The sequence below is a fragment of the Ruditapes philippinarum genome, unplaced genomic scaffold, assembly GCF_026571515.1.
Source record: "Ruditapes philippinarum isolate M1 unplaced genomic scaffold, ASM2657151v2 ctg24_1_1_1_1, whole genome shotgun sequence".
In the NCBI taxonomy this organism is placed as follows: domain Eukaryota; kingdom Metazoa; phylum Mollusca; class Bivalvia; order Venerida; family Veneridae; genus Ruditapes; species Ruditapes philippinarum.
Window position 1 is genome coordinate 70 of NW_026853760.1, and position 72,089 is coordinate 72,158.

The 72,089-nt window shown below is 33.0% G+C and overlaps 3 protein-coding genes across 4 annotated transcripts in view; 2 read left to right on the plus strand and 1 right to left on the minus strand.

The window, feature by feature from the left end:
* Positions 1–5,402: 5,402 nt before the first annotated feature.
* Positions 5,403–38,314, plus strand: LOC132737759 (scavenger receptor cysteine-rich type 1 protein M130-like). Its single transcript, XM_060725101.1, has 17 exons — positions 5,403–5,506; positions 5,851–5,902; positions 6,038–6,117; positions 7,242–7,310; positions 7,729–7,861; positions 12,049–12,180; positions 14,298–14,468; positions 14,923–15,093; positions 15,716–15,883; positions 16,357–16,530; positions 16,770–16,925; positions 19,550–19,691; positions 24,607–24,776; positions 25,972–26,116; positions 36,230–36,371; positions 37,300–37,472; positions 38,046–38,314. Exons 2-17 carry the CDS (start codon positions 5,857–5,859, stop codon positions 38,209–38,211), a joined length of 2,238 nt encoding a protein of 745 aa, XP_060581084.1. The 5' UTR covers positions 5,403–5,506; positions 5,851–5,856; the 3' UTR covers positions 38,212–38,314.
* Positions 38,315–49,313: 10,999 nt separating this feature from the next.
* LOC132737766 (interferon-induced protein 44-like) lies at positions 49,314–62,273 on the plus strand. 2 transcript variants are annotated; one of them, XM_060725108.1, is made up of 7 exons: positions 49,314–49,452; positions 52,358–52,902; positions 56,380–56,462; positions 56,720–56,917; positions 57,237–57,380; positions 59,826–59,994; positions 60,527–62,273. In XM_060725108.1, the coding sequence occupies exons 2-7, from the start codon at positions 52,368–52,370 to the stop codon at positions 60,829–60,831; spliced, it is 1,434 nt and encodes a 477-aa protein (XP_060581091.1). In that variant the 5' UTR covers positions 49,314–49,452; positions 52,358–52,367; the 3' UTR covers positions 60,832–62,273. The 2 variants fall into 2 exon arrangements, with proteins under 2 accessions (XP_060581091.1, XP_060581092.1); XM_060725109.1 differs by having other exon boundaries at positions 56,407–56,462.
* Positions 62,274–64,501: 2,228 nt separating this feature from the next.
* The window catches only part of LOC132737767 (general transcription and DNA repair factor IIH helicase subunit XPB-like), a 28,574-nt gene continuing 20,986 nt past the window's right edge, over positions 64,502–72,089 (minus strand). Inside the window, exons 13-20 of the mRNA XM_060725110.1 lie at positions 71,945–72,089; positions 71,248–71,313; positions 70,449–70,585; positions 69,979–70,075; positions 69,173–69,290; positions 68,863–69,011; positions 67,935–68,057; positions 64,502–64,633 (exon numbers count right to left, since the gene is read on the minus strand). The exon at positions 71,945–72,089 is cut by the window's right edge and continues 58 nt beyond it. Coding sequence (XP_060581093.1) covers positions 64,511–64,633; positions 67,935–68,057; positions 68,863–69,011; positions 69,173–69,290; positions 69,979–70,075; positions 70,449–70,585; positions 71,248–71,313; positions 71,945–72,089 — 958 coding nt within the window. The 3' untranslated portion in view covers positions 64,502–64,510. The remainder of the gene's footprint in view (positions 64,634–67,934; positions 68,058–68,862; positions 69,012–69,172; positions 69,291–69,978; positions 70,076–70,448; positions 70,586–71,247; positions 71,314–71,944) is intronic.

A 72,089-nucleotide genomic window follows, 5' to 3' on the forward strand; every position in this document is an offset into this window, starting at 1 on the left:
ATGCTGTACCGGAAAGTACTTTATTATCAGCAGAGATTTGTTTGTTATAGATATTGTGGGTAGTTATCTTGGCACGGTAGCTTTGGTAATGATGAACAGTATAATGATGAAGACACAGATCAACATCAAGGTTTTCATCCTCGTTACCTTTTGTCCAGTAGTTGTGTCTGAAATAAGAGTTTATCTTTTATCTAAATCTTTATACATTAATACTATATAAAATGGGTAAATCTCTTAGCTCCGATTTTTTAAGATTGATAAGTGCGAAAAAAATATTTAAACGCTAGTAGGATCTTTTGTTCTAACTGGTTCTATATCTACGTTTATTCTTAAGTGTTCTTTTCTCAATTGTTAAAATAAACAACAAAATTAGACATTGATGCTAAATGCAAACGGTGCTCGATTACAATTTTAAGTTAACTTTGTACTTGTGTGTATGAACATAGCACTTGCCGTTCTTTACTAATTCCGTGTTAGCTCAATAAAATGCTGAATTGCGATACATGTTTAATACTGTGCACCATGCCATTTTAAGACGTAAAACTTGTATTTCCTGTGTACTTGTAAAACAATTATTTGTTTGTTACTCATGGACAGATTTTGTGATGAGGACAAAAAATGTATAAGCACTAATATAATGGACATATTAAAAACATAGAAGATTGTACAAAACACACAGTCACACTTGTGGAATTAAAGTCTGTGATATGTTACTACTATGGGATTATATCAAATAATATTAAATTCCCTCCTTAACACATCCTCTTCTCCATGACAAATCTGAATGAAATTATTTAAAACGTTTAAAAACATACCTGAAACCAAAGTTGCTGCTTTCAGCTTCTAGAGCAAGACGTAAGTCACAAATCAAAAGTCAAAAGTCGAAAGTCAAAAGTAAAATATCCGTAAGTCAAAACTCAAAAGTGACCCTCCAAGGCTTCCATATGTAACGGATGACTTGCTTAAAGCAAATAAGTTGCGTCAAAAATTTACGTCGGCACATATTTCTAGATTTAAAAATCCGACTGCTGTGACAAGAGAATTGTATTTGCTACTTGTATGAAACTGTAAATCTTTACATAATGTTAACCATTCGTGCGGCCTCATAGTAAATAGTAGTCTATACATCTTTGCTTGTAATTGTGTATGTTTTTTCTCGTTAGAAATTCCTCAACTCATTGTACTGACAAAAATAGACAAAATCTGCAATGACGTGGAGAGGGATTTTTCATTTACCTACAAGAGCTGGGCTGTAGAAGAGCATGTTAAAAAAGCCTCACAACTTCTGGGCCTGTCTCAAACTAAAGTATTTCCGGTTAAGAACTACAAGGAGGAGACAAAACTTGATAACAATGTCAACATACTTGCATTGTTGGCTTTGAGTCGCATTTTAGAATCTGTAGAAGACTATATGCTCAACCTACTGGATCGACAAGTATTTGGCCAAATTGACTTAAAGAAAAACCAAGCTACTCCATTATAGACCGCTTGGTTAGAACAAAAAGAGAAACAATACATGTACATGTCATTCCATGTAAATTGATAAACATTTGAGCTGCGTCACGATAAAACCAACATAGTGCGTTTGCGACCAGCATGGATCCAGACCAGCCTGCGCATCCGCGCAGTCTGATCAGGATCCATGCTGTTCGCTATCAGTTTCTCTACTTGTAATAGGGTTTGTAAGCGAACAGCATGGATCCTGATTAGACTGCGCGGATGTGCAGACTGGTCCGGATCCATGCTGGTCGCAAACCCATTATGTTGGTTTTGTCGTGACGCGGCTCATTTAATTTCTGAATGTAAGGATAATAGCCACACAAATTTGATAGAAATACCATACGTGTTTAAATAGTTATATTATTTCATATGCTACATTTTATGATAACCAAATAATATCATTTTTAGAAGACATGCGCTGCAAAAGTCGTACATTCCTGGGCTGGACTTATTTGTGTATTTAATGTTTTAATACATCTAATGCTCAATTAATGTTATTGTTTTAAACTAGAACTTGTGGCGTAATTATCATTCACATTGCTTATTATTCACACAAACTCTTTTCTTAGATAGCAGCTAGATAGAAATATTTGTTCAAAGTTTATTTTTCGTATTAATTTCTTATTAATTCAGAAGAGAACTCGATTCTATGTTTTTGTTTCCTTGATTGTGGTTTTATTTTCCCATTTTTGGAAATAATCATTTTGATCTCTCTTTGCTCAAAAACATGATCACTTATTTACATGCTAAAAATAAAAACGAAAGCGTTAAATACACTTTTATTTCATATTCTAACACTCCTTGTGATTTTGACAAAGAAGAAAAAATCAATGTCACGTAATGAAGGTTAATTCATCACGATTTTAACATTTATGTCCCTGTTAAGTTATGCAGTCATCAGTGTGGAAAAGATATAAAGATTGTGAATAAACCATATGGTAATTGTTGTTAGTTTTCTCTTATTCTCAAGTATGCACGAAACCGAAGATTGAACTCGATTACTTACTTTTGCGCATTATTTTAATATAAGGACAGATGTGGTTTCACAAAAGTGATAAGAATATCAAACACTTGTCATAAGTCTGTTATTTGTATATACTTGTATTTACCATAATATAATATTACAACTTGTTTTATTGTATTTTGTAATAGTTTCTCGACATATTACAGATATAAAGCTCAATGTCAGCATTATACATTTTGTCTTGCTTTCTTTCAATTTATTCCTTCTATGCTATTATTTTATAACCGATATGTAAGTTTCATTTATGGTTTAATTTTTATGCAGTGTTACAAAATTTGTCTAATCTTTTTGCTCAAAACAAAGGTCTAACAGTATAACATACCAGTCTATACATCAGAAAAAAAAAGATCTTTTTTATAAAGAGCAGCTTGCGAAATTATATGTGAGGCAAACACATCAACAGGCTGATAGAAAATACATCGTTCAAAAATCAACATAGTAATCAGACAGTAATTGGCTTCGTCAAAACACACTTCTGACCTTTGTAGAGATGCTTCCACGTTGTAATGTTATTGATTCTGCATATATGAATGAACATGAACTCCAAAATGATAATCATAAAACTATGCCTACTGAAGTGTTTTGTGATAGTTCAGGCATAATGATGAGAATGGTTTAAATGGAAATCGGACACCAGAGACAAATTTAACATTCGGTCCTGATCGTGGTGAATGAAAAGGACGTTACATTTTAAAGTTGTATCATAGTTTGGAGACCTTTCTGTTGAAAATGTGTTAGAGTGAAATCGTATACATATACATGTACAGTGCGTTAACTGGAGTGCAGGTATTAGTTACCCGCACTCCAAAGCATGCCCATTGATTGGCTTATTTTTGCTGAGGTTTACTTATTGTGACGACATAGAAAGGGAAAGCGATAGAAATATTATATTCAGATGCTCGTTCATTAATAACTTTTTTCTGGAGTTTCATATTGTTACAACAGTGAACGTATTTTCATGTTTGACTATGATACAAAAGGGAAAGAACATCAAAACATGTGGCAATCTGATTAATACTTGGGGCTACGCCCCCCTCGTACAAATCAGATAGCCTCGTGATTCGATGCTCTTTCTATAACTAATAATATAAAAAGATGAAATCGAAAAACTACCAGATATTCTGAAAGTAGTTTTTACAAATAACTGGATATTCCGACTTCTTTGTGTATCCATACATTATAAATAAGTCTGGTTTTCTTAACTGTGACAGTCAAAATAGTTATACGTCTTTCACAACAGCGAGTTTTTGTTGTTTGTGGTTTAGAACATGCATTGAATATCGAGTTATTATCGAGTAATATATCCCATTCCATCGCTCCAAGCTGCTTAGATAAAAATGTGGGAAGAGGTGATCCCCCAGAACATGACAAAATCACATAACCAAAGCAGACTCGGTTTGATTGAGTCTGCACATTGGGGGATAATAAAAAAACTGCAACATCCCTCACGCCACCTAGCATCGGCTTGAACAGTACTCAATTTTCTACACAAGTGCTTGAACCAAACCCTATAGTCCAATTTTTCATTCTTTATATCAGATATCAGAGCAAGTTTTCATTTTTGACTGCATATTCTGTAGTTTTCAAACAGATTAGACAAAGATTTGATTTACAAAAAAAAAAAAAAACGTAAGTAAACAAAAAAAAATCTTTTTGGGAAAGACTTGCACGAGAATACTTGTAATCAGATAATGAAAATAAGACACCGTCTGAGGCGTGATGTCCCAAATTGATAAGGAATTGCATGAATATCTAGCTAAATTTAGATAATGTGAGATCCAATAATAATAATAAAAAAAATTATTAAAGGCTATTTACTAGGTGATCATTTTGTATGTATTTCTTTACTGTGCAGTATACATGTATATTGCTTTGCTTTCTTCGTGAATATTTCAAACATTTGTTTAAACATCTGAGAACCTTCTCATTCTCATTTTCTCAGTAAGTGATAATTAAAAGTACATTTACATATATTTTAACAAAACCCTCATCTCTCATACATATTGGATTTTTAGTCAATTACAAAAATTAAAACTGCACAATATGAAAGAAATTAAACATGACTATAAGAGAACAAAAGTCACCAAAAAAAACCATGTCAACGAAAGGTATGAACCATAAATGGCATGATATAATTATGTTATCACAGCAACAAAATCCTGAATCTACAGACCATTCTCTGCTTTATAGATATCATACATATACCTACACATTTCTGTGCAGCGTTCATCCATTCTAGTCCCTTTTCGTTTAGTTAGGTTCTGCAATTGCATTTACACCAACAAATGTTATTGTAAGAAGAAAATTCGTGTTACATATCAAATGAATTGTATGTTTTCACACAAATTCTTACATTTAAAAGCATCAATAATCGTAGATCATTCACTACTATTTTTGGAGAATATGGTTCACTTTCACGTTTCTGATTTTGAATTGCGTGCGTGACACATGCTTATGGCGTGCGCCGCCATAATGCATATTCCATAATTAAGAGAACATAAACTTAAAATCGATAAGTATTACTCACATCACTTTCCTCGTACGGCAAGTTGAATTTATAAATTTCAGATCATCTATTTTTGATGAATGATTTCATCGAAATCATGATATGCAGAGAGTGGACAAACCACTTTTGGCAAAGTTTGAGTAAGATATCTAAATGTTCTTTTTTATGAAATAAATTTTAAAAATAAATATTGCATAACACGAGACATTTCTTTTTAAAAATCAGCAGACACACGACGAAATTTATTTCTGAGTATAATTCCACCAAGTATAGCCGCAAAGGTTAAAGCTAACGCAATGCTGAGGTATTTTAATGATTTTTTTCAAAGTTAAGGCAGAATACCTTTAAAACGTTGGCATAAATTTCATGTCCGAAATTAGGGAGCATTTATTTGATAACGTGCCTTTCAGATAACAGTAGGCGAATGCTGTTTATGAACAGAAGTCTATTGTTTGACTGATCTGAAATATTTCAAGGTAATTATTTTCAAATTCAAATAGTTTATGAAGTATTTAATTTTACACAGCATTCCTTCATATTATTGCTATTGTAACGTTAATTAGGCCATTTGTACTTATTTACTATTTATTCAATATTAATGGACCGATTAACTTTGAGATTGAAATAGGTTTCCTTAGTAAAAAAGGGGATTGAATATTGACTAGAAATACTTAGTTAGAATGGGGAGGCAATTCCCTAAACAAATATGCCAAATACCTTCACGTTCTGTAAATTCCAATAAAAAAAGGATTTGCTTTATGCTGATTAAAATGAGTAATACCATTCTAAACTAACGAAATGATATTTATACCATTTTCAGACCAACATGATGTTGCTTTTGATGTTAGCGGTTTTGAGCTTTAAGACAGCATGTAAGTTTTCATATTACGAGCCTTTATAACTTTGTCAGCTTTTTCGTATATATGTATTTTTAATACACCTGTATTTTTTTTTTAAATTCACATTTCACTATGTACATTTCACCACCATTTTGGTATATTACACAGATTCCATAGACTGCTATAACTGTGCAAGCGTGAAAAACATATCAGATTGTCAACAGTTGACAACTTGCTCGTCCGATGACGTAAGTTTAACTGTATACATTTTTTGAACATTATGACACATAGCGTATAAGTTAATTCATTCATTAATTTCATCATTTCATTCTCAATATCAAATTCTTGTAAAATTAAATATCTAAAAATGTTCAGCTTTCTGTACGGATGAGAAAGTTTTACACGACTGAGTTACTCTACGCGTTGGTCATGTATTTAAGGTATTATACGCCTAAGGTATCTTACCTCTTGTCTTTCAGTGAAGAAACAAATGAATTTACATTAGTCGTGTGCGCAAATACAGTTAGGAAGAAACTTTTTCTTGCATTTTCTTCTCCTTTTCATCTCATCAGATTATGGTTTTCTTCATTCATTTGTGTGTTTTTTTTTTAAATTTAATTAAGTGTTATATGTACATTTCGATTGGAATTAGTGAATATAGTGTAGCTCTACAAATTTAATTGATAACTGTTCAAAATTCTGGTTAACCTCCTTCATATCTTGCACAAATGTTAAAAATACGTTGCAATGACCCATAAATAAATGTCAAAATCTGTCGGGTTTTTTGATCCTACCATATATGCATCCAAACTAAAACATATAACTGTTTCAATTAACCCCCCCCCCCCCTCCAAAAAAAAGAAAAAAAAACAACAACAACAACAACAGAAAGAAGAAAAACTAAGATATGCTTTTTTGCTTTTCATATGTCATTCAATATAAATCTTTGGCTCTTTTTAACCACTTTTAAAGTGACATAAATATGACAGAGGTAAAACTATTAACTTCTATATATTAAAGTGATACAAATATTTAACTTAAATTCTCAATATATTTATAACAAGTTTGTTAACATTTCTGTGTTTGTGTGAAGAATAAAATTAATAAATCAAAGTTTAAGATTACATTACTATTGAAACATTGTCCATGCATCTGATACCTAAATTCTTCAGAAGACTGATACGCAGTTCTTGGAAAACTTCAGATCATAGAAATTAAAAAACAAACAAAAAAACAAAACAAAAACATAAAATGCATTACATAACAACAAAGTTAAAAAAGTATTTAAACACAATACAACAAAACATCTTGAAGAATCAGAACTGAGCAGGTATGAAACTGTAATAAAAATTGTACCAGTACTATATTTCAGTATTGTTACACTGACACTTCTGGAATTGGGGATCAAACGAGATTCACTCTTGGTTGTCGCTCAAAACAGGTTCCTTTTGATTCTTTTAGTTTAATGAGTTGGCTTTAATAATTCTCTTCATTTTGTTTCATCTTATTTGACGTCGTTAATTTTCTTAAAGTGACATTATGCGCATTGGAGTGTAAATGATCAGTGAACAGGTTAAATTCAAAATAACTGGATGCTTTCCCAAATTTTGTTCAATTTCATATATTACAATGAAAAAATAATCAATAATCCATATGACTGACGTCTATTTCTATACATATTGTTCAGAATATATTAGTAGCGTTCAGTTCTCAAAAAAAGAGTGGGACAGACGTTATAAATTGGGTTGTTTTAATATTTCATCATGTATATTTTTCATTATCAATTATTGTTCAATCACCATTATAATAATCAATCTTAAGAAATATATTCCTAATTCAACTATCAATAATATTTGTAGGTTTGTCTCTCTGCGACGACAACGGCATCATCACTGTCTATAATTGGCAGATCATTGCCAAATAATCTAGATTGTAGCCAATGTTGTGCTGTTGATTCCTGCAATAAGTATCTATGTACGACTGGCACTCATGGTAAGAAACCCTAATTTATATAGTTTAATATATCCTGCTATTTAGATGCAAAGGTTAACGTTAGCATGATATGAATAAAATAGAGAAAGTAAGAATCTCTAAAGAAGGCCAAACACGGCAAAATTGATAATGTTGCAGGCTCGGTTTCATTGAGCCTGTTCATGGACGGTACTGTCAAGTGCAAATTACCGTCCACGCCCCCTAGCACCGGCTTAAGCAGAATTGAACATTTAACATGAAGTGGTACAATTTAGAATTTTGAAACATTCGCAGATGTGTTCATATGCCGTTTATCATTGAACTTTTAAATGTGACACGCAAGTGCCATTCCATGAAAAGCGGCATATGGTCCCCAAGTAAAAAAGCGTGTGCCTAACGAAAAAAAAAACAATGGGCGGAACTAAATAAAATGGAATTTTGAAAGGGGATCAGAGGTTATGAAGATCACACATAATACGTCAAAAGGAAAATCCACATATCCTAAGGGTGATTCAACAGTATTCAAGTGAGGAATATTGGAACCACCAAAAAAGAAAATAGCCGAATAGAAAGAACTAAATTACTACAAGCACAACAGTAATGTCGTGCTGAACGATCTTTAAGGATCGTTCTCATGCTTTTCTTTGAATATATTATATAATTGTATTCTGATTGTATTGCATTATGTATATCATGTAAATATTCGGGAAATAAATATGTTTAAACTACGGATCGAAAATATAACATCTCGTATATTCAAGTTTGTATTTTCAAGAAACATTTTGCTTTTAGGAACTGATTGTCTATATTAAATGATAAAGATAGTTTAATGTTGTTATTATTAAGATAGGTTGGAACACTTACACTGACCTATCAGCATGATACAACTTAAGGTTTATACATGTAGTATATACAATTATAATTATGAAAAATAAAATATTCATAGATTGAAATAAATATATGTAAAAAATCTCGTTAGAACAAAACAACCTTGTTCAAATTTCTAAACCTGCTGAAAGCAAATAGATATTGTAAAATGCCACAATGAAAACTTTACACGGATTTTGAGCCTATAAATTATATAATATAAATTACAAAATGATAATAATGATATCATTATTTATGTTAAACATATTTCTATAAGTTTCATTAATTTCATTAATTCCTTATAAACTGATAATTCTGATAATTTAGTGACAAGTCAAAAGACGAACAAGTCAATTTCAAAAATCAAAAGAAAATGTTTGTTTTTTTTTACTAAATTTGATATGACTAGCTTAATGCCAAAATAACAGATAAATGTTGACTTAAATTTGTAAATAACATGTATGCTCACCATTTCTGTTTATGCAAGCCAGAATGCTTCTCCTCGTGGATTGAACGTAACTTTTAAAGAAGTCATGTTACTCAACCAGCAAAGCCTTCTAAGGTTCTTGACGTTGTTAACTTAGTGGTTTGTCCTTACCCTACGTCCAAGTTAATCCCAGATGTGCTCGATAGGGTTCAGATCTGGAGAGATTGCAGGCCAGGGCAGGACGTTGACGTTGACGGTGTTTTGAGCAAAGAACTGTGTGGTTATTCAGGCAGTATAGGGCTTAGCATTGTCATGCTCCAGCGTAATGTGAGGGCATGCATGGGAGATGATTATTGCACAGAACATTAATATTACACTGTGCATTTAGATTCCCATGAATAATTACGAGTGTTATTTTTTCGTTTCCCATTATACCATGACAGACCATGACACTGCCACTACCAAACCTTCTCTTTCCCTGATACAAAATTGGGCAAATCTCTTGTTTCTGCGACGGTAAATCCTAACTCTACCATAATCACAGCTGACTCTGAAACATGAGTCGTCCGAAAAAAATGACATTATTTCACTGGTTTCGCCTCGAGTGCTGATGATGCCTGACTATGCCAACCTGGCGGCCCTGTAATGTGCCATTAAAGGTTGCCCAGTGTAAGGTCTCCTGACTTGGAGAGGACAGTTTAACCGCCTTAAACGGCGTCGGATGGTCTCTGCAGAAATTCCTAGACGTCGGGCAGTTACGGTTGCTGGAGTAAAACGATCACGTAAATGAGCTAACTTCATGGCGCGGTCGTCCCTACGAGACGTCGCACGTTCTCTACCTGGCCTTTGGCGATGTTTGACGGAACCAGTATTTGCATAGCGATTTGTAAAGTTACAGTATGGATAGTCTGTCGAGAGCACCCGAAGTGATGTGAAACGTTAATTACCAATGTACCGACATGCACCATGCCAATCGCCTGATTTTTCAGATTTGCAGAAAGCCGTGGCATTGCTGAAAATCGTTTAAATTACTCAACAATTCGTTTTTTCTTGGTTTTTATCAATAATAAGCATTTCCCTGTAATCAATCTTACTCAGATTGAACAGCTTTATTCAAACACATGGGTAGTGTTAAAAACTAAAAATCGAGACACACCTGAGCGAGAGTCTCGATTTAGAGAATTATTGCTTGGCTAATCAGCCAGTTTAGTGTAAGTTTATGTAATAGATAAATACAGAATCCCTAAAGAAAGCCCAACACGGCAAAATTGAAAATGTTGCAGGCTCGGTTTGATTGAGCCTGTTCATGGACGGTACTGGAAAGTGCAAGTTACCGTCCATGCCCCCTAGCACCGGCTTAAGCAGAATTCAACATTTAAACGTGAAATAGTAAAATTTTGAATTTAGAAACATCCGTAGATGTGTTCATACGGCGGTTAACATGGAACCTTCAATGTGACACTTCCGTGCCATTCCATGAAAAGCGGCGTATGGTCCCCAAGTAATAAAAAGCATGTGCCCTAAACGAGAAAACAATGGGCGGAACTAAATAAAATGGAATTTTGAAAGGGGATCAGAGGTTATGAAGATCACAGATAATACGTCAAAAGGAAAATCCACATATCCTTAGGGTGATTCAACAGTATTCAAGTGAGGAATATTGGAACCACCAAAAAAGAAAATAGCCGAATAGAAAGAACTAAATTACTACAAGCACAACAGTAATGTCGTGCTGAACGATCTTTAAGGATCGTTCTCATGCTTTTCTTTGAATATATTATATATTTGTATTCTGATTCAGAGGTTATGAAGCCTGCGTACCACAGATAAGACGTCAAAAGACAAATTTAAAAAGCAGGCAACATATCCTAAGGGTGATTCAACATTATTCAAGTAGGAATATTGGAACCACCCAACTAGAAAATGCCGAAAAATAGATAAATACAGAATCCCTAAAGAAAGCCCAACACGGCAAAATTGAAAATGTTGCAGGCTCGGTTTGATTGAGCCTGTTCATGGACGGTACTGGAAAGTGCAAGTTACCGTCCACGCCCCCTAGCACCGGCTTAAGCAGAATTCAACATTTAAACATGCAATAGTAAAATTTTGAATTTAGAAACATCCGCAGATGTGTTCATACGGCGGTTATCATGGAACCTTCAATGTGACACTTTAGTGCCATTCCATGAAAAGCGGCGTATGGTCCCCAAGTAATAAAAAGCATGTGCCCTAAACGAGAAAACAATGGGCGGAACTAAATAAAATGGAATTTTGAAAGGGGATCTGAGGTTATGAAGCCTGCATATCACAGATAAGACGTCAAAAGACAAATTTAAAAAGCAGGCAACATATCCTAAGGGTGATTCAACATTATTCAAGTAGGAATATTGGAACCACCCAACTAGAAAATGCCGAAAAGTTAAAACTAAAAATACCACAAGCACAACAATAATGTCGTGCTGAACGATCTTCAAGGATCGAAAATATAACATCATTGATTAAATGTACGGGGACGCCACAAGGTACAAATAACACGGATGTGATCATAAAATAGATAAATACAGAATCCCTAAAGAAAGCCCAACACGGCAAAATTGAAAATGTTGCAGGCTCGGTTTGATTGAGCCTGTTCATGGACGGTACTGGAAAGTGCAAGTTACCGTCCACGCCCCATAGCACCGGCTTAAGCAGAATTCAACATTTAAACGTGAAATAGTAAAATTTTGAAACATCCGTAGATGTGTTCATACGGCGGTTATCATGGAACCTTCAATGTGACACTTATGTAAGTTTATCTATTTTCGTATAATTAAGATGTTTAGTGTGTAAAGTTTTCAGTGTGCCTGAGTATAATATTATGATACAAAATTGATGAAAACAATATATTTGTAGATTGAAATGTTTGTATTTTCAGTCGTGAATAGTACCGGGTGCGAAGATGATCCAAATTACAATTGCGCACAAATGAGTTCAGTCTTCAGCGTATGCACAGATACTCATCACGCGATTCTTGTATGTCGAAAATTTTGTGGTCTTTGTATAACAGGTTAGTAATATAATGTAACAATATCTTGCATTTTCAAGCTCATATGTACAACATACTTATAGATACTTCCGGTCAATGTCGGACGGTGTTGACAATTGTGATCTGTATATAAAACTTCCAAGTTTGGTGCTAATTTGTATTAGAGTTAAATTTATGTGATAGTTTATCGGTTTCGGCAGCGGTATTTTTTGTTTTGATTTAGTGACTTAAAAAATAGGCATAAGTGGTAAAATGTATGGAGCTGTAAAATCATTGTATGTATCGGTAAAGTCATGTGTTAGAGTTAACAATCATAAGACAGTCTGGTTTGATGTAAATTGTGGCCTACGTCAGGGATGTATCCTTTCACCTCTTTTGTTTAATTTATTCATTAACGTGTTATCATTTATCTTAAATCATTTGGTAAAAGTATAGACATTGGAACCGATAATGTTTGTATTATGCTATACGACGATGATATTGTTATATACTGTCCGAATCAGCAGAGGATCTGCAAGTGTTATTAAATTGCTGGTGTTTGCTTAATGATATGAATGTTATTGCCAATTAAAGTAATGTTGAACACTTCCGACCTAAATCTGAATTATGTACCCAGTTTATGTTTACTTGCGGCACGAATCAGATTTGTATTGTTGATAGATATTCTTACTTAGGCGTTGTACTTAATGAACTTTTGGATTATGATATTACTGTAAAATATGTTACCCAGAGTGCCAGTCGTGCTTTAGGATTATTGCTTATTGCTAAATGCAAAGCCATTGGTGATGTACACTACGATGTCTTTACAAAATTAAACGACGCCGTCGTTTGGCCAGTTATTAATTACAGCGCTCCATTATGGATATCTATTTCTTTATACTGGTCTAAGCTATCATGTATGAGTTCGGCAAGAATTAATAAACGTTTGGCACTCTGGTCTTAAAATAAAGCTAGTCGCTCATGTAGAAATTGGTATTTTCATGTTAGTAGTTATTATGATGTCAATGATTTACATTTGTACACCAGTTTTATCAGTCCTATACCTCGTTCTTTAGCCCATAATGTTGAAATGAAAACATTAAATTATTGTATTGCTATAACAAAATCAACAATGCTGTTGGGCATTCTGATCGTGGACGTAATAAAGTACGAGTGTATAGTAAATTTAAAATTGAGTATAAAGTAGAAAAATACTGTAAACTTGTATTACCACCAAGTCATAGAACTGCTTTCTGTTAATTCCGTATTGGGGTCGCTTCCATAAGGATTGAATTGGGGAGGTATGAAGGCTTACCATAGCAAGCCAGTATCTGTTCTTATTGCAATACTGATAGAAAATGAATTACATGTTATCTTGAATTGTTCTCTTTACAATGATATAAGGCGGGATCTGTTGGCTAAAGCATGTTTCTTAAGTAACAGCTTTTTGACACTGTCTGATGATGACAAATACTGTTTTCTGTTTTCAAACATAAATTGATTCGTATTTGTGCCAAAACCTGTTTTAATATTTGACAAAGACGCCGGTTTTTATTATGGAAATAGCTTCTTATTTATGTAAATAATAACATCTTTCACATTTGTATGACATACTGCAGCTATTCTTATCAGCTATTCTAATCAGTTTGATTTTTTAACTGAAATAAAATCGTTACTTTAGTTATTTTTATACGATTTCTCAGTTTTAATGTTGTATGCTTACTATCTTAAATTGCTTCTTTCAGGTAGTCACGATGTTTCATTTTATTAGTCTATGTATAGCAATGGTTTCTCAGTTTTATCACTTAAACGTGTTGTTCTAATGATTTATGCATTTATATATATATATTTATATTCTAATATTGTGATAAGATTTTTCATCTCTTATAACTCCATGCTGGAGTGGCATTGTACTTTTATGTTGTAACTTTTTAACATTGCGTATATGTCTGTGCAATAATGAGCTGTAAATAAAGATTTCTACTACATTAAACTATTGTATGTTCTGAATATTATTTTCAATCATAATTTGCTTTCATCCAGTAAATTGGTATACAATATCCATTTCATGTTTGTATCAGTCAGCATATTTGATAAGAGCTTTGACTTATTACAAAGACTCAAATATATGGTGCATAGTCCAAATTAATCAATTATAGTGTTTGGTAATTGGTCGCCATGGGGCAGTTGGTCATCATGTAGTGTTACTTGTGGAGTCAGTACAACTTCACGATCAAGAGCTTGTGACAATCCGGCCCCGCAGTATGGAGGATTGCCATGTGCTGGTCCTTCATCTGAAAGCAGATCATGTGATCTTAAAGCATGTCCAGGTAACACTCGATAATATTGCAATAGATAAATCGTTCAAGAAATCCTTTCCATCAAATATTTTACACTCTACATTCAAGATATTGTTAGACATTCAACCAATATACACTTTCTGTACGCGTGGTTTATAGTAGGAAGAACCATGTGCATGTCTCTTTTCAGTTAGTTGCATGGAAACAATGCATTTAGTGATCATTTCTATTTGAAAATTTTTGCTGTCTATTAAAATGAAATTAGCATTTATTCCATCATTTTAGCTAGCAAACGCTTACGGATATTTACATCTTGAAACATAAAATACTAAATAAATTTGGTTGTGTGCGGCCATTACGATTTTTTATTCTCACTGAACTTTGTAATAAAGATAAATTGATAATGACAAAAAAATACAAGTAGATTCTATTTTATTCTCATAAAGGCTCAAATTCTGTTTTAAACTTTTTTTCCAAATATAAGTGCATGGGGGCTGGAGCAGGTGGTCATCTTGGGGGAGTTGCAGCGTAACTTGTGGAATAGGTTTAGAGAGACGGGATAGGACTTGCTCTAATCCATATCCAGGGCCAGGTGGCGAGCCTTGCTATGGTGATGCACGTGACGACCGTGCATGCTTTGTAAGACCATGTGCAGGTTATTTTATATTTACTTCATTCTCGAGGTTATTGTTGGTAGAACAAATATGAACACATAAACTGTGGTCTAAAACATATGTTTTTATTATCTATTGCTTACTTTTATTATTCTGATTGTTTTTGTTTTTTTTGTTTTTTTTTTAAAAACCCACGTGTTGATGATGGAATACGGTGTTGGGCGTGAAAAATGCTATCATTATTACGCAGAAACAGAAAAACTCTTGAGTGTCTGTGTTGTTGTTGTTAAAGAATTTAAAATATCTTTATACCATTTCTCTGCGGCAACGTCAACCCAGTGTTTACGTGGTTATTTTATTTTTGCTGTTTTATAGAAATTGACTAACACGTTTACATTAATTTGACAGTTCGCCGATTCTCTGTTTCAAAGTATATAAATTACCAATATGGTGAATTGTCATTTTAGCATTTATGACGGGCTAAATGGAAGATGGCTTTGATTTATGGGATTGATGCTGAGAACAGTTTATCTTAAAATTTACACACAAAAATCCTTAAACTTATCATAGCGTATATTGCTTAAAACCTATTTCATTGAAATTAAATCAAACTTTAAACTTTCATGGATGAGTTTATAATATATTTATATTATATTCTTACAGATGGCGTATGGTCATCATGGTCCACTTGGAGCGTTTGTTCAGCCTCATGCCTAGGTGGTATTTCTAAACGTACACGAGCTTGTAACAATCCGACACCATCACCATTTGGTCATGACTGTGTTGGAAATGATGAAGAGACAAAAGCCTGTAATTCATTTTCTTGTCCAGGTATCATGTCTTTTATTTATCAAAATAAATGTCAGATGGAAAACCAAATTTTTAATCACCTTCCAGTGAAAGATTGTATAAGCCCTATTGGTTGGTCACATTCAGGACTTGGCACCGCATACAGTGTTAATCTTTTTGTGTGTTTTAAGTTTAGAAATTACATTATGCCTTTACATTTTATTCACGGGATGTAAACCTCATTTTCTAGTAATCTATATATGAATCATCTTTCATGGCATTATAAATGTTCTTTTAATCCTTACATACGTGTATATGACACATATTTCTTTACTGGTACAGAAAGCTTTTTAAACAGTTATCAATGTGTAACAAAGTTTAAAATAATAATATTCATTGAAATTATATATAAAAAGCTTTATTGATACATTACATATTTAAGCAGCAGAAAAATGAGTATAGATTTAAGTCAAAATATGTCATCTTCAAGTAAACAATATACTGTTTAATCTTAGCTATTAACGGACACTGGACATCATGGACAACATGGGGATCATGTTCTGTAACATGTGGCGGGGGGACAAAGAAACGGACGAGGACATGTACAAATCCTGCACCGTCTGGGTACGGAAGAGCCTGTATTGGAAATTCTGAAGACAAAGACATTTGTAACAGGAAAGGCTGCCCAAGTATAAACTTTAAAGATATCATTACTAGTATAAAATCGTTAATAAGTGGATCCTGAACTGTACGTAAATGCAAGTCAAAACAGTTTATACATGTACTATGGGGTTGTCAGAATAAAGTTTTCAGTTTGAAACATTTATATTGTTCATGCTTTTTTCAAGTACTCGGTAAGTTACGTATTGTGTATGTACAGTAAGTTCCTGTTGATGGCAGTAAATGCTTTGTTTTAAATTCAATACAGACTGGTCGTTATGGTCATCATGGGGGCGATGTTCTGTCTATGATGGAATTGGTATGAAAACAAGAACAAGAACATGCTATTCAGGCTTAGGATGTATAGGTAGTGCGAAGGACAAAGATTTGTGCAATACAAACATGAATCAACTAACACCGTTTGGTATTTATAATTTCTAATTGGTAATGGATAAAAAATAAGATATAACTTACACACTTTTACACTTGTACTGCTTACAATGCGTTTTCAAGAGCAACTATATGTATGCATTATTACCATTTACTGGGTTAGATATATGTATCTTTTATTTTATTGTTTTGCTCATATTTAAACTTAAGTATGACACAAATGCATGCAAAATGAAGAACTATCCCAATTTTGCCACAACATAGTTTTATATAAACATAAAATGCATGTAAAAGCAATCGATGAAAAGTTCATCAATATCTCTAAAACTTATTTTACCTTTAATGAAGGAACTCTAACGAAAGTCGTCATCAACATGCAGTATTATTGAGTATTGTTCATTAAGCAGGTTCATTATCAATGAAGTGCTGACTTATCATAAACATAGAGTTGTATAATAAATTTTGATACAAACAAAACAGTTGAACGTGTATCTAAATTTTCAGTTCTTATCAGATATCAAGACAAATTTTCACAAAAACATGTTATCATGTTACAAAAAATAGCACATTTTGGTAATTATGACTCTTTTGAAGATGATGTTTAGTTTGGTTCACTTTGGCCATTACCAGCGACATTAAAATGAATAATTAAAACACTATTAAGACTGATTTTCAGAATTACAGGTAGTTCTTAATGACTACAAAGTCCAAAAATTAGATAACCCCGCTATTCCAATCATTTAAGGTGTTAAAGGTCCATTAAGCTTCGAAAATCCCATTTATTTATTTTTTCTCTTCTCCAAAGCCTTTTTTTGCTTTCGTTGTCCTGATACAGTTTCCCAAACAATATACTTATTGGCCACACAATACAGTAATACAATACAAATACTATTTCATTTTTAAGGCCTTCGGCCGGTGCCAAAACATATATACGAAGAAACAATTTATACAAAATTATAGCATGTGCACAATGTTTAGACATACACAATTTTTACTAATGTTGCCTTTTTTTCAGTTACTGAAGTTGCAGTGATTACGTAGACTATTTATAATTAGTATGAAAGTGTAAATAAAACTTTGTTGACATTTTGCTACCTCCATAACAATAAAATTAACATAGTCTTTATTTCTAATAATTCATGTAATATGTCAAATTTATATGATAGTACATACACATTGATACAGAACATAAAACGAAAGTATTTTCTTTAAAGTAATTAAAGGGCCTAAATCACTCGCTTGAGATCCATAAGTAAAATCTGTCTTAGATGTGGAAACGGTCAGATAATACATCATAAGACAAAGCAAGTCCTTACATTTAGATCTTGTGATCAAAAGTATTTGTCTTCTGAAATATTTGTGACTATTTATTAAAGTTTTGTGAGCAGTGAAATATAATGATATAAAATTAAATTAATGTTTTGTTACATTTAATAGTCCTGACCTTGAGTTTTAGCTCTACATTAATTTTATTCTTGATCTATTTCACGAAAACAAAAACGCTCATTAATATCTCAAAAACACTGTTTCCATGTGTAAAAAATTGCATCGATTATCTAAGCAGACATAAAACTCAGCACTTTATAATAACATTTCATTGTTTGATATTTTATGTAAAATCAGCTGCAGAACATGCTGCTAGTTACGATCAGTCTTTAAAACATCATTCGCTGCACGTATGTTCATTTACAAGATGGTAAAGTTCCGATTTTACAACTGTAAAAACGCGTTGGAATGGTGGTTAGAAAAGAGCCATAATAAGATGGCAATTCAGCAACTGTAAAATAATTAAAACACGCTTATACTATTTTATCGTGTTATTTTTTTTGCACGATCTATATACATTGTGAATCTATCACATTTTGTATTTATTACATCAGACTGTCTAGATAGAATAATTCACAGTTTTATTATGTGGGGGAACAACTTATAACATGAAATGCAGAGTAATGATTTTTAAAAAAGATAGTGCGATAGTGAAAACCCGCGGCGATACGATAATGAAACTATAGTGGCACGATAGTAAATACGCAAATTCACGATAATCGAAGATAAATGACATGCTAGTAAGAAACGAAAATGTAATAATGAAAACTAAATCGCCCTATGGTATGTCAATTCAATTGTGATGGTTCGATGGGTAGCAGCGATGATAAAACTAACATTGCAGGATGGTTAAAATGACGAAAGTTCGTTGACAAAACTCTAATTGCTCTATGGTGAAATAGCGATTATACAATGATCAAACCATTATAGACGCGATGATTCGACTAAAAGACAAAAATGGCACGATGGTCAAAACGCGCTTGAATAATGATGAAACTAGAGTGGTAGAATTAGTTATAACGCAGTGATACGAGCGATACATCTCCGGTTTGTATTCCTCCATTTCCAATTGCTGCATCGCGATTTCGCAAAAAATAAATCTAATAAACTATTTTATCATTATAATGGTTTAATCATTTTATTTCACCATTGTAGCATTGTGTATCGTAGGTTATGTTGACAAAAGGCACAACTGTCTTAATGGAACACCCACGCATAGGTGACGCTGATTGGAAAAAAATATCAAATTCAGATTATCATTTTCAATTTTATGTTCGTTATTTTATAGAATTAAATGAAATCTGGTTTTGGCAAAAGTAGATCTTTTTGCAGGTCCTGTTCGTTTGGTTGATGGAAAAACTCCTTATGAAGGAAGGTTAGAAGTATTCAATAATGGTACTTGGGGAACAGTGTGTGACGATAGCTTTAACACAATGGCTGCTGTTGTTGTTTGTAAGATGCTTTTCTTTCCAAGGTATTTGATTTCCAAGTTATTAACTATCAGAAGTTTTAAAGAAAGGCCACCTTAGATTATAATTTGCCCTTCAATGTATGACTTGCCCTTTAAGGTAGAATATGCCCATTCAAGAATGATTAATCATTTGAAGTATGATTTACCCCTTAGTGTATTAATTTCCATTAGAGTGTGACTGTCATACAAGAGAAATGACAAGACATAATTCACGATGATCAAATTTGGGCTCGGCTCGATTGACACAAAAATAACTGAAAAAAGGGAGAGTACTAGAATCAGTCGCAGAACGGTGCAGTGGACTCTAGAGGGCCTCTTAAACTCAAAATATCATACCTTGTTATATGCATGTATAATTACCATGCATAAATATGTGATAAAAGCTTGTTTACAAGTGCAACGTAAATTTATTAATAATTTACTTAACGTATACCTTATAGCACGACAAGTTTATAATGTCCGCGTGGACTTTATGACACACACTAAAGTTCAATAGAGACACTGACACAATTTCGATAGTTTTATTCTTGGTTGAATAAAGAGTCCTTTTATTCTGCGATTACAAATAAATGAGTTTAGAATAATAATAGCTCTCCGTTTTCTTAAGTTAAATGAAGAACAGAAAAGTACATAACTGATAAGAAAAAAGTCATATAATATCCAAGTCGCCCTGCCACTAAATTGGCAAACTTGATTTTACGTGAAAAGCGATATCATAGTGGAATTCCATACGTCCGTTAGTTCTAATGTTGTGTCGCATATAACTCTTAAAGTGATTGAGCTTGAGTGAACAAAGTCTACAGGAATGTTGGTCAGTATATGAAAATGTGCACAACAGGTTTCACGTGTTGGGTTATCTTGTTTTGTCGGAGTTACAGCCCTTGACTAAGTAAAATCTTGCAATTTTAACTTGTGTCGCATGTAGCTTAAAAAGTACTTGATCTACAGTCATGAAACTTTAAAGAAAAGATGATCAGCTCGTGCAGTTGTTCATCTCGGTGTTAGCTTGTGGACAGTAACTTGCACTTTCCATTACCGTCCATGAACAGGCTAGATCAAACCGAGCCTGCAACATTTTCAATTTTGTCTTGTTGGGCTTTCTTTAGGGATTTAGCTTTTCTCTCTTTTATAGAAATGTTCGGCATGTTAAGTTGTTCACCTTTAAAGCACGCGACTTGTCTTACATAGGGGTGTAAGACAGGTTTTTCTAACACCGATGGTAACGGCAGATAATCCTGTCTGATATGCACGTTTTTAGCTCACCTGAGCACAAAGTGCTCAAGGGTGAGCTTTTGTCATCACTCTGCGTCCGTCGTGCGTCGTGCGTCCTTCAAAAAATGGCGTCAAACTTTTCAAACAACATCTCCTCCTAAACCACATGGCCAATTGCAACCAAACTTTACAGAAATAATCCTTAGGTAGACCCCTTTCAAAGTTGTTCAAAAATTAAAATTCCATTAAAAACTCTGGTTGCTAGGAAAAACTTAAAAAAATTTCTTTTAAAAAACCCTAAGAGCTAGAGCTTAGATATTTGGCATAAAACATCTTCTAATGAGTGTCTACCAAGTTTATTCAAATCAAAGCCCTGGGGTCAAAATTGGCCCCGCCCCAGGGGGTCATTGATTTTCCCAATATGCATATAGTAAAAACTTAAAAAATCTTCTTTAAAGAACTCAAAGAGCTAGAGCTAAGATATTTAGCATGAAACATGTTCTAATGGGTGTCTACCAAGTTTGTTCAAATAAAAGCCCTGGGGTCAAAATTGGCCCCGCCCCGGGGGTCATTGATTTTCCTTATATGTGTATAGCAAAAACTTAAAAAATCTTCTTTGAAAAAACCCAAATAGCTGGAGTTTAGATATTAAGCATGAAACATCTTCTAGTGAGTGTCTACAAAGTTTGTTCAAATAAAAGCCCTGGGGTCAAAATTGGCCCCGCCCCGGGGGTCATTGATTTTCCTTATATGTGTATAGCAAAAACTTAAAAATCTTCTTTGAAAAAACCCAAATAGCTAGAGTTTAGATATTAAGCATGAAACATCTTCTAGTGAGTGTCTACCAAGTTTGTTCAAATAAAAGCCCTGGGGTCAAAATTGGCCCCGCCCCAGGGGGTCTTTGATTTTCCCTATATGCATATAGTAAAAACTTAAAAAATCTTCTTTTAAAGAACTCAAAGAGCTAGAGCTAAGATATTTAGCATGAAACATCTTCTAATGAGTGTCTACCAAGTTTGTTCAAATAAAAGCCCTAGGGTCAAAATTGGCCCCGCCCCAGGGGGTCATTGATTTTCCCTATATGTGTACAGCAAAAACTTAAAAATCTTCTTTGAAAAAACCCAAATAGCTAGAGTTTAGATATTTGGCATGAAACATCTTCTAGTGAGTGTCTATCAAGTTTGTTCAAATAAAAGCACTTGGGTCAAAATTGGCCCCGCCCCAAAGGGTCTTTGATTTTCCCTATATGCATATAGTAAAAACTTAAAAAATCTTATTTTAAAGAACCCAAATAGCTAGAGCTAAGATATTTAGCATGAAACATCTTCTAGTGAGTGTCTACCAAGTTTGTTCAAATAAAAGCCCTAGGGTCAAAATTGGCCCAGCCCCAAAAGGTCATTGATTTTCCCTATATGTGTACAGCAAAAACTTAAAAATCTTCTTTGAAAAAACCCAAATAGCTAGAGTTTAGATATTTGGCATGAAACATCTTCTAGTGAGTGTCTATCAAGTTTGTTCAAATAAAAGCCCTTGGGTCAAAATTGGCCCCGCCCCAAAGGGTCTTTGATTTTCCCTATATGCATATAGTAAAAACTAAAAAAATTCTTTTAAAGAACACAAAGAGCTAGAGCTAAGATATTTAGCATGAAACATCTTCTAATGTGTGTCTACCAAGTTTGTTCAAATAAAAGCCCTGGGGTCAAAATTGGCCCCGCCCCAGGGGGTCATTGATTTTCCCTATATGAATATAGTAAAAACTTTAAAAAATCTTCTTTTAAAGAACCCAAAAAGCTAGAGCTAAGATATTAAGCATGAAACATCTTCTAATGAGTGTCTACCAACATTGTTCAAATAAAAACCCTGGGGTCAAAATTGGTCCCGCCCCAGGGGGTCATTGATTTTCCCTATATGCATAAATTAGTAAAAACTTAAAAAAATCTTCCTTTAAAGAACCCAAAAAGCTAGAGCTAAGATATTAGGCATGAAACATCTTCTTATGAGTGTCTACCAAGATTGTTCAAATAAAAGCACTGGGGTCAAAATTGGCCCCGCCCCAGGGGGTCATTGATTTTCCCTATATGCATATAGTTAAAACTTAAAAAATCTTCTTCTAAAAAAAACCAAAGAGCTAGAGCTTAGATATTTGGCATGAAACATGTTCTAATGGATGTCTACCAAGTTTGTTCAAATAAAAGCCCTGGGGTCAAAATTGGCCCCGCCCGGGCTGACATTGATTTTCCTTATATGTGTATAGCAAAAACGTTGAAGTCTTCTTTGAAAAAACCCGAATAGCTAGAGTTTAGATATTAAGCATGAAACATTTTCTAGTTAATGTCTACAAAGATTGTTCAAATAAAAGCCCTTGGGTCAAAACTGGCCCTGCCCCAGGTGTGTCATTGTTTTTAACTATATGTGTAAAGAAAAAAACTTGACCAGCTAGACCTTAGATGTTAAGCATGAAATATCTTCTAATGGGTGTCTACCAAGTTTGTTCAAATAAAAGCCCTGGGGTTTAAACTGGCCCCGCGCCGGGGGCCTATATACAGGTGAGCGGTTTCAGGGCCATCATGGCCCTCTTGTAATGTTGATGTTTTTGAAACTATTTCTTAAAAAATACGGTTATGAGTGCGAGTGTGAATGCATGTGTCGTCCTTGTCTCTTTGTGTTTTTTGTTGTTGTTGTTATTTGTGTGTGTGTGTGTGTGTGTGCGTGCGTGTGCGTGCGTGCGTGCGTGCGTGCGTGTGTGTGTGTGTGTGTTTTATTTTTTATTTTTTTGTAATTGTTTTTTCTTTCATTACATTGGTTCCAAATCTGGTATAACCGTTCATATGCATGAAAATAAATAATTGTAAAACCACTGTGGGATGTGCTTCGACCCACAAATGGTAATGTGACGAAGCGAATAAATGGGGTTACCCCATGTGGGGCCTGAAAAAAAAATAAAAAAATTAATTTGCTAAAAAAAAACAGTTTATACACATCATATCTAGTACATTATTAGTGATTGAATTTGTAAATATAAAGAAGATTTCAGGTATAAGACTTAAATAATTTTGACAATACTTTTGATAATTTTTCTTAATTTAAATTTATAAAACTAAATGTTTAATAATAACATGATGATATATTGGCTGTTTTGAAATAATTATAACTTTGGTATATAAGGTTATATTTCATTGGCATCATTAGTAGCAAAGGTTACAAAATTCTGGAAACAAAGTGATCCCTCGGAAGCATTAATCACAAAAAAAATAACATAAGAATTGCAGACTCGGTTTGACAAAGCCACGCTACCGCCCCTTCTCCTTTCTAAATTTATTAGGCATTCTTTTATTAGAAGTAAAAGTACATTATTTTTCTCTTCAATTATTCTGCATTGAAAGTTCTTAGAATTAAATTTGGTAAATATTATAGAAGTTAGATAAAGTTAATACATTTAAATAAAGAACATTATGGTACATACATCTGTATTAAAAATTAGAACTGTAAACTTGGTGTTTTTGTTCTTTCCTACAGTAAAAGGTTAAGAATTAAAGAGACGAAGTGAGTCTAAGCTTCAGGCTCTATATAAATCAGTGGTAAGAGAAAGGGAGAGGAACTTGCGAAGCCAGGTTGTGAAAGTTTATGCAACCTGTCGCCTCGGAAGTAGCCCTCTCCTGCTACACTGCAATAATATTTGTTCATTACATACACTTCGTTTCTTCAGTACAACTCCGACAGTACATTCGAACGCATACGGACACGGGACATTGCCAATTATTTTAGATGATGTCCACTGTCAAGGAAATGAGAGCAGCTTGTTCAGCTGCCGACACAGAGCCTGGGGAACAAGTGACTGCAGTCATAGTGAAGATGTAGGCATATCGTGTTTATCTAGTATGTACCGCAATTCGTCTTGTATCTTCTTAATCCTCTTTCTTGTAAATGAAGCTTTATTATACATTATTATATTATCTTATCTGGCGCAGGCTATTTTTACACGTAAGCTTCACAAACATTTACGGTCATTCGATTTTAGTGGTATTTTTCGAAACAGTATTTCAAATACTTTGTCATGACTTGTGTCAGCATTTTGATGAATATTAAAATTCATTTTTTATTGTTTTATTAAAAAATAAAAAAAAATTGTGCTGAAAACGCTTCAACCCTTTATACCTTTTCTTAATATTATATCTATTTTAGCATGAAATCGGCTATTTTTCCCTCTTTTGCCCATGTTATAACGGGACCAAAACCAGGTGTTAACATAGTCATGCGCTCTTATTAAAGCCCGGTTTTACCTATGCGCAATACATACAGTGCCAAGTAAACAAAAAGTGACGATTTGGCCTGTTTGCCAAAGTGTTATGTTGAAATTATTGATTCGAGGGCCTCAATCGCATAACGGTGCCGGAAATACGGCGTATAGACATCGCCGCTAATCTTGGTCGTCGCTCTTTCTAAGAGACGGACAGTTGTCAATGTAAACAAATAAATGTCATTCAATTTAACCCTCAATATAACCCTGATATTCTTTAACAAACTTGAGTTTGAAAAAAAAAAACGATTCTGATTTCACTGATCTTTTTTCTACCGTCAATCTGAAATCATTCTAAAAATTTCTGAGGGTCATGTTTTGTCTTGGGCAGGGTAATTTAATGTTGTTGTTTTTTCTTAAGTTAATTAATCTCCAATGATAAGTTTTGTTAAATCAATTAAAATTCGAATTTATTTTCGAACGGTTCTGAGCGTTTGAATTTCCCAAGTAGTTGGCCCCGGAAAAATAAAACGCATACGTAAAACATGTAGAATAGGATAAATACCGTCCAAGCACAAGGATTTAATGTATGTGTTTTGTATTAAATATTCATCATGAATGTTTTTTTAAAATTTTATGCTATAATAGCGTCAACGCACATTTATTTCGTGTTATAAAGTCTGCAGAGTCAGTCCCTCGGAATTGTTGGAGCCCAAACCCTACCGGGCTCGGGCACCAACCGTTCCTCGGGACTCTGCAGACGTTTAAACACTAAAAAAACGTGCGTTAACCCTATATTATACTTAATATATTGAAACTTTCTGGTTTTGATAGATGGTTCTGTTCGATTGGTTGACGGAGCAAATCCTTACGAAGGAAGGTTAGAAGTATATTATAATGGTACTTGGGGAACAGTGTGTGATGACTACTTCAACGAAACATCGGCTAGTGTTGTTTGCAAAATGCTTTCTTTTCCAAGGTACTCAATTTAAAAGTTCTATGATCACCATGTTTGTTCTTTTCGTACGCTTTGCTGTATCCTAATCATTTCCCCGCAAAACGAAGTTGTATGGCAAAGGTCAGCACGTGAATCGGTTACGCACTTGGTTCAAACAAGCGAAATGGTCGCAAACTTGACAAAATGAATACCGAACCATAAAAATATTTCCATCTCCAACACGTATTTTCCCAAGGCAATGTTTATTTTATTTATTTATTTATCTATTTATTTATTTTTATTTTTTATTATTATGCACATTCATTAAAACAATGTTTATGGCACAATCGGATTTAGGTTCTATCTTCCTATCTTCTGATTTACCGAAGTTATTGAAGTTTACAATCTGGTCATGTATATATTTTGAGATTTGTTAGGTTTGTTTTTTATTTTCTACACATTTATTCATGTCTTAAGTTTTGAAGTTCTACCAACAACACTAAATGGGTTTCTGCCAAAACTGTGTTAATGTTTTAACTGGCATGTTCCAAACAATTTTAATACACAAAAATATCTTGTTGCTTATAATTGCGTATAAATACCAATTTCACTTTTTAGTGGAAACATTTTACAGTTATTTTTGTAAAATCTGATGGTTATTGAAAGAAAATTCAATCAATGTAAAACATTGATTTTACCACATAAAATCATTTGATTTACAGTGAAATATGATGAACAAGATCATCAAGGAAAGGCTGCGTTCAAAGTTTTATAAGAGTAGATATAAACTGAAATGAATGTTACTTTAAAAATTAAAAAGCTAACGATAAGTACATTTGAAATAAAAAAAAATATCTGTCAAAGATAATAAAAACTATTGATTAAAATTGAAAATTTAGACAGATTTTATTCGCATTTCCAAAGAAGGCCAAAACAATTAATATGTAGGAAACATATCATAAGGAATCTTTGTTCTGCATCAGTTTGAGATCAAAAATTGGTTAATATTGAGAAAACATCAAATGCATTTTTTTTAAAGTGTGGTTTAACAATAAATAAAAAGAATAACGGAACTGTTAAAAAGCGAAAGAGACAAATGTACATTTTGTTGTGTTTTTTTTTTTCTTCTTTTTTTTTATTTAATACAATTTACAATTCGCTGAGTAGCATCAAAAGCTCTCGTTCTTTACGCGAGAACGTCTTTGCCTTGTAATAAATGTTCATTATAAAGGTTTAATTTATGATGACAGGTCTTTTCAACTTTAATATTCTTTCATTTACTTTTTTGTGTATGCTATTCCTCTTCGTGCATACTCAGTTAAATTTTTTTGATAACTTCCGATTAAAATATTAAATACGAGGGGTGTTCGAAATGTACTGCTTATTTCAATCTGGAGACTTCAAATTTCAAGTTAGCTCAAAAAGGTTCATTTCATGTCATCGAAGTACTCTCCGTGGCTAGAAATGCAAAGTTTCAGCCGATGTATCCACTTCTTGAAGGCGTCACGGTACGCTGATTAAGGCACAGTAATAAGGTACTGATGAATGGCAGATCCAAGTGCCTGTCGGGACTTGTATTTCGCCCAGCGAGGAACGATTTCAATTTCGGAAACAAAATGAAATCACATGGGGCAAGGTCTGGAGAATACGGAGGGTGAGGCAAAACAGTTACTTTTTCTTTTTTCAAAAACGCCGAAACTATTGCGGAGGAATGAGCAGGGGCATTGTCATGAAGAAGACGGATATGCTTAAAACCAGTGGCAGGGCGTCGATTCTTATAATACTCAGTTTCTTAAGTACTACGTCTTTGTAGTACTTCCTAGTGATACTTTTGCCTTTTTTTCCGGCACTTTATTGCGACTCCTTCACCAGAGAAGAAAATTGCATACAAAACCTTCTTTGCACTCAAAAACCGTTTGGCAATTATTGGGCGTTTGTTGTGTTTAGTGGCCCAGATTTTGTTGCTAACTTTTCTGACGGGCTTAAAATAATGGACCCAAGTTTCATCACTTGTGACGACATTGGCAAACTGTTTTTTGTAATATTTTGGAAACATTTAAAGCAGCTTTTTGCCCTGTCCTGTTTTTGTTTGGGGTTCGCCTGGGCTCCTTGCCACTAGTTCTTATTGCTGGGTCATATGGGGGTTGCGTTCATTGAACGCCGCCTTTCCTTGTTGATCTTGTTTATCATATTTTGGCCACCTTAACCCGTTGCCTCTTTTGCTCATCGGTCAACAGTTGTGGCACCCATCTAGCAAAAATCTTTCTGACTTTCAAATGCTTTTCCAAAATAAAGTGAACCGTTGATAGTTTGTGCAATATCACCAACTGTAAATCTGGCATCTCCTTCAATGATATCTTTTATTTTGGAAACGATTTCGTTACGAGATGCAGATTTTGGCCTACCTGATTTTGGTGCATTTTTGATGCACTCTACACCAGACACAAATTTCCTTTTCATCACCTGTGTCATAAGACACACAACAAAGGACATAAGCAGTAGAGAGTCCAGTCATCATTTGCCTAACAGAGCAACCCAATTTCGACGCTTCTACCAGCCATTTTTACTACAGTGGTCAATGACTGCGTGTATTTAAATGGCAAATTGAATGTCTTACACTAAGTCTTACATTTGTACATTTATACACAATTGTGTATGCATTAAATTACCATATACAGGTATGGATTGTTTTTTATCGTGTCCCACGTGGTTTACAAAATAGAGGACATTAAGCAATTCTTTACGAACAGCCCTCGTATATTTTCAATAATGCTTTTTCATTAATGAACTGAAAAATATGCAATTAGAAGAAATAAACACGTGTATTATAGCTGTGAAAAAGGAAAAATATAATAACAAAGATCAACAAGAATTTACACATGCAAGCAACAATACATTTATTAAAGAAATATAATGAAATAACATAACAGAAATACATTAAAATAGTTGTTATCACTATTTCAAAAAGGGACAAATGCAAAATCAATACAGGGTATGGTATGTAACATGGTGTATTTGGTGCCCAGTCCGCAACTTTGTCATCGATCAAGGTATGTAGACGATTCACCTAAGACATTTTATTTGCATGGGCCTGACTTGGCATCATATTCTTCAACAGACAATTTTAGGATTTGATCTCGAAGTGTGACTTGACCTTTGATGTAAGGGTCTGCGTGTTATTTGGACATAACAACTTGTCTTATTATTGAAAATATCTGTTCCAAGATCTTTCAAAATCTCTAGATTGATGAAAATTTTTATATCGGAAACAAAATATATCCAATTACACACCATTTAAGCTTTGACCTACCAAGCGTGACCTTCACCTTTGAGGTAGGGGTCTGCGTGTTTTTGCACATGACAACTTGTCTTATTATTGAAAACATTTGTTGCAAGTTATTTCAACATCCCTATATTGATGGAAAAGTTATATACCGGAAACAAAATATACCCCATAACACACCATTTAAGTTTTGACCCAAGAACTGTGACCTTGTCCTTAAAGGCAGGGGCCATGGTAAGGCGCATGACAAATCATCCTATTATTGTGAACATTTGTGTGAAGTATTTTCAAAATCCCCTGAACGATCAAAAATTATCAACTGGACACAAAATATACCCTCAAACTTACAATGTTAATCTTTGACCTCCCAGTGTGACTTTAACATTTGAGGTAGGGGTCTGGGTGTTGCACATGACAACTTCTCTTATTTTTGTCAACAAGTGTGCCAAGTTATTTTAAAATTCCTTGATCTATGATACAGCTTTTGACTGGACACAAAATATACTCTATAATAACATGTTAAGATCTGACCTCGAAGTTTTACCGTGACCTTAAAGGTAGACGTCTGGGTTTTGCGCATGACGCGTTGTCTCATAATTGTGAACATTTGTGCCAATCATTTTCAAAATCCTTTGATAGATGAGAAAGTTATGGACCGGACAGAACATAACATAACAAGAATAAAGATCAACAAGGCAAAGGCAACGTTCACAGGACGCCGCCCCCGGACACACCCAAGTAGGACACCCAGAAGGCACCAAACAAAAATCTGGAATGGACACAAGGGCGATAGGGGTGGGACATGTAATGTAAAATAATATAAACAAAAACGGGCCCATAAGGGAATTAAAAGGATAAGGGCTGTACGGGTGAAAAGGTAGGGGGTTTATAACCCTCGATATGGATATGAAAGTTATGGATCGGACACGGGATATGTCATCAAAAGGTCAATGTTGACTTTTAATCACCAAGTGTGACATTCACCTTGAAGGCAGGAGGTTCGTGTGTTGCGCATGAAACATCTACTCATTATAACCATCATTGATTATCCTTTGATAAATAACTTAGTTATGGACCGGACACGAAATTGTGACGAACGGACGGAGCCCATTTCTCTTTTTTCTTCGAAAAGGCAGTGGACAACAAGGGAAAGAGAATGCAGTCCCCGACTAAATCCAGTAAGACTAGACTCCTGCTAAAGCATCCAGTAGGGAACCGAACAAAAGCAGGACAGGGAGAGAGTTTTTCCCTAGGGTAATTGGACTATGATGTTTAGCTGATAACTGCTCCACAACAAATACAAATACAATGTTTTGAAGCTGTAGTAAAATATGAAAATTGTATCTTTAACAGTATCAAATGAGCAGACGTAGGTCTAACAGTAAGGGAATACCGGTAAAAAGGACCAGCCTAAATTTCCATTCGTGGTGGACAGCAATGATAAAACCGACTTCTTCTCAACAAACATGTAAACAATTTGATACAAGTACGATAGGTATTTACAGCAATTGTAGTACGGTAAGAGTTGATTCGATGTTGCAAGACCAAGACACACGAAACCCGACATGAGGGGTTGAATGTAAAATTAATAAAGGGGGATCTCAAAACAATGATAAAAAAGGGAAAAATAAAAGGTCTACATACAAAGCGAATTGACTATCAAAATGAACATTTGACTGACAACATTGATAGTCTTGAATTTAAAAGGAAGGCAATTAAGGAAAAGGTGATGAGTGTTAAAGCAAATGCTCTCAAGAAAATCAAGAGCCTGGAAGAGGCTGTAATAAAAAATATGATATCAATAGAGATACGAAGAAGGGCAATCTACGATGAAAAAATATTCTGGAAAGGCAATAATAAGATCATTGATATCCCTGAGAGCAGAGGAAAACTAAGCAACAACCAAAAATTTAAGTGACAGATAAATTAAAAATGCAGGAGTTGCACTTGATGAACAAGATATTATTGTCATTTTAAGACAGTCCTCCAAAAGCATTCAATCAGGCTCATTATCCTAAAACTCAACGACAAAAGCATTAAAGCAACATTAATGAGAAATGGCAAGGCAATGCAAGATGTAGGCCATAAAACTAGATGATGTAAAAGAATTTAACCAAGGACTTTTAAGCAAACTTCTTCACCCAAACGTCATCGGTTCCATCTATGGACTCAATCAATCAGGTTTGATATTTATAAGTACATGGACATTGTTATCCGTGACATCCTTAAGTTGTGCTAATCCAAGCAATAATTGTCAGCTTTAAGCCAGCATGCATAGTGGTATTAAGGGGACAAAGATAATATATTTGCTTTTTTGCTTTTATGTTGATAAGAAAAATAATTTGTTATTACAGTATATTTTTATCAAGATCTTTTCATGATTGTATTGATGTATATTTGATTGTATTGTAGTAAATTGTTATACTCATCAGTAATGGAATTGTTACAAACCTTGCCTCATAGTGCAACATTTTTTCTTTCTATTTTCAAATTATTTTTTTTCTCGTGTACAATGAATGTGTGTTCACGTACTACGTGTATTTTCTGCATTCTTTGACCACAAACATACCTATCATAAGATTCAATTGTTAATTTTACTATGAAGATGGAACGTTGTATTTTTATACAAATGACCCATGTAAAGTTCATTTCATACAATTGTCAAGGCTTTAATGATCATTTGATAAGATGTTTCTCAGCTTCTTAAAGAAAGAGATGCTAATATATACTGCTTGCAAGATGTTCACTTAATATCCAAAATGCAAAAGTTATATATACATGTATTAGTTATGGAATGCTGAATGTTATTTTAATTTTTCTAGATTAAATACTCAATGAGAAGTCTTTCATAAGAAATCTAGATGTTTAGTTTATTAGAAATTTATTGAAAGTGAAGGAAACTACATAGTTTTAAATCTCACAGTTTATTCTATAAAGTTGACTTTGATTAAAATCTATGGTACTATTTCTGATCAACCTATGTTTTCTGAAAATACTTTCAAAATACATGTAAATATTTTATACAGTTAGAAATAATTCACTTATATGATGGGGAGATTTTAGAATTACTTTCTTTAATTATTTTTAATTTATATATTTATAATATAAATCAACAGAAAAATTAAAAACTATGGAAAAGTTTTTTTTATAGATTTCATTTATAGTCGACAATTGTATGACCAATATATGAATCATTGGTGATTTTAAGAAAATTTTGGAAAAGAACAAATTCTATTCAACAGCTTGATTAGATTTTCCTTAGTTCAGACGTTTAACCCAAAGTTAGGCTTATCCCTCATGTACAGACTCAATCAAAGCAAGTCTGCAATTTTCTTGTAATATTGCTGTTTTAAGTGCCTGATAGGGATCACTTTTTCTCATATATTTGTAATGTTAGTCTTAGTTATAGATCAAGACCAATCACACCTCAATACATCATCCTTATACCTCATGTACAGTCTCAATCAAACCGAGTCTGCAATTGTCATGTAATTTTGATGTGTTTAATGCTTCCGAGGGATCACTTTGTATCCAGATAGTTAACACCACAACGGCAGGTCCAGCACCTTTAAGTGTTGTGAATTGAGTACCGTTTAAGCCGGTGCTAGGGGCGTGAGAGATATTGCACTATTTCATTATCCCTCATGTTCAGACTCAATCAAACCGAGTCTGCATTTTTTGTGTTAAATGCTTCCGAGGGAATACTTTGTATCCAGATATTAAACGACAGAGACCTTTCTTAGTAAAGAATCAATGTGTTGCACTAAATTGACGGCCCTATTACATGTAATACAATTTAATATACTAAAAATTTATATGAAAAGTGATCGAAGATTTGAATTTGTTGATTTTTCTTCTATTTTTAAGTATTCTGAAAGAAGATCGGTCCTTTTATTGATCGATGTATAATTATGCATTTAATAAAGATAATCTTGAAATAAAACAAAAACAAGGAATCAATACTTTTACTCCAAAAGTTAATAAACCTATACATTTTTTTAAATGGCGACCTATTTCACTCTAAAAACCGGTTTATAAGCTAGCTTCTCGTTCTAAGCAAAAAGTTTGAAATCAGTGTTAGATATTTTAATAAATCAGTATCAAACGGACTTTGTAAAATGAAAATACATATCTTTTATATGATATTTTAGATATAAACAAAATATCCGATGACTGACTGAAAATGCATTGACAATTTTATCATATTTACAAAAACATTTAAATTTTCAATTTTTTGAACCACTGATAATGAAATTGATTAAAACTGTTTTATAAACTTAAGCTGCCCAGACAGCTGTACAGATGATTGGCTATTGTAAGATGTCTTTCCAAGTGGACGTGGCTATCGCCAAATTATATTATTATTTGTAATAACTGTTCAATCAAAACAGCTTATAAAACTATAACAAACCTTTTTTCCTATATGTTAAATTCCAAATTATAATGCAAGTAATAGTTCTACAGAGTGCTCTCCCCTTCATTTTTTGTACGGAGTATTTTCATTGGTCTAAGGTTTTCATACGACCAATGAAAATACTCCATACGAATGCTTCCGTTTATACATGTGTACTTTCATTTTGGATTGGAGAATTTGGCATAACGGACAAAAGGTTTGTTATAGTTTTATAAGCTGTTTTGATTGAACAGTTATTACAAATAATAATATAATTTGATCATATTTATATGCGCAATATAATGAAATATGCATTCATTTCGAATAAACTGCCGTTTAGTCGGGTAATTTTGAAGAAAACCTAGCGGTCAGGTCACTGTCGACTTACACTTGCAACGATTTCGAGATCAGATATCTTCATATAAATTGAAATGATTGTAATGACAACTTTATTTCCTTTAAGAGTAATTAATTCCCTACCATTTAGTACCAAGACTTTGAAAATTGGAGAAAAAATAATGGAGTTCATATTTAGATGAGTGCTAAAATATGAGCGGCGAGTGCATACCCTTTACCTTTACTAAATATATATGTATCAATTTTTATTTTTTGTAGGAAATGAAGGTTATTGAATTAAAAGCATAAACGCAAATATTAAAACATGTTTCAAATGAAAAAATACTGTATTTTACATGGTTTTGAGAGGTAGGAGGGCTGTAGAGTGGGTGTGGGGGGAGGGGGGTGCGGGGGTAGTGACCAATCAACGCGCCGATTACCTATGATTAAGACGTGTGTAACTAATTAAGTTTTTTCTTTTGTTCATGCTAATTTAATTACTTATAGTTCTTCAAAATCCAAATAATTAATGGATTAATAACAACAATAACATAGTTTTGATTACATATGGAATGGTACATATAGAATAAACCCTTGTTAATGAAGACTAATGATAAGGGGATTTAGAAATGACTGATGTATTATCATACATCATAATATAAACTGACATGGCTTAGAGACTACTTCTAGGAATGGATAATAAATCGCATGCATTAGCTAATGTTATCATGAATACTGAAAAACTGTTCAGATATAGTATATAGAAACCTAAACAATTATTTATAACTTTTAATTAATTTTATAACAAGCATGGATTTAATAGAAAAACTGTCTTAATTGCAATTTTCTTACAATTTGAAGGTTCCATTAGAAGCATCAAATACTTTTTAAAGGACATAACAGAACTAACCAGTGACAAATCGTTTTGTTAAAAAACAAACATTTTTGAAAATAAACTGTCAATTTGGTCCAATTTACAATAAGATTGTTTAATGTGGATTGCATTTTCATAAGTATTTCAAATATCAAAAAAGCCAAAAGAAATCTAATGTTAAGATATTGTCAAAATATTGATTGAAAAAATGTAAATAAAGTTCAAAGTGATTTAGTGTTAATATCTAAATATGTTTAATGATAATACTCCGTTCAAGAACAATTTATTAAATACTACATGTTTATAAAATATATGTGATATCGGATCATGTATCTCACACTTGCAAAAAGCAGGAGAGGGCACAAAAGCCCAAAAGTTAGACCATGGACACAATAAAGAGAAAGAAAGAGAAAAAAAGAAGAAGAAAATGTCAAAGCCATACAATAAAATGTTTCAAAACTTGTTAAATTACACAATTTCATAAAGATGTTAAGGAAATATCTGTGACTAATAACAATGATCTTCGTTGCATGCTTTTGCAGTTTTATATCTGACTGAAATAGAATAAGTTTTCAACTAGAAATAATTGAAGTACAAATTTGCAACTAAAATGCGCTTAAACAAGGTACATTTGTGCATTTGCTTTAAACTTGGACTATGCTTAATTAATACATTTACACAGTTTTCACAAAAACATATTTTAAATTGTTTGGTGGACTTCAAAACTGATGTGAATAAAATTTACTAAGATAAAAAACTAACAGAATTGACACTTGTCAAATCTCAAATTATGTACATTGCTAGTTTATTTATATTTAAATAACGTCAAATCAGAAGCTAGGAACCTGCAACCTAAAATCGAGTCAGCCATTAAACATTTTTATATGAATTGGCATATTCAAAATTTTCATGATAACATACAAACCCACTTGCTTGGAAAAAAGATTCGAGCGTATAGTGTGAATATTCATGTTCGGTAGCCATTTTGTCTAGGTTTCAACCATTACACTCACTTGAACCTACATTTCACATTATGTGCTTTCCTCTGTTCCTTTTCGTTGCCATGCTTGATGTCTTTGCATTCGTCTCGTGTAAATGAATTTGCCAGGGGATGCGTTTTGTGAACGTATCCGATATATTACTATATAATCACTATATGTCCTCTTCATAGATTTATATTTTAAACCATACTTAATTTTTTTTATTTTCTTTCTTTCTTTTCTTTTTTGTGATGATCAAGCAACGGGCAATATAATTTTGTTACTTTAGGGCAACACCAAGAGTGTATTCGAGCGCATATTTTGGACAGGGAACATTGCCAATAATTTTAGATGATGTCAGCTGTCATGGAACTGAAAGCACCTTACTCAGCTGTTCACACAGGGCATTGGGATTAAATAATTGGGCCAGGGTAAGATGTAGGCATTCGTGTTTCCCAATATGTCTCGATTAAAAAAATGTTCTGAAAATAAAGTTTTTTTATCCGGGGGATTTGAAACTTTCATTATCCTCATGTACAACTTAATAAAACCCGAGTCTCAATATTCATGTGGTTTTAAATCTTGGGGATTGATACTTTTCAGAATCTAAACCAAAAAAGCAGGGTTACGTGAGTGTTCAGCGTAAAATGTTCCCTCTATTCATTTTTCAGTGCGGGTCTTCGGGAAAATTTGGTTCGCATTTTTAAAATGTTGTAGAATTGATACCGTCAAGTGGTTACAAGGGTTGAGGATGTTGCAGACTTTTTCATTATCCCTCATGTACAGACTCAATCAAACCGAGTCTGCAATGTCCAATGTAGGTTTTAAATGCTTCAGAGGGATCATCTTTTCCAGATATTGTCTGAGGCGCAGGTTGTTTGTTTTCTTTAATGTGCTTAAGAGATAAATAATATTTAATTAAGGGCGATTTGCGTAAAACTAGATATTTTACAAATGAAGTTGTTTTTAGTCTCTGGATTCTTGTAAGGTAAGCTTTTTAGTACATTTTTATTCCCCTTAGAGGGTGGACATATACTTTCTGTCTTCTTCTGTCTTTTCTCCATCCGTATATAATCGTTCGTCCGTCACACTACACTTTTGCCTTGAGATTACTTGAAAAGTAGGGTAGGGATCCGATTAATATTTCAGACACAGAAATAGATATTGAAATTGTTTTGGGGTTTGGGAAGCCCAAAATTTTAATATAATAATGCTTGTCGGGATTTAAAAAGTTCATTTTTTCAATTTAGCAAATTGTCAAAAAAAATGAAATGAAAAGTATGATAACGAACGTTAATGTTTGATTCCCTTTATTTTAGACACACATTAGATAAAAGTATTTGTCCATGATCCATAATGTCAACTTGTATTCGTTGCATTTCAGGACTTCTTGTTCGTCTTGTCGGGGGAAGTACCTCACACCGTGGACGTGTTGAGGTATCTGTCGATGGTTCACACTGGGGAACTGTGTGTGATGATTCCTTCTCCACGAATAGCGCTAAAGTTGTTTGTAGGATGCTTGGATATCCATCGTATGTCACTTTGATGATACCATTCTAAACAAAAGTACATCTTAACCCATATATCTTAGTATACCTAAACACTGCAAAACTAATTACAATGTTTATCAACTATCTGATGACCACACAGTTTATAGCACTTGTAAACATACGTTATCATATTATTAAACTTAACGGTTTTTCTATTACAAGTAAATTGAAGTATCACTTTTAGAATGTTGCCGAATACAATATTTCTGCGCTACATAAAACGTAATAGATTTGAGAACGTTTCATGGCAATGACATTACGCAAATAAGTACTTACGTCAATTAGCCACTTATGTCATGTTGACGCCAGCATGTTTACAGCCGAATACTAGTGCATCCTAATACATTGAACTGCTTACACATTGCCTTCATAAATATCAAAATGATTAACTTTTGTAACTATGCATTTTTATTGGAAATGTCGTAATTTGGTTCCAAAAAGATAATTAACTTTTGCAGTATTTCATTGCTTTTGCTTTGGCATTGATTCGTATTCTCTTTAATAAAATGCAAGTACATGTTCATAATTTAAATGATAGTTGATATCGTGTTTCAGATCAAACGCGCGAGCTGATACAAGCGTAAGTTCGGGTAGTGGACATATTTTCTTAGATGATGTCAGTTGTAGTGGTACTGAAACTTCCTTAACAAATTGCCGGCATACCGTGTGGGGTACAAACAACTGCGCTCATTCCGAGGATGTTGGCGTCATTTGTGCATAGATCATAAATCATAACAATATTTTGAACCATGTAATTAAGGACTAATTATGATTGTAATCACCATATGATGTCAAACTTTGAAATAAAACAGCAAGCAATATTATGTACTACGTTGAAATATCATTCCTGGTTCGTGTGCAAAAAAACAATGCAAACTATTCTCTAAGTCTTTAACATACATTTGATAGTACGAAACTTATTCACGTAATTCATAATTATATTATACACTTTAAAAGCAAAACAGTTATAATAACGTAAAGGTAATTTTCTTACATGATTCTTTAAAACAAATAAGCTCATTTAATTATAAAGTGAACGCATTTTAAGTAAGTGCACCATTCTAGTGTTGTTGCGTCGAACAATTTTTATACCGCTAGAGTTGTTCGATGAAGTCAATCCCCTATCTAAAGTAAACTACGACTGAGACAGATTTATATCATTCTAAACATTTTATTTTTTACACTTTCTGTGGAAAAAAATAAAACAACACACCGGTAAGCTTACCTAAGTTTAGGTTTGATAACAAAAATAATTCGGTTTATTGAAAAGTTCGTCAAAATAAATTATCTCGGTAAAATTTGCCTTAGTTCTGTGCAGCGATTGTTGTTTTATCACGAGACAAATGAGACTACATGTAAATTCGGATATGTTTTCATTTGATAACATATGGCATTGTTTTTTGTTTTTTTTTGTTTAACATCTCACCAGTATACAGATTGGGTTCATATTGATAGGAATTATTTATTAAGAAAGTCTACTTTAAAAAGAAAAACATGAATCGACAATTAAAAATGCAAGTTATTGGAAATCAAGAAGGTTTGACAGGCAACTTCACTTATGTTGATTATCTCCATTTTTTGTTAACTTATAATACTGCACGTTTGTAACGTCACTTTTCATTGGATAATCGTGACGTTTATATTATTAGTTATAAAGATCGTTGACAGGTTATATGGTCCTATATAAACGGCTGTTTGTAAATATAACCCGAGCCGTTAGAAATCTTACTTTTTTCTAAAAAATGATGCTTGCTGTATTATAAATTCGTTATAAAGATTGTTGACAGGTTATATGGACGTATATGAACGGCTGTTTGCAATATAACCCTCGCCTACCGGCTCGGGTTATATTTACAAATAGCCGTTTATATAGGGTCATATAACCTGTCAACAATCTTTATAACTAATAATATACATATACATATAGGAAGCCAAACAATATTCTTGATTTTTTATTTTTTTTTGTGAACAATCAAAGGGTATATATGCGCAATTCATGTCTACCCGATGTAGAAATTTATTTGACCCTGTTTTAATTAAAAAGCCTGGTTTCGATAGTTTTTTGTCATTTTTAGTAACTGTTGATGAACCGTCAATATTTATATAATTCTATATTATGCAAATCATTTTTATTACACTTGGTTAAAATATCGAATACATTGATTAATTTGCTGAGCATAACATTTAATTATAATACATGTATATTTTCTGATATTTTCAAACTTATTGCTCATTGTCTAGTTACTTGAACCATCTTTCGTTTCTGTTACTTTTCCAAGAGTCTTTGGCATTTGAGACAGAATAGTTATTTAGTATTAAATCTTAACATTTTGCTCGTTTTATTTCAACTGCAGACCAAATGATTTCACATCTTCGGGTGATAGAAACTAGCATGCTCTATAAAACATTTAACCTTTTACCCATGAACATATTGTAAAAAATGCCCGTTTTCATTGAAAAGCCTCCTGTTACAAGTTCCAACTGCTATTTAACTATGAAAAATGCTTCAATACTGATGAAATTTGGCACATATGTTGACTGAAACATAACCTCATGCTCAATCTTAAATTTTCTGTTACCATGGCAACGGGGGAACGTCTCAAAATTGCAAGAAATCACTATTTTGCATTGTTTTTTTCATCAAAACTGATTTCAAAGTGCTGCAACTTCTTAATGCAATGAGATAGAGTAAAAGGCTTTTCAGCATTGGTTACACGTCACCTTAAGATCGACCTGAGGCCATTTTTAGCCTGTCACATGTCCAAAATTTTCTTGGCGATGTGGGGGACTACCCGCCCCGCCCCCCCCCCCCCCTTCAATCAAACCCCCAAACAGAAGAAGCGCATTTCTCTTCTGGCAACCCCCTGATGTAAAAAAAAATACGTTTATATCAGAGATAATGTTAAACATTGTAATATTCACGTTTGCCCTTTTAAACAAGGGAAAAACTAATGCATATAAGACTTTGTAATGAAAATACATTTTTCAAGTAATAAGAGTGAGTTCAATAATTCCAGTACATGCGATTAACAACTTTCAACTTCCCTTATTCCACTGACTGAAAAAAGCTGAAAAATATTTAGTGATTTTCGTGGAGTAAACGGCACACCCATACCGTGTAATTGTAGTGAATAAGGTAATAGAAAGAGCATCAAAACACGAGGCTATCTGATTTGTACGAGGGGGGTGGGTAGCCCCACGACTGTTTGATTGCCGAGTGTTTTGAAGTTCTTTCTCTTTTGTATCATAGCAAAACATAAAAACACGTTCCCTGTTGTCACAATATGAAACCCCAGAAAAAAGTAACCGTTGAACGAGCATCTGAATATGATATTTCTATCGATTTCCCTTTTCTGTCGTCACAATAAGTAAATCCCAGAAAAAACGAGCCAATCATTGGGCATGCTCTGGAGTGCGGGTAACTAATACCTGCTAAACACTCCTCACAGCAGTTACGTCACGCTTTGCTACTTTAACCACTGCCACCACTGAAGTCACGTGACGATAGTTGTATCATGTGACAAAAACACATTTTCAGAACGTCAAGGATCCCATATCGAACTTGCAGATTTATAATTACGTCTCAAATTATGATACAAAATTATTTCCTGTTTTGTTTATTTCATGTCGGGAGTTGGCAAGGTTAGATATCTAGAAGTTAGTTGATTATGGCTTGTCTCAGTTTGATAACCACCCAGAAGAAATAAATTTACTTATTCACACACACGCACGCACCAAGACACACGCACACGCACTCACGCACGCACGCGCACACACACAGCCGATGGATGATGACAAGTCGGACCATATTAAGGAATATTGTAAAATCAAAATAATAAGTTTGTCTAGACAATTTACATACAAAATACGTTGTTCGGAGCATTTCAAGTAAAATTGGATAAATTGTATGTAACAGTTAAGAATCGTCTTTCACAGATATTGTCGCCTTTGAAATGATAAAAATTCCAAAGGAACACAAGAAAAAACATATACTAAGATGTGTGCAAATATTTCTTTGTGTTGAATATGTTATATTTGTATATCTTGACTTCTAAAGTATCTGAAGAGCATTCTTTACTGAACGTGTATATTACAGTGATGAACATGACAAACTAGTCATGCTCTTTCAATTTTCAATTCTTATTATTCTTATAAGGAAACATTTTACATAGTTTACAATATAAACAACAACATAAACATAATTTATTAATAAATTACAAAAAGCACAGTCGTGATATGGTACTTACTCAAAATAGTGACAAATATTCTCATCTAGATAGACATTATGTTACGAGTGCCAAGTTTTATTCCAGATATATATTTTATATGATACTATTGAGCATATGAAAACAAGTTGGAGAGGGATTCATAAAAAGGTTAAATTTTATTTTTGTCTAAAACAGCAATTATCAAATACATAAGGCTTTTAACTTTTCATAGTCATTTTTAAGTAAACAGTACAGAAGAGGACAAAACATGAACTAAATAAGAGAAAGTTACTGCAATACCGGTGTGATAGTTCTTATGTGTTTTCTAGAATTTCGAAACAATTGATTTTAATATTTTTTATTGTTAAAAACTTTTCTTCACACAGACACGACACTCATAACAAGGGTGATAAATCTTAAGTAATATCGGCCTATCTTTACCGAATAACAAATCAATATAAGCTCATATGAGTTGTCTCCCTTGTAATCGTTTTTATTCTAATTCTATTTCATCCCAATTAAACTAACGGTGCCGCCGTTGCAGTAAGCTATTTTTACATTGCACCTGAGTCACGTAAGCAATGACAGCACGTGCGCAATTTTTATGCAATAATGCATGTCTGAAACCAAAAAAGATAATGATAGAGTATCGTAGAAGAATATGCATGTATGTTGTTTAAGCAAGGTATGTAAGAATGCCTCCATTATGCATAGAAGACTTTTCCCTGAAAGGTTAAATAACACATTCAATTTAGACACCTTTTACAAAGGTATAGAAACATAGCATAATTTATCTGAACATGATTGCATAACTAATGCCCATGGTTGCCTTTTTATTGTCAGTAAAACATTGGTAAAAAAGAAATTCCGTCAAGCTTAAAAGTTTATATTTGTCACAGCGCACGTGCTAAAATAAGCTGCAATATTAAAAAATAACTAAGTTACAAGTCAAACCATACAATCATAACTTAAAACGGCCCTCCAGGTTCCTCATATGTAAAATACAATCGCTATGGTTATTGAAACTTTCGAATAATGATAGTTTGTTGTTTTTATGTCAATAAAATAAAAGACAATAAATGAAAGGATGGGTCTAGGGTGGCTCCATTTTTTGAATGCCTCCGTTTATTAATGTAAGAACTCTAATTGTTTCAGAATATTTTAAGTTATCTTGAAAAACAAAAAAGAAATAATAATATAAACATATTAATGCTTCACCATCAATGAACATTACACATTGTAATAAGCTATAAAAGTGTACATAAATTAAAGATAAGTTTAATATGACACTTTATTGGGTCTCTAGAGAACATTTAAAATATGCTTATTCTTATACATACGATATAAACGTGTCTCTCATACATAAAATGAATATTGAATATGCTTTTATTCCTATGATGTATTAAAGTTAATATTTCCCGACATCAAAAGGACCATGAGAAACATTTTACAAACACTCGCGTGATGTGCATAACAGTAATTGTTTGGACATATTACATTTGCAGTGTCTTTCCTTTAATAAGAATGCATGCAAAAAGAAACAAAGTAAATTATAACTGAATTATCCTGTAAGACAAAGGTACTCTGTTTATTTCATTCATTAGAAAAATAGGATTTGTATGATAATATTTTAAACAGAAACCAAGATGATAATTTTGTAAACAAAACCAAATATGATAATTTTGTAAACAAAACCAAATATGATAATTTTGTAAACAGAAACGAATATAATAATTTTGTAAACAGAAATCAGTATGATAATTTTGTAACCAGAAATCAGTATGATAATTTTGTAAACAGAAATCCGTATGATAATTGTGTGAACAGAAATCAGTATAGAAAAGTATGATTCAATTCTACCTTTATCATATGGTGCACATTTTTTCCACGTAAATGTATAACCGTCTTTGGCAACAAATATGAATGAACCTTTTGTTTGACTATTGTCATCTGTGTTTCAGTTAAATCGTAGGTAGCATAGAATTCTTATATATTGTGTACCGTGTAATGTTGAGTGTATTTAAATGTTGTTCAAATCTTAAATATAATCTCTATTAGAACATAACATATTATACTATTGAATCCTCACAATAGAGCATCCACACAATATTATTATCCTGACAAAAGACAATCCTTACAATAAACTATCATCACAATAAACTATCATCACAACAGAGAATCCTTACAAGAGAGATCTTCACAATAGAGCACCCTCACAATACCGTATCCTGACAATAGACAATCATGACAAGAGAAAATCCTGACAAGAGAAAATCGTCACAATGGAGAGTCCTTCACATGAGAGAATCTTTATAAGAGAGAATCCTCGCAAAAGAACACCCTCATAATACAGTATGCTGACTATAAACAAGTTTAACAATAGAGAATACTCAAAATAGCATAATAAAGAATCCTGACAATAGAGAATCTTCACAATAGACAAGCCTCGCAATAGACAATTCTCACAATTGACAATCCTTACCACGGAGAATCCTCACAATAGACAATTTTCAAAATAGACAGTCCTTACAACAGAGAATCCTAACAATAATCGATTCTCACCATGGAAAATCGTAACAATAGAAAATCCTCACAAAAGACAAACAATGTTTAAAATAGACAATCCTTATTACAGAGAATCCTGATAATAATCAATTCTCACTAAAGATAATCCTCATAATAGACAATCCTCACCAGAGAGAATCCTCACAAATAGATAATCATCACAATAGATAATCCTCACAATAGACAATTCTCACAATGGAAAATCCTCACAATTGACAATTCTCACCCGGGAGAATCCTCACAATAGACAATTCTTACCATGGAGAATCCTCACAATAGACAATCCTCACCAGAGAGAATCCTCACAAATAGATAATCATCACAATAGATAATCCTCACAATAGACAATTCTCACAATGGAAAATCCTCACAATAAACAATTCTCACCAGGGAGAATCCTCACAATAGACAATTCTTACCATGGAGAATCCTCACAATAGAAACTACTCTCTATAGACAATTCTCACCTTGAAGAATCCTAACAATTGACAATTCCCACCATAGAGAAACCTCACAATAGAGAATCCTCACCATGGAGGATCCGCACAATAGACAATTCTCACCAGGGAGAATCCTCACAATAGACAATTCTTACCATGGAGAATTCTCACAATAGAAACTCCTCTCTATAGACAATTCTCACCAAAGAGAATCCTCACAATTGACAATTCTTACCATGGAGAATCCTCACAATAAAGAATCCTCACTTCGGAGAATCCAAACAATAGACAATTCTCACCTTGGAGAATCCTCACAATTGATAATTCCCACCATGGAGAATCCTCACAATAGACAATTCTCACCATGGAGAATCCTCACAAATGACAATCCTCACTATAGACAATTCTCACCTTAGAGAATCCTCACCTCGGAGAATCCTCACAATAGACAATTCTCACCATGGAGAATCCTCACAATAGACAGTTCTTACCATGGAGAATCCTCACAATAGAAACTCCTCTCTATAGACAATTCTCATCAAAGAGAATCCTCACAATAGACAATTTTTACCATGGAGAATCCTCACAATAACGAATCCTCACTTCGGAGAAATCCTAACAATAGACAATTCTCACCTTGGAGAATCCTCACAATTGATAATTCCCACCATGGAGAATCCTCACAATAGACAATTCTCACCATGGAGAATCCTCACAAATGACAATCCTCACTATAGACAATTCTCACCTTAGAGAATCCTCACCTCGGAGAATCCTCACAATAGACAATTCTCACCATGGAGAAACCTCACAATAGAAAATCCTCACAATAGACAATTCTCACCATAAAGAATCATCACAATAGACAATTCTCATAATAGACAATTCTCATAATAGACAATTTTCACAATAGAAAAACCTCACAATAGACAATCCTCACTTTAGAGTATTCTCACAATAGAAAATCCTCACAATAGAGAATCCTCACAATAAAAAAATCCTCGCAATAGAGTATTCTCACAATAAAGACACACAGTAGAGAATCCTCACAAGAGAGAATTTTCACAATAGAGCACTCTCACAATAGAAAATCCTCACAAAAGACAATCCTCACAATATAGTATTCTCACAATAGATACTCCTAACAATAGAATATTCACACAATAGAGAATCCTCACAATAGAGAATCCTCACAATAGAGAATCCTCACAAAAGACAATTCTAACAATACAAAATCGTAACAAAAAGAGAATCCTCACAATAGACAATCCTCACAGCAGGGAATCCTCACAATAGAAAATCCTCAGAACAAAGAACCTCACAACATAAAATGCTCACAATAAACAATTCTCACAAAAGACAATCCTCACAATAAACAATCCTCAAAATAAACAATTCTCACAAAAGACAATCCTCACAATAAACAATCCTCACAATAAACAATTCTCACAAAAGACAATCCTCACAATAAACAATGCTCACAATAAACAATCCTCACAACTACATGTCTGTATAAGATACTTGGTACTTACCAATTTTAACCATGAAGTTATACTTGAACATATTGAAGTACTGTTATGAATTATATTGAACTTTCAGATTTTACTAGAGTATCTGTTTGATCGTGCAATATATTCTAAAAAGCCGTCAGGTATTTGAAACTATAATACATTTTTTTTAATTCAAAAATTGTTTCAGCAGTAGTTAAACGAAGAAAAAAAACATATCAAAATAGTCAAGGGACATGACATGTCATTTATTGCATGGTTTTATGTTAAAAAATAAGCAATCATAAGACGCAGACATGATTGCTTTTCTATACCTATTACAGATGCAAAAACTAGGCAAAATTGCAAGTTTATGTTATTGTAGATAATTTATATGAGCGTCCTTAATCCAAAAATAATTTTAATATTTTCCTGTAGTGACTTTCCTGCAAAGGCTTTAATTTGAATAAAATTATACCATCATGACGAAAGTCAAATATGCCAAAATTTCGTTATCTAGAAAACCTACTCTGATTTGATATGAACGAGGCTATAGAATTTGGATCATAAGTATATTTTTCCGTGCCGCATTCAGAAAACATTTAGATTTTAATAAAGTACATCGTTATTAGAAGACATAAACTAGACATGAAAATTTAAACCATGAACATAGTTTATACAATTAAACTACTTGCCCCTCAACATGTTCGTGAAGTGAGCCAGACAGCTGGAGCAGCCGGAACAGCTGGTGTATGGTCCCATACCGTGCTTATAGATGTTGTATTGGTACAGATGCCGGACTAGTGATCTGAAGGTATCTGGTTCAATACCTTACCAACAACACGTCATGATGATAAGCGTTTTTTTTTATTTTGTTTTTTTTTATTTTAGAATTTACTTGCAAGAATTAATTTTAATCAATTTACTACATCTAGTTTTAGGATACCTTTATGTAGTATTTTTATATATTTATGTTTATTTCTAACACTATCTTAAATATAAAGAACATCGCGTTTATAATACAAATTAAAAATACCACAAAGATTAAATACAAACAAAAAATCAAAACGGTTTACACTAGATTTGAGAAAAATGGTGATTTTTACATTAAAATAAGAAAAGAAGGACTCGAACCTACGAACTGACGTCCATATTTTCCTGAAGTGATACCTTTACAGACAAAGCTGGTGGGGATTCTTGAACTATATTGGCTCGCTTTCGTTTATATACTGTAAAAAAGAGCATTTTAGTTTAACATTTAAGTTTGCTTCAACACAGGACAGAATCCACTATATATATACTGTTATAATTGTACTTGACGCCACGACGCTTGATGTAGTTTCGGATAAAGTCATTGAAAAGATCGCTTAATGAACGAGAGATGTAAAGCTTTTATGTTTAAAGACTAGGGATGCATATTTAAGGATTAGGGGGGCATTTTGGGGGGGGGGAGAAAAAAGAAGTAAAGAAATTATTTAAACAATCACTTTCTCAATCATTAAAATAAATATTAATGTCCATGAAAAATGTTCATCAAATCGTCCATGAAAAATGTTATTTTATTTAACACGCAACACCTACTGTTTCAAGCAAATCATGTTAATATATTTGTAACGTGCTTATTTACAATGCATGCACACTATTTGTTTAAGCAAATGGTTTCCAATCTTGCTTAAACGTGTTTTGCAATAAATTATACATATCATTGTAGCTCTATTATATGTGCGTTTCTGTGTAATGTACATAATATAAACGTTTCTTTGCAATTAATGTACATGAAATAGAAATAGGAATCCCTAAAGAAAGTCGAAAACGTTTGAGCCAGTACATGGACGGAACAGACAAGTGCAAAATACCGTCAAAACTACATTTCTATGTTATAAATATACATAAAATTTAGAACCCATTGTATTATACATAAAATGTAAGTTAATTTGTTATACATGTATACATCAAGAATACGTTCATAAATATACGTTTCTTTGCTATCAACATAAAATACGCGTTTCTTTTTTGTTGTTTTTTACTTCAATCACTTTGGGTATCATTAAATTTTTGACAAACGTTAAGCCCGTCTCACTCAGAACACGGTTGGGCACACGGTTTCCTTACGGTATACTCGGATATACACGGGTTGACTGGTACGAGTATTGAGCTCCAACCGTGCCTGGGAATTAGTTGGTACGAGTTAGACTCGAATGTAGCACGAGTATGTACGAATAAAGCAAGGGTATACTCGGTCAAGCAAGGTTTGAACACAATTTGCATACGAATACATACGATTTTTGTACGGTTCCACGTACGGTTTAGTAAGGTCTGATACGATTAAACACGTCTTTTATTCGATTTACTTGACTTTCACAGGGTTTACATAGGGTCCTAACGATTTTGTTCGAGTTATCGCATATTCGTGTATGTGTTGATATAAACTGATCCAACAAAATTTTGTACTTGATTGTGTATCTTAACATTCTGTAATGTACAAATTCTATCAAATTTAAAGCAACATGATACAATACAGTGATCCGATAAAATATTTGGATCATCAACTTTGAAACTGTCAATTAACGTAAACATTTCTTTCCCTTTAAAGATATTTATTAATAACTCTGATTTTAATTTTTAACATAAAGAAGGTAAAAATCGGGTCTGAAAAAAATCGTTCTTATTAGCGGGTTGGTCTCGAAATCGGGGTGGTCTTAAAAATATATCAGTTTAATGTAAAAATGCTGTCGGTTAAGTGATAATCTAATATGAGAGAAGTCCACAGTTCGATCCCTGCTGTTGCCATTATGTTAGACCTTCATTTTTAGCAGTATATATTTTGAAACACTTGTTTCGATTTGTGTTGTGTGTTACGGCGCTACAATGGCATATTTTGACTGTAATCCGAATGAATTTTAAATGTTAATTCTTAAACCATATTAGGTCTATTTAATCATGTGAACTGTCCGTATAATCAGTATGGAATTGACAGGTTGATAAAATCAAAAAATATACAAATTGTGATAGCCACGCTTCAAGTTCCAAGTTTATTTGATTATCTCAGTATGCATATAAATACGTAAACACGATAAAAAGAATCCTAATAAAATATAAAACCAAACCGCTTTACACAACCGTTTTATAGCATATCTTACATGCCCTAATCACTGGTGACCTCGTCCGTTATATACTATAATCAGAGGCGCATCTAAAACGGAAAGTAGGACCAGTTCAGCATTCGATGTAATTCTTGGGACATTTTAAACCTTGTTTACAGGTAAAAATATTTAATGAATAAATATTCAATTGCAGTTACTTTAATTTTAAAGTAGAATGTCATTGTATAAAACAAGTATTTCAAATTCAATGGTAACATGCCATGATGGAACAAAACGAAAAAAAGAAAGAAAGAAAACAAGAAAGATGCGATAACTTTACCAAGATTTTAAACTTTTTAATATTTTAAAAGCGTTGTGTAAATATTGTAGTGTAACGAAATCATTTTTTATAGACAGGTTAGTAAAAAGATCGAAACCGAAAGTACGATCGAAACCGAAAGTAGTACATGCAAATTAAAACAATATCAATTCTAAATAGAAACAGTCAAAGACTGTCAAATCAAATTCCCCTCATAACTGCAGAAAAGTTATGAAAATACGATAGACAATTTGCGCAAACTGACATTTGAATATAGGCAAAAACCTGAAACGTACAAAGAAATAACTAAGGACAATAACTCAAAAAAATATATATGGAAAATTGTCATTATTGTTTTGTCTGTTGAAATTCGAATTAATATCTCTACATCTTTTTTTAGTTAGTTATGATCTGGAAAATAATATCTAGGGAAATGTATAAATGGAAATAACTTAAAGAGAATGAAGTGAAAAGTAATTATGATTATGCACTGCACTCCTCCTGAATGAGATAAATGTATGTTCAGCTATAAAGTTCCGTACATATATATATATATATTCCAAAAACTTAGTAATGTTATGATCAAGAATGAAGCATAACAAATAACAAAGTGCAAATATTAAAAATATTATGAAACGAAGATTCTTCATTATTGTGAACTGCATCCCTCATTTTAAGATGTATCCACCTATAAAGTTTTAAATTATATCAAGACATGCTTCAGGCAAAAGCTACGAAAGGGCATTAACTTTAATATTTCGTTATGCCCCGCATTGTATTTCTAAATAACCCGCTTATTTGCTAGCCAGCTGAGCAGTCCATCAATAATTTTTACACTATATTTATAAATACCCCGCTAGACTGTTCATGCAGCTGAGCATTCCAGCAGAGCATTTGTTTACTCTTTATTTCTAAATCATGTAAATGCCCTATTAGATCGGTCAGTCAGCTTTGCATTCCAGCAGAACATTGACTTAGGACTATATTTAGAAATACCTCGCTAAATTTCCCTGACAACTGAGCATTTCAGCAGAGTTTTTTGCACTAAATTTGGAATCCCTGACTACTTTGCTCAGCCAGCTGAGTATTTCAGCAGAATATTGATTTACAATATATTTCTAAATGCTCTGCTAGATTCCCCGCCAGCTTGGCATTCCAGCAGAACATTGCTTAAACTCTATAGTAAGAAGACCGCCTCCGTGGTCGAGGGGTTAGAGTCGATGACTTCTAATCCAGTTACCTCTCTGTCGTGGGTTCGATCCGCGGGAGATGCTTTGGTAGTTTAGCACGGAGGAAGGTTACGTCTAGTACTGGTGTAACTCTCCAGGAATGATGGTTAGGAAACTACCCGCCTATATTACTGAAATACTGTTGAGAAAAGGCGTAAAATGAAATAAACAAACAAACAAAACTATAGTAAGAAATTCCCTTCTTCATTGCTCTGTCAGCTTTGCATTCAAGCAGAATATTTGTTTTAAACTATATTTCTTAATTTCCTGTTAGGCTACTCTACCAACTTGGCATTCCAGCAGAACATTTATTTTTAACATGTCTTGGAATCATGTTTTAGACTGCTTTGTCAGCTGAGCATTCCAGAATAGCATTTTGTTCGCGATTTCTTTTCGAATGACCCGCTAGTTTGTTCTGCAAGCTTGGCATTCCAGCAGAATTTTATTTACACTATGTTTCTGGAAGCCCAGTTAGTTTTCTCTTTTGATTTCAAACTAAAATGAAGAATGCCCCGCTAGATTACTCTTCCAGCTGAACAGTTCAGCAGAGCATTTATTACATTATATTTTGAAATGCCCCGGTAGTTTGCTCTGCCAGCTAAGCATTCTTTACAATATACGAAGGGCGTCTACTTAGATTTGTCATCGAGATTCTTTAAACCTCGTTATGAGGCGAACTATTCACTCTTTAAATAACAGAAATAAATATGTCTAACCTTCAAATCCAATCTGTAAAGGCAGAATATAGTACACTTTTTGGACTCTATAAACACTTGAAATGTGTCCTTCCTGACGCAATTCGAGAGTCATATCAACGTCTAGAAAGAGGTTACTTCAATAACGAAAACAAGACAATATCACAAGGACTAAGGGCCGGTGAATAAGGCAGGTTGGGGTGTTTCTTTTTCTAGGAACTCCTGAACCAGCGCACACTTGAGATCGGCTGCATTGTAATGACATAGGCAAAGGCCTCTAAGTCCGGTGCCAGGTCTATGTTTTTGGTAAAGCTTTTTCACATTTTTTTTCAGCAGATGTCCTTATAAAATCTACCAGTAACTGTTCGCTCATTTCGAAATGAATTTGAACAATATGTCTATCAGAATTAAACAATATGTCATACAAAACTTTACTTCATAACTGCTTATTATTTATATGTTAATGGGCCCAAGTTTTGTCACCTGTAAGTCTTTTGGAAATCATACGATTGTCACAATATTTTTACTTTTTTAAGAGATATCTGAAAATTTTTTCACGAGTGGCCTTTTCGCTGAATTTAGATGAAAGTAGTCCGGCAAGATACCAGTGTAAAAAAACTGCAGGGAAAAAAATATTTTAGTGAAAATACGGAAATGAAATATGCACTTTATTTCATCAATTTTTCTCAATATTTCATTTATAAGTATGTTAAATGAATATATTGTACTGTACGTCTTATTCAATACAATTATTGACTATACTAATCAATACGTATGTATTATCGTCTGAATAGTATTATAAATTTGAAGATGTCTTTAAATGATTTTTTTTAAATTTTAGATTGAAGACAATGGGTGAAAGGTTGACAAATAAAGACATAGACCAGCTAGAGAAATTTATCGGCACAGGCCCAAAATCATTTGAACTATTGTATGCTATTTCAAGAGATGGATGTGAGCCAAAGAAATTTCACGAAAAATGTGACGAACAGGGACCCACTGTAACAGTGCTTTATAATGAAAACGGCTCTGTATATGGTGGATATAACCCGTCCAACTGGAATTCATCACGCAATGCCTATAATGCAAGTAATGAGGCATTTTTGTTCCAGTTATACTTTAGCGGGAAAGAGAAATTTATGAAATTTCCTGTAAAACCAGGACAATCTTGTTATGCAACATACAACAATACATCGTACGGTCCAATATTCGGCAGCGGAAATGATCTTCATACATTTAACGGAACGATAAATCGCTCTGGTACATCCTTCCCATTAAATGGATGTGCAAGTTTTGGAAATTCCTACGACATGCAGAACGTTAAAGATGATGATATCCACAACGGAAACCTTAATGTTATTGAATTAGAAGTATATAAAGTGACATGTACGTATAATTACAATGAAAATGTTATACAGAATATGAGTAATGAACGATAGTTTAATTGTTGATGCTATTCGTGAGCTTTGATTATTGTTAATACACATATTTTCACTTTGATGCAGTCTGTGTTATAAAACATAAACATAAGTAGAACAAGATGATTGACTACATTTTTTATCGATTTACTTTACATATACATGTTGTACTGTATATTTGTCATCGGTGCATGTACTAAATGTAATGTATGTTTGCAAATCATTTATTCGCGATAAAAGGCGTAAACAAAAATTATCAGTTAGGCAATTTAGTATAGATGAAAGTATGGAGGGTGATTTATGCCAAAATTACATCTTGCTTTCTTACGTTACATCGTGCTTTCTAACTTGTACATCGTGCTTTCTAACTTGTACATTATGCATTCTGACATATACATCTTGCATTCTGACTTTCACATGTTGCTTTCTTACATGCACATTATGCTTTCTGCTGTGTGCGACTTGCTTACTTTTATGTTGATGTCGTTATTTAACGATCAATTATTATTCATTTGTTGATCTGGTATATTATTTCAATAAGTTAACCTGCAACTGTTTGTACTTGGGTCTTTTTACTCAGCTTGAATGACGAACGTCATAAGGTAGAATGCGCATAGCCGAAAGCCGAATGCAGCAAGCATAATATAACGCGACATCTGGTGTAATAATATGTGACACCCAAATTATGCTAACAGGTGGCGCTACAGTTATATTCTCGGTAAAGTCCGTATTGCGGTTCGGATTCAGTTAACCAAGTTACGTCCCTTTGTTTTAAAATTTCCATTTGCACTCATGGAAAAAATATAGGCTTCAAAACGATTTAGCCAATTTTTATATTTATTGATGAAACTCTGTAGGTCAAATTATATTTACAGCTGACAATGACAAGTTGCACATTTCCAAATCAATGGTTTAAGAATTTATTTTTATTCATCAACAAAATAATTATAAAATAGAATAGTTGTTCGACAGGCTATATCCTGGATTAGACCCCGGGGTCTAAACCAGGAGTATATATAAGGTTCATTCCGTTTTTTCTAGTGTATTTTATATACAAGTTTTACTCCTGAAAAATACATAGGGGTCTAAACCAGGAGATTGCCGTTCGACATTGTTCAAAGTGCTTTGGCCATAAAAAAACTTCTTATTAATATATTTTTGACATGGCTTATTGCCAATACCTGTGACCATCCACACGTTAGATTTTTTGAATTCAACTTGTCAAAAAAATGTCTTTTTTCACTAAGTTGAAATTATTCACTATATTACGATGCTTTGTGAATACGGCCCAGGCTGATTCTGAGAAAAAAAAATGTCAAAACTGTCTAGTCTGTCAGACTAGACAGTTTTGCCTTTTTTTTCCTTTGCATCGGCACGGGCTACCTCTCTTCATTTGAATTTTTATATCACAGGTACCCTCTCATTTTTTAACACATACGTACCCACAAGGTACGACATATGCTTTTATTTGCGTTAATCGTTAAGTATGTAATATTTAAGTAAGAAATATTTCATACCTATTTAACGATTAACGCAAATAAAAGCATATGTTGTGCCATGAGGGTACGCTGCAAAACCGAAAGTATGGTGTTTTTATGAATTTTACATTTTTTTTTGACAATATACTGCCATTTGTCCGAAGATGATATGTAAATGAACATATTAAATATGTATGATGCATATATAATCAAGCCCACGGTTCATTGCAGCCCGAAAAGTATGTCGAGGTGATGGGCGAGGCAAGACATGTCGATTTTTTGTAGCTTATTGTGAAGTTGCAGTACACGAAAAACGGGCACATGGCAAATCAGCACATAGATAAAACATTCTAGTGTTCCGTGGTATATATCTTTTGTACCTGTCAAACCCCCTTTCCTTATTACATTGAAATTTTACTGGATTGTTATCCATCGCTGGTTTGTTTTTAGCAGAGAATAACCTGTGCATGTGTAAAGAGGGTGCCGTTTGAGCAGATTTCGCAAAGAAAGTACCGATATAGATATGCACCGTGGTGTAGCTTTAGGACGAATGATTTCATAATATTATTTGATGTGTACATAAAAACAAAATGTACAAAAATGGTCCCAAGAAATGGTTATAAAATGAATATTGCATGTTTGGCTGAAGATACCTTTTTAGTAGTTTTCTTTTAAAAAATGAAAAAAAATGTTTATTAATATCTTCTATGACAAACAATTCATTTGATTTTATAACCATTTCTTGGGACATTTTTTGTACATTTTGTTTTTATGTACTCATCAATTAATATTATGAAATCATTCGTCCTAAAGCTAAACTCTCACAGATTGACAGACTAGACAGTTTTGCCTTTTTTTTCTTTTTTTCTCAGAATCAGCTGATTTTGGCAGCAGTTCCTTCAGTTTAGCTGACACTGTGAACAAGAAGCTGGGGCCATAAAGCATCTTAGTGAATAATTTCAACTTAGTGAAAAAAGACATTTTTTGACAAGTTGATTTTAAAAAATCTAACGTGTGTACAAAATTAGTTTGAAAATAGGCAAGAAAATGTCCTAATTAATAGAAACACATTAAAAATGTTTGGATGATCACAGGTATTGGAAATAAGCCATGTCAGAAAATATTTTAATAAGAAGTTTTTTATAGCCAAAGCACTTTGAACAATGTCGAACAACTGTTCAATTTTATAATTATTTTGTTGATGAATAAAAATAAATTCTTAAACCATTGATTTGGAAATGTGCAACTTGTCATTGTCAGCTGTAAATATAATTTGACCTACAGACTTTCATTAATAAATATAGAAATTGGTTAAATCGTTTTGCATATTTTTTCCATGAGTGCAAATGGAAATTTTAAAACAAAGGGACGTAACTTGGTTAACTGAATCCGAACCGCAATACGGACTTTACCGAGAATATAACTGTAGCGCCACCTGTTAGCATAATTTGGGTGTCACATATTATTACACCAGATGTCGCGTTGTATTATGCTTGCTGCATTCGGCTTTCGGATATGCGCATTCTACCTTATGACATTCGTCATTCAAGCTGAGTAAATAGACCCAAATACAAACAGTTGCAGGTTAATTTATTGAATTAATATACAAATGAATAATAATTGATCGTTAAATAACGACATCAACATAAAAGTAAGCAAGTCGCACACAGCAGAAAGCATTATGTGCATGTAAGAAAGCAACATGTAAAAGTAAGAATGCAAGATGTATATGTCAGAATGCATAATGTACAAGTTAGAAAGCACGATGTACAAGTTAGAAAGCACGATGTAACGTAAGAAAGCAAGATGTAATTTTGGCATAAATCACCCTCCATATGAAAGACTGTTATAGAAATATTAATATGACTGCATCGCAATGTCCAAGGGTAACTTTCAAAGCCGAAATAGGCATAAAATGCCAGTAAATTCTGCATAATGGAATTAAAAAATACATGTATATATTTTAGATGATGTAAACAAAGTATATATTTTAGATGATGAAAATAAAGTAAGGAAACCATGGCGTAATATTGATAGCTGGGATGCAAAGGTACGAATTAATATCATACAAAAAACAACAGATAAACACGCACATTCAGAAATACAATGTAATTTATTTTTCATGAAGACATTTTACGTAAAATAAATGTTTTTAATTCAGCAAATCCAAACCATCTCATTAGATGAAATAAGTATGGCAACATCTTATATTTAAATAGCATATACATTTAATACACAAAATAGTATTATGGCGGAATAATAATATGAATGTGAGAAAAACATGAACGTTATTTGTGTATATTTCAGGAGCTTAAAAGGCTTAAGGAGGCCATCCTTGCATTTAAACCGACCCCTGATCTTTCATTTAGCGAAGCACGGGTCGCAATGATAGGCCCAGTGGGTGCTGGGAAATCCAGCTTTTTCAACACAATTGATTCCATATTCCGTGAACGTATTACTCGGAGGGCGTGTAGTGGTAGCGCTGAGCAGAGTATAACTGCTGGGGTAATGTTCTCTCGCAAACAAAATAGGTCACAAACTTTACCTATTGTTAGATAAAATCAGTATTTAAGATTTTACTTAAGGTCTTTCTGAAAATATTTTATAGCCACTGTTATAAATTGTGCCCGAATATTCTAAAACAGCAACAAAAAATAATTCACTGATCGACCTTTTTATGAATTGTGTGTGCATGCGTGCGTGCGTGTGTGTTATTATTATAATCATCTTCATCATATTGTATATTGTTTAAGAGGAGTAAATTATAAATTATGTATGTTCAAATTGAATTACATTTATATTATAACATTCTTTTCTGTTTTAGTACGTTCCTTACTCCATTCGACTAAACTCGGGTGACTCTCCAAAGTTCATCTTATGTGATACACCGGGTGTGGAGGAATCGGCAGGTCTTGATGTGAACGATTGTAGTTATCTTCTTGATGGACACATTCAAAATTTTCATCTGGTAAGAATTAATCAATATATCTAATAGCTCCCCATCTCCTGATGTCAAAGTTGGGAGAAAACTTTAGAAATATGCATCAAGATTTTAAGAATAATTCATATTTCATACTCCATTGAAGTAAAAAAAAAATACATAGGTCAGCTGGGTACTTAAAATAGAAAGATATGCAAAGGGTAATTAAGAAATATACTCAGAAATAAATTGAAAAACGTATTTTTGTGCTATTCATAGCTCGCTTTGAGTGAAAAACGTTGCAACGCTTTTCAGATTTGGGTCATTTTACTCAATTAGAATAATTATTCTACAAAAACGGAATTAGCGATTGATTTGAAAATTTGCGTACACCTTATTGGTCTGGACCTACAATGAATTGCAACATGAGTATCAAAAAAAAATATTTCCAGTCCCGTCATGTCAAAAACTTGAGTGCCTTTTAAGAACGTTTTCGGGAGTTTTCATATAGACATATATAGGCAAAATAAAACTGTTAAATAGAATTTCTTTAAACTTGGCATGTTGTTAGAATTAGATAACAGAAACATTTGCTCCTTTTTGACAATTAGCATGGTTGTTTTTTAAATGTTCACTTGACTTAAAGCTACATTAAATAAATATGTTAAAATATTTTTGCCGTCGGCCTAAAAACCAAGCATTCTACAGTTTCATTAACATTTTTAACAGTATCGTTGTAAATCTCATCAAATATTGTTCATAAATTAGGATTTTAAATGGGAAACCCCACAGTAACACTAAAGTTCGTCTACGAATTTTAACATGCAAATGAAGACTATAATCAGCTCGTGTATGCGCTACGTCACGGTGTTATAGTTGCTATCCGGAACACAACAAATATAAGATTTTCTTGTGCAAACACACTTTTACCGTTTACGCTTCACGGTGCACTAGGCCTGTGATTCAGAAAAAATAATCATCTCATAAAAAAGATTAAATTTGTATAAAAATATCCGTTACAATGCGGAAATATACCGTTGAATTAGGACTGCTACTTAGATTTAATATTGATGTACGGATGATCTGAAGACGGAGTTTCTCATGCAAACAGAAATTGTACTTCCGAATTCGCCACAATGAGGTTGCACATTTGTATGCTCATTAAACTCATTTTGGTTGTCTGGACACCAAAATAAGATCTGGAGTCAATATGAAACCAAATTTATTAAAGAAATGTCGCTATTTCTTTTTTTATGAAATTTATTTAATGTAACTTTAAAATTACTACTTAAAAGACTTCCTAAATTTCTATTAAGATCCGCATGATTATTACCTACGAACATGAAAAAAAATCTACATTTGTGATAAAGTTGCACAGTTCTCTAAGCATGTGAACTGTGAACCAAAAGAGAACTATTACTATATACTGTTTATACTATTATGGTTGCGCAAATGTCATTAATTCACAATTAATACTAAAATTGACTGTTGCTTCTGAAATATTTTGATATTCATTCTACTGCGATTCGCTTGATTAGAACGGTTAAGTAGTTTTGCGGTTAATGCATCGACTAAAAGCTAGGCAAGAGCCTTTAGTTTATAAATTTTTTTATTGTACAGATGGTTTTGAATGGCAGTATACACAGTATGTAAACAAGTCTACTTCCTTTTATCGCAAGAAAGGTACAAGTTAAAAAATCTATAGGCTCCCAAGTAAGGTACAGTGAACGGAAATAGCACGTGACAGGGTAAACATTGAGTTGTATAGGGTCGTAAAATAGATAAATACAGAATCCCTAAAGAAAGCCCAACACGGCAAAATTGAAAATGTTGCAGGCTCGGTTTGATTGAGCCTGCTCATGGACGGTACTGGAAAGTGCAAGTTACCGTCCACGCCCCCTAGCACCGGCTTAAGCAGAATTCAACATTTAACACGAAAATGGTGAAGTTTTGAATTTAGAAACATCCGCAGATGTGTTCATACGGCGGTTATCATGGAACCTTCAATGTGACACAGTAGTGCCATTCCATGAAAAGCGGCGTATGGTCCCCAAGTAATAAAAAGCGTGTGCCCTAAACGAGAAAACAGTGGGCGGAACTAAATAAACAAAATAGACAAATTTAAAAAGCAGGCAACATATCCTAACGGTGATTCAACATTATTCAAGTAGGAATATTGGAACCACCCAACTAGAAAATGTCGAAAAGTTGAAACTAAAAATACCACAAGCACAACAATAATGTCGTGCTGAACGATCTTCAAGGATCGAAAATATAACATCATTGATGAAATGTACGGGGAGACTTTTTACAGCCGCCACACGGCACAAATAACACAGATGTGATCATAAAATAGATAAATACAGAATCCCTAAAGAAAGCCCAACACGGCAAAATTGAAAATGTAAGACTGGAGCAGTAATTTCGTTTATCTAATGCGAAAAAGAGCCATTTTAGTATAACATTTTAGTATGAGGAAATTATACTTTCCAGTTTAACCAGGAAGAGACAGTGACACCAAAAGATGACCAATTCGAGACTGGCCCAACACAGGACAGAATCCACTGTGTGGTAATTGTACTTGACGCCACAACACTTGATGTTGTTTCGGATAAAATCATTGAAAAGATAAAAAAGTTTCAACGTTTAATGAACGAGAGAGGTAAAGCTTTTATGTATAAAGATTAAAAGATAATTTAGGGGGAAAGTTGTTTTTTTAATCAGTCACTCTGTTAATCATAAGATGTTTGACAAACGTTAGTCTTTGACAAATCGTCCATGGACGGTACTGTAAAATACAAACTACCGTCAAAACTACATTTCTACATAATAAATAAATAAATAAATATATATATATATATATATATATATATATATATATATATATATATATATATATATATATATATATATAATTTACGTTTCTTTGTTGTCAATATAAAATACACGTTTCTTTGTAACATCTTGGACGGAAGACAATTGTATCTTTCTGTCCCATGTAACATACATAAAAGGTATGTGTCTTTGTTAATAAATAAAATACAATGTATATGTTTGACTTTCCTAGGAATATACATAAAATACACGATATATATATACGTTACTTTGTTATTTACATAAAATTGTCGTTTCTTTGGAACATATGTAAAATATACCTATCGCAATGAACTTAAACTGTTTGTGTCTCTCTGTAGAAATTCCTCAGCTTATTATACTGACAAAAATAGACAAAATCTGCAAAGATGTGGAGAGGGACGTTTCATTTACCTACAAGAGCTGGGCTGTAGAGGAACATGTTGAGAAAGCCTCACAACTTCTGGGCCTGCGCAGGTCTAACATACTTCCGGTTAAAAACTACGAGGAGGAGACAAAACTTGACATCAATGTCAACATACTTGCACTATTGGCTTTGAGTCAGATTTTGGACACTGTTGAAGACTATATGCACAACCTTCTGGATCGACAAAAATTTGGCCAAATGACTTTAAAGGAAAAGTAATAATGTTCAATCACAAATTTCCTTGCTTAACGGAAATTTTTAATTTCTAAAGATAATGCTAATACATCCAAATTTTCATTCAAATAAAAATTACTCTTTTTTATAGCTTTATTATAGTTTTTCATATATTAACCATAAAGAATTTGTATTGCTTTCTTATCATTTTAACACTTTAACTGTCACAGCAATTTCATTTATACACTATAAAAATGAGTTTTTTGTAAGTTGATAACGAGTACAATATATATTATATGATTGTAAATGTTACTTTCTATATCTAAAAATCTTGGTTGTATAAACGTGTTTGTGCTTAAAACTTCTATATCTTGGTTGCATAAACGTGTTTGTGCTTAAAAACTTTCTATATCTTGGTTGTATAAACGTGTTTGTGTTTAAAAACTTCTATATCTTGGTTGCATAAACGTGTTTGTGCTTAAAAACTTTCTATATCTTGGTTGTATAAACGTGTTTGTGCTTAAAAACTTTCTATATCTTGGTTGTATAAACGTGTTTGTGCTTAAAAACTTTCTATATCTTGGTTGTATAAACGTGTTTGTGCTTAAAAACTTTCTATATCTTGGTTGTATAAACGTGTGTGTGCTTAAAAACTTCTATATCTTGGTTGCATAAACGTGTTTGTGCTTAAAAACTTTCTACATCTTGGTTGTATAAACGTATTTGTGCTTAAAAACGTTCTATATATTGGTTGTATAAACGTGTGTGTGCTTAAAAACTTTCTATATCTTGGTTGTATAAACGTATTTGTGCTTAAAAACTTTCTATATCTTGGTTGTATAAACGTGTGTGTGCTTAAAAACTTTCTATATCTTGGTTGTATAAACGTGTTTGTGCTTAAAAACTTTCTATATCTTGGTTGTATAAACGTATTTGTGCTTAAAAACTGTCTATATCTTGGTTGTATAAACGTGTGTGTGCTTAAAAACTTTCTATATCTTGGTTGTATAAACGTATTTGTGCTTAAAAACTTTCTATATCTTGGTTGTATAAACGTGTTTGTGCTTAAAAACTTTCTATATATTGGTTGTATAAACGTGTGTTTGCTTAAAACAACAATCACAGGAGTTGGCTTATCGGTTATCAGTAGTGGTTAATTGGAGGATAATAAAGAGGGAAAGTTTTCTTGAAAGGGATTTTTTGTGTAGGACAGCAAGACTGAGCAAGAATCTTATGTCAACTGACCGACAAAACAACATCATTCGATCTATCTCCAGTGGTTATTTTTGACATCATTATTCATGTGAATGTATACTTGTCCATGTAAGGAAAAAAGGACACTGAATAAGACTTGTCTTTTGTTCGTATCTTTTTCTTTTGGTAAACAATCTTCAAAAATATCCATTGATTCTTATTACTTATTGTAGTATCTAATGTTTGAAAATAAATGTTTAATCGAGAATGTTTCTTTCTTTATTTCTGAGCACATTCAAAGTGCTTTTGTTTAGGTCCACTAAAACTAGCCTATAACGATATTAAAATGTTAGAAGAAAAACAATAGGGTTAAATTACCTCCTATTTATACATTAGTGTTCATTCTAAATGTTTTGTAGAAATTAGAAACGTTGACGAAAAACGAATTAAAGTGTCTTCTGTTTCTAGGTCCTTGTGTTTTACTGTTACAATCTACTAAAGAACAGACTGGTTTATTATCTATAGTTTAATCAGACTGTAATTGTTTTACCTGTGTAAAACGTAGGGTCATATAACCAGTACATCTGTACTTTGATTTTCGCTCATTCTCATTATTTTCTATAATGTATGTTACCTATGGATGTATATATTATCATATTACAATTTATGCTATAAATGTTAAAAGTAATAGATCCAAAACATTATAGTGATTTCTGTGCACTCTGCAATTATCTACAATTAGACTACATTATCACAGTTAAAACTAAATGTCTGTTTTCAGCAGATCTATATATCATGTATATGTGAAGCTGCGAAAATAATCACACATTTTCTGGAGATCTTAGTTCAAGTAGAGCATAATTTTATTTTAATTAATGCTTATATAAAAAGGCATTGAAGAATGTGAATTTAAGTCTATAACATTCTACATTTGTTTCAAAAATCTGAACAATCTATTTCCAAAAATGATGTCACTTATTAGATTTCAATAGATAAAAGTTAAAGACGTTATATTATTTGTTTGTTTGTTTCATTTTATGCCTTTTGCCAACAGTATTTCAGTCATATAGGCGGGTAGTTTCCTAACCATCGTTCCTGGAGAGTTACACCAGTACTAAATTACCTTCCTCCACTCTAAACTACCAAAGCATCTCCCGGGGATCAAACCCTCGCCAGAGAGGTAACTGGATTAGAAGTCATCGACTCTAACCCCTCGACCCCGTTATATTATTTACATTTTTAAATATGTGCAATAGAAAAAATGAAAATGTATATTTTATATCGAAATAAGTGAGGTCATGTGATGATATCTACATATTTATGTTTAAAATATAGTGATTTCTCCATATGAAAATAAAACTAATATCGTATTTGCAACTACTTTTGTAAATGATGAATATTTTTCCTTTGGTGACACAAAGAATTTGCAAAGTTCGAATGAAATCTTCAATTCACAAAAGAATTGTTAAAAAAAAAATAAGTATAATCATCCAAATAATTTTATTTTCTAAACTTTATAGAATGTTTGAATGTATGTTTGAATGTATGATATAAATGTACATTCATTTACAATAAACACGTTTTTGCTCACAACCATTATATCTTTTTTGCTATAGTGAAATTCATTATCAATTTTTCTCAGGTCATTAATTGTAATCTTTGTGATATAATATTCAGACTGTTCAACATGATGTTTCTCTAACATTTGAGAAGAATTTGCTCTAACAACAATACAGTCATAACATCATCTTAAATTGTCTCTGCTTGACAAGTTCAGTTCAAAAGAAACTTTTATCCCGAGTTTATATCATAATTCTGAATTACTTGTTAAATAATTTGTTCACAAAATGTTCAATAAACACAATTTTGTCTTCCTCAAGAGAAAAGTTTCAATATCCTGCCACAGACAATAATAATGTTTGAAACACACGAATCAATCGCAACAACTCAATTCTTGGAACTTTATACTAGAACATCACATGTTTATTAAAATAATTGCTATAAAAAAATATTTTCTGGATGACTAATTGGACAATTTTTGATCATGTTACATGTACATATCTCTGCCTGCTTCAAAGAAAAATAATGAATCTAAAAATTAAGTCATTCTGGGTTTTTTTTCTGAATTTTCTTAATAATGGAATTAAAATGTTTTGGAAAGATCCATGTATACATCAGGCATGCCCACAAGAAATATAATCATTTTTTAAATACCATCTAAACAACAAATGTTATTTAACATGCAACCAAATTTAGAAAAGCTGCATTAATTCATCATTTGAAAATAGTATATTTTGTAGGTAAGATAACTACTTAATACAATATCATGAAAACTTTGTTCTCCGATCCGATAAGTCATTTATTTTCAAAACTTTCCCATCATTTTAAATGAAAGTTTGGTGTCAAGGTTCTGTAGAATGTTCTATGCCCCTAATGTTGTCTGTACCAGGGCGTAAATTTCACAAAATTTTCCCAGAAGTTACAAGTATTTTTACCCAACATTATAGGAGTAAATTGTAAAAACACTTTCTCATTTTCTGAATTTTTTAAACAATGGATGTGAATGCTTGTTGGAGGATTTTTTAGAAAGTTCCATATATACATTATCGTCTGCTCCTGACATGGAACTCATGCTCCCAACTTTTCGTCCCATCTGAAACATAAAACAAGGCTTGATTTATACAAAATGCTTTAAACAACTTTTTTTCTGCAAATAAAGTTTCTTTTTATGCATTTAAATTATATACAAATATTTTTTGTCTATTTTACTGTTTTGACAGTTTTGAAAATTACAAAATTTTGATACCTTTCAATATTGAAAATACCCATTTCTTAAATTTTATGTTTCTAACAATATTGCAATATATAATGCCTGAAAGGTTTATAAAACTATTTTTAAACAAGTTTCCAATATTTAAACAATTCAACTTATAATTTCTTACATGAATTGCAACAACTAGAAACACAATTATTTTGATAATTATGATGCAGTAATAATTTTTATTAAGTCATAATTCTAGAAATAGTTTACAAAAAAATAAGAAAATAATAATCAAAATATACAGTGTAATGCACATTTCTTTATTGCCATTAGAACCTCATTAGTTATCATACTGACTATTACAAATCTTTATTTCCTGGACATTAAATTTCTTATCCAATGATTTTTCAGAACCAGTGATACCAGTGATAAACAAGAGGGCCATGATGGCCCTGAGGTCGCTCACCTGTATATAGGCCCCCGGAGCGGGGCCAGTTTAGACCCCAGGGCTTTTATTTGAACAAACTTGAAGACACTCATTAGAAGATGTTTCACAATGTTAAGTTTTACTACACACAGGGCCAATTTTCATCCAAGGGCTTTTATTTGAACAAACTTGGTAGACATCCATAAGAAGATATTTCATGCTAAACATCTAAGCTCTAGCTCATTGGGTTTTTTAAAAGAAGATTTTTAAGTTTTTACTATACACATATAGTTAAAAACAATGACACCCCTGGGGCGGGGCCAGTTTTGACCCCAGGGCTTTTATTTGAACAAACTTTGTAGACACTTACTAGAAGATGTTTCATGCTTAATATCTAAACTCAAGCTATTTGGGTTTTTTCAAAGAAGATTTTTTAAGTTTTTACTATATGCATATAGGCAAAATCAATGACCCCCCGAGGCGGGGCCAATTTTGACCCCAGGGCTTTTATTTGAACAAACTTGGTAGACACCCATTAGACGATGTTTCATGCTGAATATCTTAGCTCTAGCTCTTTGAGTTCTTTAAAAGAAGATTTTTTAAGTTTTTACTATATGCATATAGGGAAAATCAATGACCCCCTGGGGCGGGGCCAATTTTGACCCTAGGGCTTTTATTTGAACAAACTTGGTAGACACTCATTAGAAGATGTTTCATGCTGAATATCTTAGCTCTAGCTCGTTGGGTTCTTTAAAAGAAGAGTTTTTAAGATTTTACTATATGCATATAGGGAAAATCAATGACCCCCTGGGGCGGGGCCAATTTTGACCCCAGGGATTTTATTTGAACAAACTTAGTAGACACTCACTAAAAGATGTTTCATGCCAAATATCAAAGCTCTAGCTCTTAGGGTTTTTTAAAAGAAGATATTTAAAGCTTTTTCTTTCGGTTGCCATGGCAACCAGAGTTCTGCATGGAATTAAATTCTTTGAACAATTTTTAAAGGTGACCACCAAAGGATCATTCCTGTGAAGTTTGGATGAAATTGGCTTAGTGGTTTATGAGGAGATGTCATTTAAAGTAAAAGTTTACGGGCGGACGGACGGACAGACGACGGACGGACGCCGGACGAAAAGCGATCACAAAAGCTCACCTTGTCACAAAGTGACAGGTGAGCTAAAAAGTACCATGATATATCATACTGTTTATAATTTGAAAAATAGTTGTAAGTTTCTAAATAAAGTATCTAAATTAAAACAAAATTTGTACATTTCAATCTTATAAAGCAGGTGTGGAATGCACAAAATCATCACTATGGTACAGAAATATTTTGTAAGGTAATGATTTATCATGTTTTCATATAGAATTCATGTGACACACTTGTATCTCAAAATGAGACGCTTGTATCTCAAAATCTCTCTAAATCTCTCTGCTATGTTTAAAACTCTCTTTAATGTCTCAAAACACTCTCATTTGACTAAAACTTGCAGCAGTGTCTAAAACATCAATGGTTAAAAGTATCTCCAATGATCAGATATGTACATTAGAATATGAACAAGAGGGCTGAGTCGCTCACCAGAAACAACTGCTTTTCAGTGTTGGAATGTCAATATATTCTAATATTAAATTTGAGCATAGAATATGTTTAAACTATAATTTGAAAAAATGCCATGACCTGGGGCATTTAAGCCTTAGCTTAAACGGGGCTAATCAAATTAGTATGAGCAAACTTGATAAAAGACTACCTAAGAATGCTTCAAAGTTTGGTGATCATCTATCAATTATTTCAGTAGGAATTGATGTTTGAAGGTTTTTTTCTATTTTTAGCTTTAGTGGCCTCTAAAAGGGGCCAATCAAATTAATGTGAGCAAACTTGATAAAAGATTACTCAAAAATGCTACAGACAAAGTTTGGTGATCATCCATTAATTAGTTCTGTAGGAGAAGATGTTTAAACGTATTTCTATTTTTAATTTTAGCAGCCCTTACAAGGGGCTAATCAAATTAATATGAGCAAACTTGATAAGACACTACCCAAGAATGCTACAGACAAAGTTTGGTGATCATCCATCAATAAGTTCTCTAGAAATACTGACATTAAACGGTATTTCTATTTTTAGCTTTAGCGGCCCCTAAAAGGGGCCAATCAAATTAATATGAGCAAACTTGATAAAACACTACCCAAGAATGCTACAGATAAAGTTTGGTGATGATCCATCAATTAGTTCTCTTGGAGAATATGATTAAAGGTTTTTCTATTTTTAGCCCTAGAGACCCCTAAAAGGGGCCAATCAAAATAATATTAGCAAACTTGATTAAAGACTATCTAAGAATGCTACAGACAAAGTTTGGTCAATTAGTTCTCTAGAAATAGACGTTTAAAGGTTTTTCTATTTTTAGCTCTGCTGACCCCTAAAAGGGACCAATTGGAATGACATGAGCAAATTCCACTGTGACTGTCACAAGGATGCTACAGACCAAATTTGAAGTAAATCTGTTTTGTAGTTTCAGAGAAGAAGACGATTGTTGACGCATGACGATGGAGGACAGACACCGGAGCATCCCCCTTTGATACTAATAGCTCGCCCTCAGCCTTTGGCTCTGGTGAGCTAAAAACAAAACATGATGGCTCTGGTGAGCTAAAAACAAAACATGATTTTACAGTTATTGAAAGTTTAATAATATATCAAATGTTGGTTATAACTTTATCCCTGTAATGTGACTAGTTTTAACAATTGGCTATTTGAATATGCAGATGACAACTTACGATAGACTTCCCACCAATACTTTCTCCTATAATTCTTTCTTCTTCAGCATCCTGATCAGAAGCTGCAATCACTTTCTGTAACAACTGTGCTTGTTCTTCCTTTGTAGTAAATGCCAGTTCCTCCTAGAAGTTACAACCAGTCACATATAGAAACTTATACATGACGTATTAACAGCCAGTATTATAAAGTGAATACTTTTCATAACATGTGCCAATTAAAGATACAAGATAAGTTGTTTGCATATTTAAATCCTTAATATACAAATATGTTCCTAGTTCATTAAAAGATCAGTTGATGATTTAATTTCTATACATCTTAAAGCATTTTCATAACATGTAACTATGCTAATGTAACAACTTATTAATTGCTAATTTTGATCCCTTTTGTGTGAAGTTTTTGAAATACCGGGTATTATTCTAATTGACTCTTTAATATCTCTCAAGCATAATAAAACTGATGGGAACAGAGGCATTATGGGGATAGGTGCTAGCCTTATCACATAAGAATTATGGGTTCAAGCTCTACAAGGAACATGAACATCATTTCTTATTTAATCATGACAAAAAAAGTGTGATCAGCTCATCAAGAAATACATTGAATGAAACTCAATTTTATTTGTTGGTTTTAACTTCACACCAAGGAAGTAGAGATAATATGGTGACTTTTAGCTTTACATGTGCCCCACTGTGCATTATTTCAGACACAGATTAGAACCACGAACATTATGCAAGGCAGCTGGTTAGCTTCCTTACATAAAAAAATCAAAGTTTCCTGGCGGGATTCAAACCTAGAGCTGTGAGGAGCAAGTGGTTTTAAGTCAATGACCAGAACCACTCAGCCAGGGACCCAAAAATAAAATTTAGGTTCTCCTAACTATTTTAGTGAAACTGAGATTCCTACTATAACTGCTAACAACAATTAGTTTACCTCCTCCATGCCAGCTAGTTTTGTGATGACCTTATAACTGTAACCCTGGTTAATGAGAAATCTCTGTCTCTTCAGTGAATATTGCATCTCCATTGTATCTTGTGACACAAGAGAATAGAAAAATGCATTATACTCCTCAGCTACAGCACCTGTAAAATACATGTACAATATTACAACAACAGTTATACTGAAATTAATTAAAGTCTGAAAAGAATCAAAACTTTAAATATCTTAAATTATAAATTTTAAATGGAGATATGACTTTCTAGTTTTTAATTGAAAGTAAAAGACATAATAGAGTTTGATATACCTTTCTTTGCTCTTAGAATTCTTCCTAATCTCTGAGCTTCTTGTCTACGAGAGCCACCATGAGCTGATATCTGTATGAGTACATTAGCTTCTGGTAGGTCAAATGATGTGTCAGCCACCTTTAAGATAACAAAACATGAACAAATAGTAAAGCAATGTTATATGGCTGAGTTAATTTCACCATCTTCAAATACAATATGTAGCTTCATCTTTGTGCTGCCCCCCCCCATCTCCCTTGCACCCCCATCCCTCCCTGCACCCCACCCCCTTGTACCCTCTCCATCCCTGCACCCCCATCCCTCCCTGCACCCCCATCCATTCCTGCACCCCCATCCATTCCTGCACCCCTATTCCCCTTGTACCCCCATCCCTCCCTGCAGCACATACACTTTTTTTAAACAGATATTTTCCATTTTGCAGTAAGTAGAACCTGTTACCTCATTAAGTTCAGGTGAGCAAGGGGTCACAATGTAATTGATTTAATTAGGCAGATGAAATATTGAATATAAGAAAATGTATACCAGTCAATATTCATGCTTAAAAATTTGCAAAACATGTCACTTCTTAGTATGATATTAAATTCTTACTGCATATAATTGGCAGGCATCAAAAATAATTTTCAGAGTCACTTGTCCTGCACGACAAGTAGCTACTAAATCCGATGAGCAGGCAACATTTTTCTACTCATCCTGCATTGAATTCTCTTAAATTCTACTTGTAATTATGAGCGGACAAGAGGAATTTTTGATTTCTAATTGGCTGTTTAATACATGTACATATTATTTAAAAAATAAAAGGCATTCTAACCTTTGAGACAAAAATAGTGTTGACTTTAGGATTATGTTGGAAGTTTTGTAGAATTTGTAATCTCTCCCCTTGTGATGTTGGTCCATATAAATAAGGTCTGAAATTATACAATCATTTATTACTTTATGATATCGCAAATAATGTCAATGAAAATATATAAGCTATTTTTTAAAGCTATATATTATACAATGTAATATGTCTGCTGCAAAAAATTATTTGTTGTCAATTTTGAAAAAGAATACTTCCAAAATGCCTGTGTGAAAAAAAATATGCAAGCATATTTCCTGAATGGCACATGCATGAAAATCATTGCTTAATGGTTAAAACTACATTATTAAAACTACAAAACAATACATACTTGTTTAGTTTGATGGCGTAGTTTTTCAGACCAAATATGCATGAAATTAATTGCTAAATGGATAAAACTACAATATTCAAACTACAAAATTAGTAATTTAAATTATACATACTTGTTTAGTTTGATGGCATAGTTTTTCAGAGCAAATACATTATCGGAGAATACAATGATTTTATCATTTCGTCGCTCATGGTAACGTATCAAATACTGACAGGCTTGGAATTTGTTTGGGTTCATCGCATACAGCAACTGAAACAACAGAAATTTACCTGTTTATATAACACAATAATGCCAAAACAACACCTGCTGTCACAGGACATGGAGGTTGACTTTCCTATATCTTTCATGGTAAAACAAACAGTATAGAAATTCTCCTTCTGTTCATAAAACATAACAATGCTAAAACAACACATGTTCTTGTCACAAAGGTTGACTTGTTTTAATCTCTGATATTAAAAGCAATAGAATAAAAATTCGACTGCTAATGTGACATAACAATTACAAAACAACAGCTGGTGTGCTCATCTATTTTCAGTGTAAAAACAAATTCACAGAAATTCATTTTCTGTACACATATACAAAATAATCACATAAAAAACAAATTTTACATGAACCCTAACAATTTTTATAAGAGATTTATAACATTCCAATTCATTTACCTGGGAAATCCACCATTTCTTTTTTTTAAAAAGCTCAATCACATAACAATAAAACTGTAAACTGAAATTCTATATTCAATTCCTCATCCATTTTACCATTTTCCCTTCCGGGCTTCCCTTTTGGTTATTATCAAATTAACTTGTGCATTATATTGGTTTTTCTTTGAGATAATGAATATTTGTATAAAAAAAGAAAAACAAGGTTGAAACCTGTGATCTTTTAAAAGTAAATGTAAAACTACTGCTACTTACCAATTTCCTTTGTTGTTTTGTTGTGAGATACTCTCTATAAAACTCTGGTGTCATCGGACACCATACCTGAAACAAAAAATACCTTTTGCTTGATTATTGCAAACTTCATATAATGCTTTAATTCATTGACAAATCATTAAATATTACAATATTTCATATTATATCACTGAGTAAAAAGTAAAACTTTACACTAAACTAGCAGTATTTATGTGATGGATTGACCTGTTTTAAAATTCAAGCAGTCTGTTAAAATCTAAAATATTTTAACATCTCAATGCTAAAAGTGATCTACCCACAGTATAGTCTACACGATTGGTCTGACTCTTAACTGATGACAAAGGCTTATTCCTTTTTAGCAAGTATGTTAAAGATTAAACAATAAGGTAGTACTATGATGATTTTCTAGCTATACTTGTGTATGATACAAATGTAGCTCATTATTTAGAATACAAGCAAGCTTCATCTTGAAATGGTCTTATCTTACTTATTGTTATAACCATAAAATATGTTTGTGAGTCCCATGGTTTCCATTATCAAAGAAATAAATGTCAAAAGTATAAAGCCTGATCACACTGATGCTGTTTGGGCAAAGCAAAAACATGGCATTTGTATGTGGTAGAGGTGGAACATGTATTTTTAGTCTGAATGACTTTGACCCCAACCAATTAACTACAATTAACTACAAAAGTAAGATTACCTCAGCACATTGCACTCTAGCTATAAAACCAAGATTTTGTAGTTCCATCCAGTTTGCTTCGTAAAGTTTTGGACCAATCAGAAAGTTGAGATCAGCAATTTTATCATCCTCGCGTACCAGAGTGGCAGTGAGACCAAGTTTACAG

Excerpts from the sequence above, each read along its gene's own strand:
- LOC132737759 (XM_060725101.1), top strand. The coding sequence starts at position 5,857 with ATGATGTTGCTTTTGATGTTAGCGGTTTTGAGCTTTAAGACAGCAT. Across the intron at positions 16,531-16,769 it reads TAACAGGAAAGGCTGCCCAA|ACTGGTCGTTATGGTCATCA; the intron begins GTATAAACTTTA and ends AATTCAATACAG. Across the intron at positions 37,473-38,045 it reads AGGATGCTTGGATATCCATC|ATCAAACGCGCGAGCTGATA; the intron begins GTATGTCACTTT and ends ATCGTGTTTCAG.
- LOC132737766 (XM_060725108.1), top strand. The coding sequence starts at position 52,368 with ATGGGTGAAAGGTTGACAAATAAAGACATAGACCAGCTAGAGAAATTT. Across the intron at positions 56,918-57,236 it reads AGCAGAGTATAACTGCTGGG|TACGTTCCTTACTCCATTCG; the intron begins GTAATGTTCTCT and ends TTTCTGTTTTAG. Across the intron at positions 57,381-59,825 it reads ACATTCAAAATTTTCATCTG|TTTAACCAGGAAGAGACAGT; the intron begins GTAAGAATTAAT and ends TATACTTTCCAG.